At 42.8% G+C, this 62,469-nt stretch overlaps 1 protein-coding gene and 1 long non-coding RNA gene across 2 annotated transcripts in view; one reads left to right on the top strand and one right to left on the bottom strand.

Annotated features, from left to right (window-relative positions):
• Positions 1 to 1,939: 1,939 nt before the first annotated feature.
• Positions 1,940 to 29,155, bottom strand: IFNGR1 (interferon gamma receptor 1). The gene is made up of 7 exons (XM_087775824.1): positions 28,971 to 29,155; positions 18,029 to 18,143; positions 17,438 to 17,610; positions 15,707 to 15,867; positions 14,796 to 14,973; positions 13,609 to 13,727; positions 1,940 to 7,038 (listed from the first exon to the last, which is right to left on the bottom strand). The coding sequence occupies exons 1-7, from the start codon at positions 29,056 to 29,058 to the stop codon at positions 6,535 to 6,537; spliced, it is 1,338 nt and encodes a 445-aa protein (XP_087631950.1). The 5' UTR covers positions 29,059 to 29,155; the 3' UTR covers positions 1,940 to 6,534.
• Positions 29,156 to 53,643: 24,488 nt separating this feature from the next.
• Positions 53,644 to 62,469, top strand: part of LOC148053336 (uncharacterized) — a 13,133-nt gene continuing 4,307 nt past the window's right edge. The window contains exon 1 of the long non-coding RNA XR_015708582.1: positions 53,644 to 53,815. This is a non-coding gene — a long non-coding RNA (uncharacterized LOC148053336). The remainder of the gene's footprint in view (positions 53,816 to 62,469) is intronic.

The raw sequence follows: 62,469 nt of genomic DNA, 5'->3' as shown, positions 1-62,469 counted from the left end.
GCAGGTACTATACCAATCCCTGATATAAGGCCAGACTGATTCCTGGGATGAACCCAGGTGGAAGAATGGACTGAGGAATGGCAAAGGTGCTCTCTGCCTCTTCACATTCATCCAGGTGCCGGCATCGCCCTCTAGCCATTCAGGCAAGCTTTTGCAACCCTTCCTTACCCGTTATCATTTATCTTGCATTTAATCACATTTGCAGCAGGGCACAAGCATGGCTGTTGTTGTCACAGGCCTCAACTCTACCAAACCTAGTAGCAGAAAGCACACACCACTACGTGCCGTTCCCATCTTCTGGGATGAGACTGCTTATGCCCTCCGCCGTTTCTGTAATTAACTGAGCTGCTACTAACTTGCAACACCCCCCCCCCCCAAAACTCAAAACCCCCAAACATGACACAAAACAGCCATACCCAGAAAGAAAATAGAGTGTATTAGATTTTTATTCTTTTCATTCTGTATTTTCAATCTGAAAGGATTCTATATACTCTTTGTGGAAAGGTATTTTTGAAGGGGCATAAGTTATTTAAGCAACCTTTCTGAGTCTGCGCTACTCGAGATGTCGGCACAGGAAAAAGCTGGGTAAGACTTGACATTGCTGCACACGTTGCAAATATTTGACAACTGTGGGATTAATTCTGCAGAACACAGTGAGCTGGCTGGCAGAACCACCTGGTTTGTCTGTTCTTTCTCTGCATGTAATGCCTTTCCTCTTTTAAGCTGTGGCTGGATAGCAGAAAACTTCTTTGCCCCCAAAAAACAAAGAATGAGTTTTCAGCCTGATCAGCTGCCCCGTCATTGTCCAATTACACAAATGGACAAGTTAGAAAAACTGAAGGTGAGAGCTGTGTTCAAATGAGATAAAAAACCCCAAAACCTCAGGAAAACTGTTTTGACTGTAATTAATTCATGATGGGTTAATAAAAAACCTAATCCATTACTAAAACTCAGTCTGTGTTATAAATTTAAATGTAGTAATTAATGCAGACAATTAATTAATTAATGCAGCATAAATTCCAGTTTCTCCATTTGTTCTGACTCTGCTCAATCTGCACAGCCATTTCTAAGACAATCTGAATTCGTAAGGTATGACTGTTCTTACTGGAATCACTCCAGAGACTGCACTACTCCTAATCTTAAGTTACTTGGAAGGAGTAAACTTGTTGATCAGGAGTAGAAAGTGTTTTTAAATTGCACATTCTAGATTTGACAGACAAGTGAAACCAAAATTCTTCTAACAGTAGCCTACAGTCTTTTGGGTAAATTAGCATGACAAAGACAAATAGTTGATTTCCAAAATACATATAAGAATGCACATGCTCGCTATTAAGAAGTAAACATTACAAAAATAAGACTTTTGTGATCATTTAAACTTCAAATAAAGGAAACAGTAAGAGTTTCAAGGAAGCCCAGCTTTCAATGGTATGACCATTTAATCCTTGTCCGTAATTTTAAAATAGAGCACAAGGAGAGTCCCCTGGCTCAAGCAATAGAATGGGACTGAAGTTACTGCAGTCTGTGTCAATAGCGTCGAAGGGCAAAAAAGAAATTGCAAGGCCAATGATGTAGCCAGAACCAGAGGATCAAAGAGCTCCTGTGTGTCAGCCCTCGTCCCTCTCCAAGATCAGCTACTGGAGTACAGCAAAGGCACCACCTCACATCTCTACAGGAGAGAGACCTCTTTCAAAACAAATGGGTGTAAATCATGCCCTCAAGCTCAGACTGCCACCGCTGCCTGCAGTGAATGGTATTTCACCCAAAGGATATCTCGAGAAATGACCTTAAATACATAGTACACATACCCCCCACAGCGCTATTAAGTGTCAATAATGCTCAAGCATACACTACATATGTAACATGAACTGAGCAAGCTTCAAAAGCAGATTTAGTCTTCAGTACAAAAGCTAACAGTAAGAAAAAGGCAAGCACACACGTCGTCTTAGATTTTTTTTTTTTATTCAATGTAAAAAATTTAAAATTTACAGTATTTACAAGTAGTCATTACAAAGTTCAGAAAAGAACCAAAGTATGTTCAGCAGGACCACTGTGGATAATGAAGTTTCTAAAGTCAGGAAGACTTATACTAGACATTAGAAAACATTTTCTAGGGTAAAGAACTCCTAAAATGAATTGCCTGATGGCGTCATGGAGTCTTCAGATAAATGTGTAGGAGGAACGATGCAGTTCTGGGGAGAAGAATGAGTCATAGACCCCTGGAGGTCCCACCAGACCCAATGATTGCATCCATTTAGAGAATACAGAAAGTGTATTAATAAACAAGGGCTTCATAGTTAAATGAGTGATTTTTTAAAAACCACACTAAAGAAATCTATGCAGGTCACTTAGTTTATAAGATGAAAGGTTCTTTGTGTTTGGTTTTGTTTTGGGTTTTTTTTTTAAGACATGCTGAAACTATTAATTTGAACCAAGTACAACAGCTCTTATTTACTAATACTAAACTGTTTACGTGGCACCACTTCAGAGCAACTGGTTACTTCTAGCCTTGAGAAAAACCACTCTTCTCATGCAAGTTTCTTTTCCTGCAATCTTAACTAGTGAAGGACTACATACAAATATGCATGTCTGTTCTAAGCAACTGGGACACTACAAGATGTCTTGTTTGCACAGATGTCAGTAGATTTGACAAGTGTCGTGGTTTAACCCCAGCCGGCAACTCAGCACCACACAGCCACTCGCTCACTCCCCCCTGCTGGGATGGGGGAGAGAATCAGAAGAGATTCAGTGAGAAAACTCGTGGGCTGAGATAAAGACAGTTTAATAAGTAAAGCAAAAGCCACGCATGCAAGCAAAGCAAAACAAGGAATTCACTGCCTGCTTCCCATGGGCAGGCAGGTGTTCAGCCATCCCCAGGAAAGCAGGGCTCCATCACGCGTAACGGTTACTTGGGAAGACAAACGCCATCACCCCGAACATCCCCCCACTTGCTCCACGTTTCTATGCTGAGCATGACGTCATGTGGTATGGATCATCCCTTTGGTCAGTCGGGGTCAGCTGTCCCGCCTGTGTCCCCTCCCAGCTTCTGGTGCCCCCCAGCCTACTTGCTATCCAAAATATAGCCCCATACTATCTACTACAAAGAAAATTCACTCTATCCCAGCCAAAACCAGCACAAGAATGATTTTTTAAAAACTACATTATTGATTTATGTGGAAAAAGCATAAAAGCAGAACATTTCGTGCTTCTGTGCCAGCATGCAGTATTACCACGGTACTTCGTTGTTAACTGCAGATCTGATGATAAAAAGTTTCAATGTTCAAGCAAAAATGAGAACTAAAGAAGTTCTTAGAAATATTGTCAGGTTTACACACCCTTAAACTTCTTTATTTCACAATTATAAAACTTGCAAGTTGGCCTGAGCAATTTAAACATCTAAACTACCCCCGTGCTACTGGCTACTTGTTAAGTACACAGCACACAGAAGACACACCTGCAGGGAGGGTGGTAACTCAGTGGCTTTTGTAATTACAGTTCAGAAATTTTCATTAAAAAACACATTTAACAAAAATACGTTTTTAGTTTTCATTAAAAAGACATTTAACCTTGTGATAGTTACAAGAAGAGGTCTGTTGCATGCATATATACGTGTATGCTGTATAGCACAAAGCACTCACTCCTGTGCTTGATTTTCAGCTTACAGAATAATGGTGCCTTTCCATTATATGCAGCTACCTGCCATGCCAATTTTTTCCCATATGCTCATGATACATTTCTGTGAAATTTCTGATCAATCTTAACATCCTTGTCCTTAATTATATCCTAGCACCTGGCTGGTCCCTTTTACTCACATAGGACTCCGTGTGACTTGAAAGATTCAGGACAATGTACAATGTAGTAGTATTTCAGGGGGAAGAGAAAAGAATCTGAGACAGTCACTTAGTTTTAAAAATGCACCTATCTGCCCTCACACAGGCAAAAAATATCATTCCTCTTCCAGAGTGACAGCAAAGGAAAACCTTCCAGAACAGAAAATACTTAATGATCTCTTATGTTCACACAAGTTTATGAGGCTGAGTCTTAGTTGTTCATTTTCCTAAAAGCACCAGGGTTTCAACATCCACTGTTAAGAATACAAATCTAACATTTCCAAGAAATTACACCCTTCTGACAGAATAGTTCTGAGGCAGATATACCGAATGGAATGACTACTATGGCTAATTCCTGATCTTCTTGGGGAACAGCAACGTTTTTGGGGACAAAACTGACAGAAGGAAAACAAGCTACCAATTGCAAGAAGATGAAATACTTTGAGCAGTAGCAAAGAAGATAGTTACTCAGCAAACTGTCTGATCAGAAACTTCTTCCCCAAAACCAAGCAAACCTCACAGTTTCTAATGCCCTATTTCTCCCTTCTGTGCCAAGTTTAACTTAAACATTTACTTGACATTTATAAAGTCCCAAGGTATTTATTGCAGTTCAGATTTATCGACAAACCTACCAAACATGAAAGAAATGACATCAACTTCAAGCTCTGCACAAGATGCAGCTGCTCATCTCCTCAGCAGACAGACTGCTAAAAGCACACTTCAGTGATGAACCATATTATTAACTGAAAAGTCAGTTTAGTTGAAGTTTCGAGTGCAAGTTAATTCTGATTTTCAAAGCCTTCTTGTAACACCAAGAGAGTTATGTTCTGCACTTCTGCAATGGAGATATCTACACACTAGTGGATCCTAACCAATAAGTCACCAGCATTGCCTTCTAGGAACTCAAGCCAGAACATGACATTAAAAGTTTTTAGGGGGTGTCACTACATTTGAACATAATGCAGAAACAAATCAAAGCCAGCTAACACATCCTTCTAGTTGGGCTTTCCATTACACCCTAACTACAAAATTCACCTGTTTGATTTGGCTTTTCCTAAAATTAGCAAAACACTGCTAACAGATCTGTTATCCTCCCGGGAGTACAGAAGGGAAAAATGGCTATTGTCTTTAAATCTTTGGGAATTTATTATGTACCACTGTGGTTAATGTTTAATATCTGCAGGAATGGAAGCAGTCCAGAAATTGCTCTATAAACTAACTTTATCTTAGGACCACTCGTGCCACCGAAAAACGTAAGGACAGAAGTACTATGATACTGGTTTTCCTTTAAAACCACCTGCTATAACATGCAAACATTTCCAATAATCTTACAAAAATAGCTTTTAAAACAAAGACATAGTTTTGTATAAATGCACCACCTTATGTCTGTAAAACATCTTTTCTGAACTAAGGTTCATTAAGAACTATTGTAAATGTTTCCGACAAACAGAAAATACCCATCAAATCTTGACTACAGGGAAATAATTGGATTGCAGGCATTAGACTTAACAGTTTTTAAACATAAAAAAATAAAATCCTCATCCTTCAATTTTCAAAACTGCAATCTCATGCTACAGAGTGCTGTCAGATGACAACAACTTACAAACTACAACTTACCACACTACTTTTCTATTGTCTTGAGATGTATTTTTAAAGGGAGGTAATTTGGTGTAGTTCCTGAGCTATGTCATAAAAAAGGGAAAAATGACAGTCATTTTCAACCTGCTAGAAAATGTGTGGAAGAAGTCCTGTTGACTTCTATTAAAAAAAAAATCATATTGTTCTAAGAATTAGGATAAAAATGCTCTGGAGGAAAGCAGGCTTTTGAATTTTGACAAGATTTTCTAAAGAATTTGTGCAACCACCCATTACACACTACTTTTTTTTTTTTCCAATGATGATCAGCCAGCATGCTAATACAGGAGTTACCCAGAATGTGACATGGTTACATTATGTATCTAGGTGATCCAAACAGACGCAGCTATATACAAATAAGAGCACTTTTAAAAATAGCTTTTTGAGTTCCAGGACTTCTGTTACAAAGGAAAAAGTCTGTCATTTACTCACTGAAACGTACAAAGTAATGGTCCTGGAAGTACATGCTTCTAGTTGCAGAAAAGACTATGATTCCATGGCCAAGAACCAGGTATTTAAATTCTTAAGAAATACAGGAAAAGGTTATAGGCATATTTTTATTTCAAAGAAATAGTAGCACTTTGTTTAATCCAAAAGTACTCTTCAAGAGAAAAAGACAAGCAAGAGAATACCTCCAATAAGGCAAAAACTCTCTATTTCTTGCACGTCTCTATCATAACCAAGTGAAGGACTTCTTAAGCTTTATGTTCATCAAATTGATTTTGAAAAGGATTTGAAGCAGAAGGGAATAATGATACAGCTGCTGTTTTATACTCCTTCATGAAGTCTGTTCTCAACAGAGTACTGTTAAAAAAAGAATGCTATTTCAAATAGGAAACAGTGAGTTATGTCATATACACAAACACTTCTAAAAGTCATTATTATGGAATTTCCCTCCACTTTTTATTGAGGCACTACCTTCCAGTCCCATTTCAGCATTCTACTGTAATAAGTTGTGTAGTGGTTACTCTGGTTGGACCAGAACAAGTACAACTTATAGATGTTCATAATATTACCCAGACTTTCCATAATCTTCAATAATGCTGTTCTTCTTGAGTTCTGGTTAAACACTTCAGCTATCCTGGTTAGTCAGCCTGTAAGCCATCACAGGCTGCTCTTCACCAACATCTATCAACATATCTAATGGCACGTGAGGCTTGTCATAGCCAGAAAACTTGACACAGTTGTTTGGAATGACTGTTTGTTGTATTTCTGTGACAGAAACTTCTGGACCTGAAGAGTTACTGCATACATCAATTTGGCTACTGTCAGAAATGAAATAACTCTCTTTTACTTTGCGACTTTGTTCACCATCGGAAGATACCTCCTCTGTGCTTTCCTGCACAGACACCTCTTCTGTTTTGGCTGGTGCCTCTGGGGAAGGAAGAAAAGATGCTCCTTCGCTGGAATGCTCAGGACTAACAGTTTCTTCTTTTGGCTCTACCTCCAGCGAGGTTACTTCATCATCTGCTGATAACTCCGACTGGCTTGGCGTGATGGTTATTACAGATACGTATCTTGCCTCCGATCTTGATTCTAGAATGCTGTCTGTGTTCAGGTTTCTTATCACACTGACCTTAAACGGGGGGGGGAGGAAAAAAAAAAAAAAAAAAAATCTTAGTTCCACATTATCTACTAATTTATTGGCTTTATCTTCTGTCAAAGTTTAGACATTAAAAAAAACGAAACAATTCATAATACAAATTTAATGTCATTACAACCAATCCCAACAGAAATCAGCAAAATTAGAATCTGGCAAGGTCATTAGCCTATATCTATGACTTCAACTGCTTCATTAACATTTTTATGCAAGCTCTCAAAATGCTTTTTATGTGCAAACACATTTGCAAGGACCAAATCCATTTCATGTCACCCACTGTATTTCAAGTCATTTGAAGTTTGCAATGTAGAAGAAAACAGCGAAGGAAGAAAAACCTGTAATACTTCTCAACTACCTGGGGAAACCTTTCATACTCTATAGCTACTGAGTGTAGCTTGCAATGACTGTAATATCTTGTGGCAACTGTCTCAACTGGGAGAGAAGTGAACTTTGGAAAGAGCTCTTTAAAATGGCATGAGAACCTTTACGCATACCCAGTAGTCATATCTATGCTGAAGTCTTCCTAGTTATTTCTCGTCTGTCACTAAGCACTCCCTCAATGCTGTGACAAACTTTAATATTTCACTTTGAAACCCCTCCACAGGAAGAACATATTAATTCCTTCAATGGCCAGGCTCCAGCTTGTTTTAAATGATTATGACATGCCTGCGAGCTGCTTAGATTCTTCTGATTTTTTTAAAGGTGTTTTCAAAAATAGATATGAAGAACAAAGCAGGGTAAATTTTCAGCTATATGATGGTATTCCCTAAAGCTAACAGAAAGCACAGGGAGAATAGTGTCCTTTTCAAAATTTCATCATTCACTACGTATTTGTATCACAGACTATTAAGTATGACAGGTAAGCTGATTTCTTAATAAAATGTACACAATCACTGTTTTTTTGAGATAATCTGTAAAAAAATAATCTGACTGCAAATACAGGTTGAGGCCAAGTTTGGAAGAAAGGGATGTAGGTAGGAGGAGAAAAGGGGGAGAAAAATAATGTTGTTTAAGAAAAGCTACAAATAGCCACAACGAATCTCCCAGTCTGCGTTAGCGTAAGAACTGAGAGAGCCATCAAAACCAGACGATCAAATCTGACTGTGCTTTTCAAGAATCTTCCTTGATCAGAAGGTTGTGAGGCTGTACCTGTACATTCGTACATTCACAGCGTGCTGACTTCATTAGAACTTGCCTTCATCTCTCGCTTCAGCCCCATACCTTTCCCCTCAGTTGCCCTGATGCCTGTTGATGGTACTGTGATTTATGCTGGATCAATGAAACTATCGGAGTTTAAAAAAACAAAACAAAAAAACCCAAACCCCACCAAAACAGCACCACAAAGCAAACAAACAATCCCTGGAGAGCAGTTATCTGTAATCTAAGTGAGTTTTACAAACAGCTGTGTTAGAACCACTAAGGTGAGGTGATACCCTTGGGAATCAAGGGCTGCCACTGGAAAACTAGGAAGAAGAGCACTGAGGTGGCTCCTGACCCTGAGAATATACCACACTACAACCTAGCTGCCATTCAGCCACCACTCTCTCTGGATGTTCATTTTCTGTTATGTGGAAACAGTCAGAATATTATACAAAGAACACTCAGAGTAATTTCCATGAGTATGTTCATAAGAAGCAGATGCTTAAAAGATAGTTGGAGAAACCAGAATACAATCATAATGCGTAGACACCGAAAATGTTATGAACAGATGGATTAATGTACCTTTCAAAAATCTGTTTATACAGATACATGAAAAAATATTGGATACTTATGCTACACTGACCTTGAAGGGACCAGCATCTGTAGTTTTTACAGGGGTAGCAAAAATCTGACTCCGATAGTCACACAGTAAGTGACAAGAGAAGATAATTCTCTGTGTAAGCTAGAATACTCAAGGAATGTGAATTAAAACAAAATGCTATAGAAACTATGGCTAAAAGATCCATTTACAACTTCCCATCTTTCCCCACACCAGTACACAGTATACTAAAGTTAAAACCAAAACCCAATGAGTTCTTGTTTCTGTCCTTTTAGGATTTTCACATGGCTCTAAAAATCATAGTCCTAAAATGCGTTAAGGGAATGCATTGTACTCTACACAGGTTCTGCATTTCACAGTGCCAGCTGGCAATGTTTAAAGATAGGTCCCAAGGACAAAGTAAGTACTCTCTACACAACTCCATCCAAGACTTTTGTTCTCAAAAAGGAAACCCTTTTTTCACTTGGTGAGTTTTTGACCAAAGCAAGATGGTGCAAAGACACTCCCATTCATGAAAGAAGGAAGCCATCAGAAGAAAAAGAACTCTTGTGGGTTTCCTGGTACCCAAGGTTATTTAAGAGTCACTGAGTCATGACTACAAGACAATTTAGTAATTCATGCAGGTATTTCTAGCTTCAAAGAGAAGACTCACAGCTTACTAGACTAACTGGAATGCCATTCAAAGCATCTCAAGTAAGAAGGGTAATTAAAATATGGTTGCTATTTGAAGAGAAGTGTTTACAGTAGGCAAGTTAGTATTTTTCTTTCGTGCACATTATTTAATACTAGCAAACTGACAGCCAGTGAGCTTAAGCTGGATGTCAGCAGTATTTCCTGGCAGGTGCAGGTGCTCAGGTATCTTCCTGTCTCCAGTGACAGCACCTGAGCTTTCAGGTCTTTCACTGTCTCAACAGACTAGGGAGATACACCGGTGGAAGCCAGGGTCAAGGATACATACAAATAACATATCCCAAGGAATCTGTAACAGTTAAGGTAATCAACAGTTTCTTTTTTAACTTTCTTTTCTAAGGGCTTGCCCACCTATGAATTCCCAGTAATTTTCAGGGGCACATTTTCTGGAGGAGAGTTTAAGAAGTCCATTTCAAATCTTATTAGGACCTTGACGAAATCTGCATGGCCTTTGCATGGTTCCACAACAAATTAATGCTGGGTAAATATATAAGTAGGATAATATGTTACTGCCCTATAGACGCTCACAGGAAAAAAAATCTTCACAACAGCTAATGAAGCAGCTTCTTTCTTGGAAGATGACAGTTATTTGTGACAAATATCAGTGAAAATCTACAGGAACAATTACAGTTTCTCCAAATCAAAAATATATGTTGTATAACCAAAAAAGCCAGAGTCACAAAGAAAATTCTTAAGTGTTTTGTGAATATCCGTAAGTGTTCTACAAATACAGTGAGAGAACACAGCCTTGTCATTCCTGTCAGGCTCAGACAAAGCACCAGCAGATAGCAGAAAAGTTGACTTAAGTATGAGCTAAAAATGAAAGTTGATGCTTTTCAATGAGTTTTGCTCTTATAGAGTTGGTTTTTTCTACCCACTAAAATAACTGCCACCATTTAAAGATAAGAGGCACTGGAAAAAAAAAAAAAAAAGACAGTGAAGTTAAAGCAGAGGGAGATGCTCATAGCGTATCAGTAAATAAAGGCCAGGCTCCTTTTAAAGTGGATAAGCTCTTATCACAAATCTTACAACAAAAATCTAGTACAGAACAAATCACACACAGGACAAACTGGAATGACTGAAGATGGTAGGTGGAAGGAGATGGCCCCTTGAAATACTTTTTGTGAGATAAATGAAAGAAAGTGAATGGCTCTAACTACAGCTGGACCACTGAAACATCAGATTCTTGTGATCCAGTAGAAAACTAGCATGATGAAGTCTTGCAAAGGAATCTGTCCCATTTCATTAGACGCATATTCCTGCTAGGATCCTACTATGAATAAGAATGTTTAAAAACATTTAAAGAACATTTTCTCTAGTGAAGGTAATCATTCAATGCCCATACTGAAAGACAGTTGCACTGCAGAAGTAGGACCTGTACATGACTGAAACGTTATTCTTGGGAGTCACAAACAGCATAGAAAAGACAATATAAGAGTTCTTGAGATCTAAATGGCAATGCATTTTTTATTTTCTTTGGGTATATGAGACTCTCAGCAAAGGCAGCAGCTTGATAGGTACTCTTTCTTATTTTTCCTTCTGTTGGAGAATTCCAACTTGTGGAAAGTCACTCAAATGATGTTTTAGCATCTGCTTAAAGCCACCAGGAAGCAGATCACTGGAAGGCAGCAGTCCTAAGGTAGGACACCTTGCCTAGCCTTTTAACAGATGGAAAAACTCCCTAGATGTTTCATTTTCAGACAAGCTGAGGTAAAGCACAATGGTCATAACCTGTATGGAAAGAAGTGTCTAGTACACATTCAAAGGTCAGTGACAGGCTCTCAGCACCAAGAAGTATACAGAGAGAACTTCACATCATTAAACTTATTATTCATATTGTTTACATTATTTATTCATTACTTTAAATGATCATAAGTTATTTATTTTACAGTCCCAGATTATTCATATCGCCTGTATTGAAACTATCCTTATGAGCTCTGCAATTTATATTTGTCACTAGAGACTTCAATGGGAATAGACAGAATCACAGAATACCCTGAGTTGGAAAGGACCCACAAGGATCATAGAGTCCAACTCCTGACTCCACTCAGGGCAACCTAGAAGTTAAACCATACATCTAAGAGCATGGTCGAAATGCTTCTTGAACATTGACAGGCTCAGGGCTGTGACCACTTCCCTGGGAAACTGGTCCCAGTGTTTGACCACCCAGGTAACAATCTTTATTAGTTACAGGTTTCATTCAGCTCCTTAGCAACAAAGCATGATGTGGAACATGAACGAGACTGTGGTACGCTGCAACCTAGGAATTACAAGATAACATATAGCCCAGTAAATTGAGAATGCAGGCACACAAATTAGTTTCTACAAGGTGAGCTGAAGTGTGAACTTGGAGCATGCATCAGGAAGCTCACAGGAATCAAGGAACACGCATTTTATTTGTGCAATATTCTTATTCCTGATCCCTTAGATGTGATACCACATCGCATCGCTTAAATGTGATCCCAGTGGTACTGGGAAGCCAGAATAACTATGGATCCATTGAGCATAGCACTGTCATTCTGGATGAGCTGTCTTTTGCTATAATGAACGGTTTCCACAAAAATTACGGGGTGGGTGTGTGTATGTAGGACATAACGTTATGTATTCAGACAGTTACTGGTGTGAAGATGAAAAAAAACTTCCAGTGTCTCACTTTTTCTACGGGCCTGTGTGTTTTGGTATTGGGGTCTAGCTGCAGATTCCATCAGACAGGTTTCTCTCATGCGATTTTTTAAAAGTCTACAGTGTGAATGGCTATCTCTGAACTAGTCTCATGGCTCTGTCACAGTCCATGGAAAAAAACAGGCATTTTAGAGTGTTTTGTCTGACCAGAAGTGCATATTATTTCAGAATGAGGTGAATCACCTTGTGCTGCACAAGCTGATGGACTAGATTACTGCTTACTACAAAGCATCCTGGCTTGGATATCTCCATTTAGTCAGAGCAATCTCACATCCTAATATTCTATTCTAAAAGAAGCAGGCTCCAGGGGGATCTTAGGCATCCCTGTGCTATGAAGGAGTCACTTTAAAGGGTCTTGAAGTTGAAGAACATGGAATTGAAGATCATTGCCTCTTCCCTCTAGAAGTCTTATGAGACTCCCTGCACCCGCTGAGAAGATACACTCTTGATATGATTGCCATTTACCACTGCCTCACCTGGCCGTTCTTGAAAGCTGTTTCAACTGCTGCTGATTGTTCAGTTGCTGTGACTAATGAGACACCAGGAGGACATTGTAACAGTACTCGTCAGATACTCTGCTCTTGCCTGATGTGAAAGCAAGGAATGCCGCTGGTCTTTAAGGAACAGCCACTCTGTTTCTCTAAGGATGGCTACAAGGAGCTTTTATGGTAGAGCAGCTGCTGACCTCTCTCTTCCCTTGACTGCTCAGTGTGAGAACAGATTTCCCCTAGTTGTTCTTCCCTCTTCCTACGGCACTATTACTCCCCCCTTCCCCTTACTCTGCCATCACTTTAAGAACATTGTAGCACTTAGCAGTATCAGGATATTACCATGTAATGAAGGAATCTCACAGGTGTCCATTGACAGGACAAGAGGAAATGGGCACAAACTGAAACACATGGAATTTTATCTGAATGTAAGAAAAAAATTTTTACTGTGAGGATGGTTAAACACTGGAATAGGTTGCCCAGAGCGGTTGTGGAGTCTCCTTCCCTGGAGTTATTCAAAACCCAACTGGGCAACCTGCTCTCACTGACCCTGCTTGAGCAAAAGGGTTGGACTAGATGATCTCAAAAAGTCTCCTCTAACCTCAGCGATTCTGTGGTTCTGTGTCTCTGCCACTAGAATGAATACAAACCTGTCTATGTACACACACATTGAGTTTTTAAGAACTAAGTTCTCAAACTAGACCAAGGACTGCTACTTCAGTCAAAGAGACTGAAGTCTAGCTGTAACACAAATGCAAGGCATCTAGTTGCAGAGGCTGTCAGGCTATTAGACTGGTATAAATCCTAAACATCTACAAAACCATGGTAAAAAAAAAAAAAAAAGACACAGGCATAAAGATGTTATAGTTATAAAAGTTACCTAGCTGGATATTAAAAATCTGATGCAGATGGGAAGTCTGAACTTACCAAAGACTTAGGCAGCTTTATGTTCGTCTTCCTTAGTTTCTTGCAGCCACAACATACTGTCAAAATTAGACTCACGCTCAGAATAACACCACACAGAACGATGGTAAGATCTTGTGTGCCTAAGAAGTTAGAGCAAAATCTGTTAGGAAGTTTGGAAAAATAAGCCACTGTTGTATCACATAGAATAACTTCAGAAACTGTAATAGCTCAGAATGCTTAGCTGTCATGTGTGAATTTGTCAATTTAGCACCTTTTTTCGCTCAAGAAAACTTAATTTATAAAGCATTATATCAAGTAAATAAAAATTAGAATGACAGAAGATTTTCAATTTATATAAACACAGTCATATTTTTATAGAGCTAAAGGAACTTTATAACTAAGTTTTTGTTCCTTAGAGATGACAGATGGGGATGAACAGTACGTTTTCCATGTGATAGCATATTAACTGACATAATAATTACACATAGTCTATGTACAATAAAATTAAAATGTCATGTCTTCCAAAACATAGGTTTATTAACTATTGCTAGTAAGATTCCACTAGCCTGACTCTCCTTACTGTCCTCCCCCTCAATCGTACCACTGCTCTGGTGCGTAAAAGAAAGAACACAACTGCTCCTATCAGTTTTATCTCTTTTCTCTAGTGAAGTTTTGGGCCATAATGAAGTAACATTAAAAAGTTTGTAAGAGGCTATCAGAGATATGAAGTTGGGTCACTAGCTGCCTTTTTTCTCTTTAATTAAGAAAAAGATGCCAATACCTCAATTTTATGACCACAAGTTTATAGTTGCTTCAGACTCAAGAAAGTCTATACACCTTTTCCTCAGTGATGAGACTGAGCAAAAAGCCGTTTGTTAGAAGAAAGAGACAATGCTTCTGAAAATTACGTAACTCAGTGAATGATCCATTCGTCATTTGTTAATTACATCAATGACCAGGTGCAATGGAAACAGGTTTTGTAATACCAATGAAGCATGAAAAGCACCCAAAAAAAAAAATCATCATCTTTAAATGTCTTTAGAACTGGAAAAGTGCATTTGGAAAAGAATGACCATGCTTTCCCGTTTTTATATTCTCCCATAGGCATCCAAGCCATCCCACGGCTGTATCAGAGCTCAAATACTTAGCTAGAACAGATCTCTGGTCAGACTGAGTATGTTCTTACTAAAGTTTTAGAATCCGCTTACTCAATGCCTCCTTGAGAGGAACATGAATGCAGCTTTCTTCTGATGGGGCGCCAATCATCAGATTGTCGTATAAACTTCCCTTTGCTGAAACACAGTATTTGGAAACTTCAGCGGGAACTGGGATGTTGACGCTACATTTATACAGCGTACAGTTTTCATCAGAGAACACTTCTTCACTCTGCAAAAAATGGAAGTCACGTTATATCATTTGACTCAGTACAACAATACAAATGTTACAGTACCTTCCAACACTTCCAAAAATGTTAAAACACTATTAGATGTGGCTCCTACATCATCTATATGCCTTGCAAAAGCTGTGTGAGCTTCGGCTATCAGCTTATGCACTACCTTAAGATGTTATATTTGATCAGACCATGGTGCTTTCAGCTAAAATTTGTGCTGTTCATAGTCTAGATTCGCATTTCTAATTCACTTATAAAACTTGTTCCTGGATGCATATGAAAAGGTAACTGTAAATAAACATACCTACTATCATTTTCTTCAAGTTCAGCCTCCATGATTGCTAAATAAAGTGGTATTAGTATCTTGAAAAGTAATCTCCTTAAATGAAAAGTCTATCTAGCCAAGTGAAAGGGGCACAAGTAAAGTTACCAATGGTTTAGCATGTATGCAGAAACAATAGCATGGGATCAAGTAACTATCTTGTGTACAGCTAATGCAATAATCTCATTTTTGTTATAAGACGTCCATTTGGACAACTAAAATCCAGACCTTTCAGTCACATATCTCATTGGGACATGCTTGACCTTTTAGGGCTTCAGTAGTCCTATGTTACGTTCAACTGTATTCTTGATATCTGCTGGCTCTGTGTGTCATAGGAGTGAACCCCTTTTTTATGTGTTTAAAGTAAACAAGTACTTTTAATTTGAAGTTTTCATTTTGGGACTTACCTGATTTTTACTATCCCAAAAAGTCACGAAGTAGCTGATCTCTGAATAAATGTCTCCAATCCAAGGAAGCAGCTTCACAGATGGGAATGCAGGATGGTAAATATCAACCGTGATTTTATCACCATGCCTTGAGAGATTCAGTTTTGGTGGTCCTATTTTTCCTGCAACACATTGCACCTTTGCTATTAGGCCGAAGCTTTTAACATAAAATATGCTACTTATAGTTAGCTTTCCAAAATTAATCAGAGATTTGATAAGAATTACATGTTTATTTCAATGATGAAATCACTTAAATAATGAAATGATTTATTTATTAATTTAATTTATTTATTCAAAAATCATTTATTTCATCAATTTCAATGATGAAATCATTTATCACACAGCTGTGACACTTAGAAGTAACAGAGGCATTTGGATACATTCATGAATCTGCTTCTAAAATGGAAACAGAGATTGTCCGTGCAGAATTTCACTGTTAAGCAATCCAACTTTCCTACACACATAAGGCCATAAAAATTCAGCTCATTGACAACAGAAAAAACAAAGCAATTAAACATATACACGCGAGTGAGAACAGAACGCAAAATACTTCTGACTAGATCCCACCATAAATCACACTCAGCTAAAAACAATACTGTACTGAAACACAGGCTATCTGAAAATCTAAACAAATCTCATCTTGAGCAACAGTACTTAGGAAGCCCGATTTCCCTTGGCAATGGCCCACATGAATTTTTGGTGTCTAATGATCTGACTGAACATATGAGTTTCTTGTTCAATGGGAAAATGATTTTGTCTCTCTCCTCCATACATGGCTATCAATTTTCTGCAAACTGCCAAACTCAGCATTATTACCATGACTTTTGTCCCTTTGTCAAACACTAGAAACCAGCCACTGATTCCAAGTCATGGGAGTATTGGGTGAGGAGGGAATCATAGCGGAAAACAAAGGGGCCTCCACTTCTTCAGCTCCAGCAATGCAGAAATCCATCTCTATCTATAGCACAGCCCAAGTCAGGGAGAATCTCACGGACAATGTCCTGCCTTGAAAGCTATATGTTGAAAATGGAGCAAGTACAAGAGGAAGTCTCTCAGTCTTTCCTCACTCTCCTGTGTCCTGCCCATGCAATGCTGGGGCCTGCCCCACTGTTTTGGACAGGTTGGACTGGAGTCTAGACACACAATTTACTTTTACAGTATCAATGTGAAAAATTGTGATTTCTCCCAAAGCAGCCCAAAGGATTTACATGAATAATGAGTAACCTAGTTATCCAGCTACAGTGGACTCCCATAGCTTCTAGACAGTATCTAGACACCCAAAGCTGTCAGCACATGGGATTATAGTGTCAAGCAAGGTATCACCAACCACCTGAATACTACTTCAATGATGCCTAAAGGTCCACAGCTTTCAGTGGCAGTTTCCTAAATTGGCCCTAAATTGGTGTCTGGGACACCAGGCAAGAATGTGGGAAGGATGCATAGAGGGCACCATCAGCATCACTTTCTTGCCTTTAGAAGTTTTGAAAAAGTATTCAGATACCACAGTGACAGGGCTAACAAGTCCCTACGGAGGCAGAACTACAGAAGTTCCTACTGAACAACCATCATGTTTCATTTCATCCTGGACTCCTGACTATTCCCAAATGAGACAGTAATACAGTGAAAAGGATAATTACTAACTTTTTAAATTTGGGGAAAAAATTACAGGGTTTAGTTTATGATGGAACTTACCATGCTTCTGCAAAATAAACTCATCTGTCTCAACATACTCAGACTGTTGTGACCCAATGACAGCTTTAACTCGAAGCCAGTGAGAGGTAAAAGGCCCATGTATTTCCCCTGAGAGATCGCAAAAATGAGCTGAAATGTTCACACAAGTTGAGACGATCTTATAGTAACCTAAACTGTAAAACAGATCAAGTAATAGTTAATACAATTTCAATTGCACAATATTGTACAATATTGTACACTGCCTGTGACAAAACATCTGTGAAGGTGACGGAGCACTGGCACAGGTTGCCCAGGGACATTGTGGAGGCTCCATCCCTAGAGATATTCAAAAGCCATCTGGACATGGTCCTGGGCAACCAGCTCTAGATGATCCTGCTTGAGCAGGGAGGTTGGACCAGATGACCTTCAGAGGTCCCTGCCAAACTCAACCATCCTGTTATTTGACAAATTTTGCCTTAATTTACACTTAGGCAACCTTTACCCTACACGACTTCACCACATAGAAACAAAAGAATTTACCATGGACCAATTGCTTTTAGATGCTTCTAGAGAATATCAGGTACAGGAAATGACAAAAGAATAAGAACTTACTTGTAAGGTTTGATTTCCACAACAAAATGGGGAGTTTCAGGCATAGGTGGGTACTGCCAATGCAAGATAGTTTTGAAATTTTCGGATGTTACTACAATCTGTGTTGGTGAAGGCACTAGAAGAGACAGAACAATTGCACTTTGATAAACAGACCTAGTCAAACATAAGAACAGCCAAGTATACTTCTAAATTATTTGGAAAAGGCAACATGCTAGAAGTGACAGGAAAAAATAGGCATAGAAGTCACACATACTTCCCCCCAAATGGACTAGTTTGTCACCAGTACAAACACATACAAGCCCTGCAAGTTGATTTATAGTTCTTCTCTCCTATGGAGACAGCTTTCTTCCTGTTGGCAACCCAGAACCTCAGATAACTCATACCCATTGAAAGCAAGCCCATCAGCCCATATCAGGTTCATAATCTGTGATGATTATACCCCTATGTTGGTATTACACAGCTATATCAGCAAGACGGATAGTATGAATTTACTGAAGTTAGAGAAGATTAGCCCAGCTCCTGTAGATTTCTCTCGCTCTTCCGAAACTGAATCGGGAGGCAGGGTGAGGGGAGCAGGGGGAAGAGAGGATACCAAAGCTGCAGGATCAGGGTCTGTGCTGCAGGGGAGTCCTACTGAATCCTGCTGAGTCCTACTGAATCCTGCTGACTGAGTCCTCCCAAATCCTGACTCAGCCTTGCCAGAAGACAACAGGCCTGCTGGGGAAAGCCTGGACTCAATGTGAATTTCTGACAAAGCCATTTTTACCACTCCAGCAGTATTTTTAGAAAGCTGTGAGGATAACAATAGACTACTAACATTTGTAAGGAATTTGAACACTGAAGCTGTCATGTAGTTCCATATACAGGAAAGCATTTGAAGTACATTTAGTAAACAACATCAGAGGTAAGGTAGTAAGCAATACAAAAATAAAAAGCAGTGTTGACAGTTTCTTCCTACAGCAAGCTTCTGTTCTAAGCACCTACAGCGACAGGGATATTGGGGGAGCAGCTGCAGGGGAAGGAAAATCACACGATCCTGTAACTACTGAAGGTTGTTGCATGGCATTCAGAAGGAGAAAAAATGAAGGTCACCCAACTGATTGTAACTGTTACTTCTTAGCTTCTCAATGTCTGATTTGGCATCCTTAATATTCTAATATAGCTTTTGTGAAATGTTGACAGGTAACTCATATTTGACCTGCTCTAGCCTGCTGCTTGTTCACAAAGCACGTGCTCCAGCTTTGCTCTGCAATATGTTGAGGGAAAGTAAACAATTTTCACATCTTGAGAACAAGACCACAAAGATATCACTTTACAGAAAGTAATACAGAGAGGCTGAGGTATGCTATTAACCACAAAGATTTGATACACATAACCTACATCACTCTGCAACTGGTGCTGTGGTTTAGTTATGTTTTAATATGTACAAAAGGGGTACTGCAGTTATTGGAAAAAAGGAACACAATCATCAAATTCTCAACCACAAGAAAAAAAAGGTGACAAATTGACAGAAGAGGTGTCAAACTACACAAATGTTGCTTCATATTTAGTTTTAAGGCACAGTGTAGTAAGTCTTAAAAATTTTTACTTTTGTATACTACCATACAAGTAAAACTACGCTTAACAAAAGAGTGGAAAACGAAATCCCAGAACATATTTGAACTGTCAGTAGAAGCTACATGGCTTTTAGTTATGCAATTACATACCACTTCGCTTATTCCTCCTTCATTCTTCCTCCCATCCCCACATTTTTGTTTTATTTTGTTCATAGACAGAGTTGCTACCCTAGATTTCAAGAAAGCAAACTTTAAGCTACTCGGGGAGCTACTTAGCAGCGTACCCTGGGAATCTGCTTTTGAGGGCTTAGGGGTCCATGAGTGCTGGTCAGCTTGTAAGAACCACCTTTTAAAAGCACAGGAGCAGGCAATCCCATGGTGTTTTAAGTCAAGCAAGTGGGGCAGAAGACCAACTTGGCTGAACAGAGAACTAACTCCTCATGGAGCTCAGGAGGAAAACAGAAACTGTATGATCTCTGGAAGCAAGGTCAGGCTTCACAGGAAGCTTACAGAGTCACGGTTTGCAGGGAGAAGACTTGAAAGGCCAAAGCTGAACGAGAGCTGAAACTGGCCAACATTGTTTCAGGTAACAAGAAGGGCTTTTTTAAGCACGTTAATAGCAAGTGGAGGTCTAAGGAAAACACTGGACCAATACTTGTTGAAGATGGTCATCTGACTAATAGCGATTAAGAAAAAGCAGAGGCATTCAATGGGTTGCTGTTTTGGGTTGGGTTTTTTTGTTTGGTTTTTTGTTTGTTTGTTTGTTTTTTTTCCCCTCAGTCTTTAATAATACTGATAGACCTTGGGATGCCCAGTCCTCTGAGTCAGAGGACACCGAGTGCAGGAACAGTGACTTACCATTTGTGGACACTGAAATCGTAAAGGGGCCAGCTGTATCAGCTGCATGTTCACAAGTCCACAGGGCCTGATGGGACTCACCCAGAGCACTGAAGCAGCTAGCGGATGTTACAGTAGGGCCCCTCTCGATCATCTACCAAAGGTCTGGGGAGGTCCCTGCTGACTGGAAGCTAGCCAACACTATTTCAACTCAGAAGAAGGGTGTGAGGGAAAACCCAGGGAACTACAGACCTGTTAGTCTAACCTCAGTACCTGGAAAAAGTATACAGAAGATCATACTGGGTGCTATTGAAAGGCATTTAAAGAATAACGCAGTCATCAGGCACTGTCAACATGGGTTCACAAAGGGAAAGTCCTGTTTAATTGAATATCCTTCTACGATAAGATCACCCCACCTAGTGGATGAAGGAAAGGCAGTAGATGTAGTTTTTCTGGATTTTAGTAAGGCTTTTGATACTGTCCCTCATAGCATTCTTCTGGAAAAACTGTCCAACTGTGAGATAAGCAGGTACCTGGTGCTCTGGGTGAAGAACTGGCTGAATGGCAGCACTCGAAGGTTTGCAGTGAATGGAGCTACATCTGGGTGGTGACCGGTCACCAGCGGTGTTCCTCAGGGCTCAGTTCTAGGGCCTGTTCTGTTCAATGTATTTATCAACGATCTGGATGCAGGAGTTGAATGCGCCATTAGCAAATTTGCTGATGATACCAAACTGGGAGGTACTGTTGACTCTCTTGAGGGACAAGAGGCCTTACAGAGGGATCTAGATAGATTGGAGCACTGGGCAATGATTAATGGGACGAAACTTAACAAGTCCAAATGCCAGATTCTGCACCTGGGACAGAGTAACACTCGGCACAAGTATAAATTGGGAGAGGAGTGGCACAGGAATGTAATACTCTGAAGTACTTGTGAATGCTGAGCAACCAACTAGAACTAAAAAGAATCTACCAAGTCACTCCTCCACAGCTCCGTGAAAGACTACTCAACCTAATTCTCCACTCTTCCATCCAGAGATGATTTTTAACATGCTCCAGCTCTGAGACTACAAAGGGAGTAGCAGAAAACAAGCTTTCCTCATGAAAACACAACTTTCTTCACAAACTATATCACCATATAAACCACCTTACCAGCTGCCAGGAACGTCACCACCAACATGTCAAGATCTCTGATGGCACTACAAGTTGACCTTGATCCCTTACAGGAATGAGTTTACACATACCATCAGCTCATACTTTTCACCCTCACTTTTAACAACTTTCCTTTCAGTGATAAGGTTAGTGAAGCACTATCTCCCTCTCTGACCCTTCACTCCATATCCTCAAGACAGACCTAAAGGACACCTTTCGGCATGAGCTGAGAAGCTGAAAGTCATAACTCTACTTACAAAAGCCAGTACAGAAACAGACTTATAGCATACCTCCTTTCACCTCATTAACCTCTCCATGTTTCACAGGCCAAGAATTATCTCCCTCTCTTTTTCTAAGGGATGACACCTTATTACTCCTTCTACCACTTCCCTTATTCTCTACAGGCACCAGCCATCTTGTCTCTCAAGTGGTCTAATGGATATGTAGTAAAGTCAAATGTAAATTGTTCTCAGCTTGTATTTATTTTTGAGGTTTGCTGGTTCTAGTTTAAAGCCAAAGAAAGCCTGAAAGCTCATCTCCTTTCCCTAATTACACTGGTTATTTTCATGGAAGACGATCTGTACCTGCAAACCTTGCCTAACCAATCTGAGTAACCGAGGATCTTACTCTTCAGGTCATTTAGCAATAATACACAGAAACTTAGCATAAGTGACAGCAGCTTAAGATGCAGAAGCAAGTGCTCAGCACTGCCAAACCAAAGGACCTCAAAACAGGCACGGAAAATGGATCAGCTTGTGATCACCCATGGAAAGTCTACTTTTAACACCTTGGTCAGACATTCCTAGTCCCTTTCTTCAGGTTTGTTATCTCCCCTGCGTGCCCCTGCCCAACCAATCAAATGGTCTTCATTGTCCAGCTCACAGCCCCTTTACTCAGGCTCTCTCTGACTTCTAATCGTTTCTCCTCCAGCCAGTGCAGAGACAGTCTTGGGACACACCAGCATCAAGACTACAGACCATAAAGAACATTGCCCATTTTCAAAGTGCTAGTGTCTAATCTTCATAGATACTATTTCTGCATATCGACAGTTAAAATGCCATAATACTTTATGTGAACACTGTTTTACTTAGCCCATAATGAAGCATTAGGTTTTTTTTTTAAAGATTTGACACCCTGTTCTATGTTGTTCAACAGGCACAACTGGAGGAAGATGATAGTGGCTAGTGCCACAATGGTAATCTTTAAACATAAAACTCCTAATTTATAACAAGCATAAATGCAGCAACACTCAAGCTGCAAACTGAAACAGTGAGAAACTAAGGGTGGAAAAAGTGAGCAGAAAATTGATCAGCAATTCATGTTGTGATGCATGATACAGGACACTCAACAAGTTTTAGTTTGCCTCTGGTTCAAAGGCAGTGATTTCCATCTGCAGTTAGCTCCGTTCACCTTGCTTTGTAAGACAGCAATACTGGCCGACAGAAAGGCAACAGAGACATTAGCAAGAACAATTTTTTCACAGAAATACAGAAACTGAATTGTGTATGTGCATTGTGGAACAACATAAAATGAACTTCAGACGGCAGCTCTATGTCCAGAGAATAAAAGGCAAAGGTAGGCCAGTCTGATTTACATTTTTTTTTTTTAAGAGTACTAAAAGAAACTAAGCATGCCTGGATTTTGATGATAAAGAACTGGAATGCTGGAAAGCAAAGGTAGGAGGAGTAAGGGACAGCTGAAAGCAAACACAAACACGATCACAGGGTGACCTATAAGTTGAGCATTTAATAGAGAACAGACATGGGAATGCAACCGCACAGTTTATCTCAGCAAACCCACACCTGCATCAGCTTGCAACCAACATACATAACTCAGAGAAATGTGAATATTTATTTGTTCATATACAACAACCCAGACTAACTATTCCTGCCATATTGGTGGCAAAGACCTCAGCAGGTGTGACTCCTGGGGGGTGTGTGTGTGGGTGTGTGTGTGCGTATAGACAATCAAATGTCTTCTCAAGGTGCAATTATCTTAACTAATGTATTTAAGTTTTGGAGACATTTACATCTTCAGCAAACTTGCATAGTGGACAGGAAGGAAATACATGTGGGAGGAAATTAAAAACCAAATGCCACTGAAATACTTTTGTTTTACTGCGAATATCTGCTGCTTGGTTTCAGGCTACTAAGAAATAAGGGGTTTTTTTTTTGTTTTTTCAAAGTAACAGGAACAAGTGTACCTAGTTGCATCTTCTAAGACTAAGGAAGGTAACTCAGCATTAATCCACTACTTGCACACAATCTATGATATAGTTCTGCTTCAAAAGCATCCATCAAACCAGAAAATGCTTGCTTGCATCTACAAGTGTAACTTGTCTCGTTTCGTACATTCACTTCCCCAAGTCAAAACCACCACACTGCACATCTTTCACAAATCTCAGCAGGGTCAGACACATGAAAACTGAGAAAGATTTCTATACTGGCTTGAAACTAGACTGTCTTGTTCACTATACAAATGCTCCTGAACAATACTACCTACGGAAAGTACTCATGAAATACAAGTTTCAAGCAGCCATATATTAAATAAAATCTATTTTTAAAGTGTATACAGAAGGACTTAGTATTTTTTTATATATGTAGGTGTCCCACCTGTTCATTGAGCCTCAGCAATGCATTGCCCAACAGCAAAAAATAAATTAATCAACTGGAGAATGGGACATTTCAGAGATGTAAAAATGAGACAGCCTTTAAACTGACGTTTATCTCTTGTGCAATATCAAAGTTCCTTCCTTCATCCTGGCGGAGGCCGTGAGGCATTACCGTATTACAGAGGCATTTGCCACCACTGTTCACGGAAGCAGAATTTAACTGAAAGTTCAACAATGCATATAACAGACCAGTGCCTGATGAGTCCACGATGTACACTACAGTTCAGCTGTCTGAGACAACAGCAACTTCAAGAATCAGAGTTCATGCAAGTTGCATGTGCCTATTAACCATCATTTAGGCACCGAAATACAGAACACACCGAAATACACAAATGGAAAGCTTAAAAAGACAAACTGTGAAAAAAACAAGTAAAAACATCTTTTGAAAGTCTGCTCCTTTTTTGGATTTCCATGAAAAACAAACAAATCCTTATAATCCCCAAGTGATACATCATAGGAAAACAGTTTTAAGCCATTTCCATAGGCCAAGAGGGACAACAGTTTGAACTTTGCTGCGGATTCACCTCAAGTGGGTAACTCACCATTTAGCCTGTTAAAAGCCATGTTTAGCCATGCTAACAAATCACTCCCTTCTGGGCCCCTGACTGGGAAAATGGTGTACCTTCCTAACGCCAGCCCTGTGCTCCATCCAAGCTCATATACCCACTTAAACTGCACGCAGAAAGGGTAGCAGCTTTGGTGACTTCACAAAAGTAAAAAAGTGATTCTCCTTAGCTCCCACCACCACTGAAGGAGAAGACAAGGGAAACAAGATCAGATAAATCTGCACTACCCAAGAATGCTTCTGCAGGACTCTGCAGCAATAGACAATGGAAAAAAACCAAAAGGTGACATAAAGGGAGCTTATACCCTGGAAAATGGATTCAGAGTAGCAACTCTACGCTAAGTCTGAAAAACAGCATGTAAAAATAATTTAGCCTGTTTCTGAAAGCTGTATTTCCTTACACAACGGACCTCTTTGATGATTTAGAGCCTCACTTCAATCCCTTCTGAATCAAACAAAATTGGCCTCTACTAAAGCAAAGTACAGCCATCTGGGGGCTAGAAGAGAGCGAGGAGCACTGCCCAGAACTGCAGGACAGAATTTCAGCAGGCAGAGGATGGTGCTCAGCACAGGCTGCAAGAGCACCAGGCACGTGCCACGGGGACAAATGGAAAATAACTGTCAGCGAGCGGGCTCTGTCCACGGCCGCATTCCCCTTCGGGGCAGCACACCTGGGTTAGCAGACATCCATCTCTACTATGCACTTCTGGCAGGCCAGGCGCTAAAGGTAAACAGCGCCTGCTCTGACAAACAGAGCTCCTGCTCTTGTCAGGCTGCTGGAGGGGAGACTGCCTGTAGACTGGCTTTGGCGGGGAGCTTGACAGACTGGAAAACACCAAGCAGCAAGGTGCTGAAGAATTTTGTTCCTGGTACCTGCCCGGCCTTCTTCTAAGTGGCAGCAGCCACGCAGCATATGTGGAGAGGTTTGAATGTGCTTGCCTTCACCTGCTTTCTTTTATCCTTTCCAAAAGAAACCCAGCACATACGCTTCTCTTGTAATGCCACTCCTATACTTTGATGGTACTTCCTTAACAAAGTTATTAAAAACAAGCTTAAATTAGTGCATGTAACAGCAATTCTGTGCAGAAGGTTCTATCAGAAGTTCTCAAAAGATCTTAAATACGAGAAGGAAACCACGTTCAATCTACAAATGAAGGGAGTACAAAGACTAGGGGTAAAATTTAAAGCTCTTAATTTTTTAAATATTTAGTGAAATGAACTTAAATGATTTCACAGGAATCAGGAATAAACATTACACACAGTATTTGGTGCATTTTTACAGCTTCTGGTTACAACGGGTTTTTATCTCCTCAGGGCTCAGAGCTTTCACACTGTTCCACGGAGCTTTTAAAATCATTGGTTATGATAAAAATCTCCACGAGGTGGTATGCTGTACTGAGAGGAGAGACAGATATAGATCGCCATCTTAAAAAAACCCACAGTAAGTTGCACAAGATGGACATTTTAAAAACTGCTGTAATAGTAGAAGTGAAATATTGTTTTATCTATTTTATGACTATTCTTCCCTTTTGTTATAGCTGAGAAGTCATTATAATAGATGAGATCTAAATACAGCACTTTCTCTCATCTAATTTGTTTTTGTTTGCAGCTGGACAGAGGAACTGCTATGACCACTAATAACCTGAACCATAAAAGAACAAGACCACCAAGATCATCACACACCACAGGAAGTCAGCTGCAAAAATGAAGAACACACATTGCCTTGGACGTCTGCCTTTCAACGTGCAAGAAGCACCTGAACTGCTATCACGGTCTCCAGATCTTCTCCTCCTCCTACTACTACGAGAACCTTGACCAGGGACCTCCTCTTCCAGGATACTTAAATGCAGACTGAGTGTTCCCATCAGAAGTGCCCAGCTCCACTGATGAATCACAGGCCTATCTATGCAGACATGTTAAGCACCCAGCTGTAGGAAAGGCAGGGAGTATTCAGCTATTCAGACAACTGCTGTTAGGTTGCCTGGCTTTTCTAAGGAAAATTATGTCCTACAACAGAAGATGACTGGGCATTTCCTCGTTTCACACTCAGGCTTGAGATATGTATTAGACTACTGGCACACTGAAAGCCCTACTAGGAGTTAAAAAAAAAAATAAAAAAATCACTGTATCATTGTAAAGGAAAGCATCACAAACATGCTTCAGAATTCCCCTTCTACTTTCATCCTTCCACTGTAAGCCAGCACGTCTGCTTGCATCAATGTAATAATGAAGTAACGAAACGGTATTAGTTCGTCATTACAGATACAACCAGCATTTTCATTCAGCTAATACACAGCACTATCTATTAGAATTCCCTTCATGCTTTTGTTCACTAAAAACCTAAGTTTTTGCTTAAATGATGAAGTCTCTGAAGAGTATGGTTGTAGAGGCTGTGGCCAACCTGAGTGCTAGTCACCAGGATAACTCTGCTTGTGTTTTCAAAACTTAACTCAGAAGTATATTCTGCTTCTGTCATCTGAGGGTTTGCTGCGCTCACACGCAGAAAAATGAGCTTTTTGTTTCTAGGCAGCTTGCCATACATCAACTACACTATAGTGTTGTTCTGTAGTCCTACACCGAGGTAACTTGTGCTGGACTAGGGTGGATTATGGCAGGTTTGTTTTACAGCAAGTGATTTACTGGTATTGTGTTTTTATTTTGAAGTTGCTTAATGCGACATAAAAGTAGCATATTCTATTAGCAATAAAAGCACGGCCTTGAAAGAGGTGAAGTCAGATCTCGAGAGACAGTATTTAACATATCAAGCCTCCTTACTGCTAAAATGTGGCAAAAAAAAAAAAAAAAAAAAAGGAGTTTCCCTGCAAGGTTTACTGGTTAATGATCAGCCACCAAGTCGAACAAACTGGATACTCAAGACGTAAATTACCAAGGGACAAGTCAGCAGGCAGATTACCATTTTTACTGCTCCTAGTCCACAGCTGGTAAACCTAAGCAGTCTTCTAAAGTCCCATACGGTGTGGCCCATCCCCAGGGGCAACCGAGTTCAGCCCCTCCACCGGGGCACGGATCTAAAGTACACGAAGTCCCAGTGAATCTGCGTTATGCATTTGCAGAATCGAAGGAGCCTGGGCACATACTCAGCGTTTCTGCGACCAACTGCAAGCAGCACTTTAGGTGAATGGATCTTGCTTTGTGGGTAAAGTTCGGAAGAGTACTGCTGTGTTACCCCGCGTGCGGACACGCTTCCTATTTCAAACCCTTTCACGAAGGGCACAACATGCAACACCCCGGATACGGCTCTCAATATTGTTAAAAACTAAATGCGCGTTCTCTTTTGACCGGAGCTATTAAACAGCAATCTCTGGTTTTAATGAGCTGTTCCACTTTGAAGTGAAACTTGTAAGCCAGAGTGAGTATTTCTCCCATAATTTACTCGCAACAACTCTGCCCAAACAGAGACAAAACTCTGTTCTTTGCTGGCAGGCCACCCCTCCTCCCCATCGGCGCTTGGCCAAAACGTGACCCGCACCTGTGGTCAAGGCCATGATCCCCATGCCTTGTTTGGACTCCCCGGTCTCGCACTCCCCATCTCTGCTGTGAAATTCCCAGTTTCCCCGCTTTTTTGGGCGCACACCCTCACAAAGCACAGCGGAGCAGGCCCGTTCTACGCACGCCCTGCTCTCGCTTTACGTGACAAAACGCACAGACGCCTGACATAACGGCTGCTATCGAACACCTTGCCGTACAGGGCTGTAACCACTTATTACAGGTGCAATGACGTCAGGGGTCACGCCTGCAAGAGTAACTAGGCAGAAAAGAGAGATTTCAAACCGCACCGACGGCGCGGCGCTACCAGAACCGATTTGCACGCCACCGATCGCTTCCACGGCAAAGCTGCCCCCCCACCCCAGCGGGAGCTCAACCAGTACCGGGTCACCAGGGCGGGACACCGCGGCACGGCCCCCGGGGGGGCGGCGGTGGGGAAGCGAAGCAAAGCGAGACGCCCTCCCCTCGCCGCCGCCCAGCCGCCCGCTCTCCCGCGGCCCAGGCGGGCCTCGCCGCTTCCCCGCCGGCTCCCCACTCCCGCGGACGGCGGCGGCAGGGACGCAGGCCCCACCCCGGCCCTCGGTCACGAACGACTGCGGGCCCGTGCTGCCGACCGGCCTGCCCGGCCCGCCCCGTCCTCCCGGCCCGGCCCGTTACCTGCGGGCGGCTGCTGCCGGCGGGAGGCCGCGCCCCGGCGGGGGGCCAGCAGCGCCGCGAGCGCCAGGAGGGCCAGCGGCAGCCGCATGGCGCCCGGCGGCCGGTGGGGGGGGAACGGGACCCGCTCCCCCGCCGCCGCTCCGTTCGCCTCGCCTCGGCCCCGGCGCCTGCGCGCTGCGCTCCCCGCCGGCGGGGCCGGGAAGGGGCGGGCGGAGACGCGCGGTGTCACTGCCGGGCAGCGGCCGCCTCCCCGGGCCGGGCCGCGCCGGGGCGGGGCGGGCTGAGGGGCGCCGCGGGCGGCGGGGGCGGCGCCCGGGCCGGGGAGGAGGCCGGAGCCGCGGGGCCGCGGAGGCGGGGTGGGCTGCGGCCTGGCGGCGGCTGCGGGGCCGCGGCGGTGGGGATGGCAGCCGCCGCGGTGCCCTGGCTTTGCTCGTTGTGTGTGGAGGCGGCGGTACTGTGTCGTACCTGTCAGCCCCGCCGCCGAGAAAGCGTCATCTCCTCCCCGTGTCGGGACTGCTGCGCTCTCCCCCGTTCTTACACAGCACAAAGCCTTCATCCGCTGGCCTTTTTCAGAAACAGTACTTTGAATTCATACACGTAGAGGAATCCTAATTTATGCTGAGAGGTTTTATTATTTATTCGTGCAAATAACCGAAATTTATATGCACTTCAAAAAATTACATGAAGTGCTGCCAAGCAAGATGGAGATGGCAGCTCCTTCCACCCTCCTCTTTCTACGTCTCCCACCCAGCGTCCCAGTGCCAGATAATTCTGCACCTTAACCACTCAACCTCGAGGCCGCCCTGGGCCAGATGAGGAGAAGGACACAGAAGAAGCCTCTTCTGCTACGCACCTCCCCAGCTGTAAGGAGGATGTAGCAGCTTTTTAAGCTCCTGTCAGAGATTCTGCAAATAACACTTTCTCTAGACCTAAAATGGAGGCAGCTTGAGGATTTCTTGGCACCCGCGCTTCTTCCCAGGCTCTCAGAGACAGAAAGGAGGAAACAGAGCTACTTGTCAGAGTCACTATGCTTCCCCTTTCTCACGCCTCTCTTGGAAAAAGTAACTTCAGCTGTTCCCTCACCCTTATTTCCTATCCCAAACTTTGTCCCACTTCCTGGAGAAAGGTGCAGAGGAATTGCTTTTCTTGCCGTCTGCCGGCTGCATTTGCAAAACTGAGGAGACAGCACGATTTGCTGCGCGGGAGGGAACGAGTAGCGAGGAGAGAGAAGATCGGAAGCCAGCACTGGATGCTGATGAAAACCCCTCACTGCTACGGCCTCAGAAACGACGGTGTCCCCACAAGTGATGAGGTGGTGCTGTGGGGCGCAGGGCCAGCGCGGGTGAGAGAGCCAGCGTCTCCTCCCAGCTGCACTAAGGCTGATGAAAATGGATTGTGAATGGAGAAGACCAGACTGACCTTTCTGCTCAACGCGAGTGCAGTAACGAGTTTCACAACCAACAAGTGCCTAACTGTCTTGACTGAAATATTGGCCGCTCACGCTGGCATGTGGATTTTAACTTCCTGAATGGTGGCATGCTTGCATGATATTTTCTAACACATAACGGATTTTCTAGCACATAACAATAGGACGAGAGGAAACAGCCTCGAGTTGCACTGAGGAAGGTTTAGATTCTATATTAGGAAAAATTTCTTCACCGAAAGGGTTGTCAAGCATTGGAACAGGCTGCCCAGAGAAGCGGTTGAGTGCCCATCCCTGGAGGTGTTTAATAGAAGTGCAGACATGGCACTTAGGGACGTGGTTTAGTGATGAACTTGGTAGTGTTAGGGTAACGGTTGGACTTGATGATCTTAAGGGTCTTTTCCAACCGAAATGATTCTATGATTCTATGACCGAAATGGTATTTTACACAACAGTAAGTGAGAACAAGGAGTCACCAGCCCTGGATAGAGGTTAGGTATTCTGACAGTCATATCGAGGGCTGGCACTGTGCCTAAGAAGGTGTCACATCAACAGAGCTTAATAAGGTTGGGGTTTTTTTACGACAATACTGCACAGACTTGATGGAACATTATGGAAGGTTAAAACAATGAATAAAAATTAAGTCAGCGCTCTACAGAGGAATTAAGGAAATGTAATTCAGGCTATGAGAGCAGTCACTGGCGCACCTTCTTCCTGTGCCACCAGAAGCCCTGGGCACAGCTCCTGGCAGGGGCTGCTCTCACTGTGCATGTGGCCAGTGGAGTCCATCCCCACCAAAACATTACAAACTTGCTAAAATTTTTCCTTGTCTTGAATTGTTACCCATTGGAAAAGAGAAAAAAAAATGGCCATTATCATGTAAAGCATCTTGTAACTTCCTCTGTTGCGCTCCTGTTCAATGCTCAGCCCAAGCGATGGTCACGTGCCTCTCTGTGAGAAAGGTCTTGACACGACAAACAACTTCTCACATCATGGGACAAGTTTCCACAGCCTTCTGCTTCCTTCCTTGTTTGTTTGTTTGTTTTTTAGCTATCACTTAATTGTGTCACAGAGTTATTGTGCCTTCATGTGCATGTGCAGTAGTGCTCCTTGGGGTTTTGCTGTCCTTGCAGAAGTAGGTACAGGATCTTCACCTCACTTAGTCTGAAATGCCTACTCCTCTGATTCGTCATGACAGCCATCGCGGTTACCTACCCACTTTCTCACAAATCTGTGTTCCAGGCTATGTTCCAGACCTTCAGGGTTTTGGTTTTGAAATACTGCCCAAGGTCCTTTGAAAAACTAAGGCAGATACAGTTATCAGTGTGGGAACAAGTTTGGAGCCTGTATGAGGCTGTATAAGACTACTCTTAGGAAAGGCATGTTTCAAAGGTAGCGCCACCTTTTCTTTAAATGCTATCACAAAGAGAAATCACAGACACAAAGAAGTTATCTCTAACCAGAGCTTTTAAAAGCACTAGCTGTGTTCACCTTCAAAAGGTACTAATAATGAACACACACACACCCCCCAGAATAAAAAGAAAAAAAAGTGCTCATTGGTGATCATTTAGCTTCTATACACCCCATGGATCTGTCAGGAAGTTCAATGGTCTTCCCATACAGACTTACAGTAAAAATACACATTTTGATCTTCCAGGAGCATCATTCCTAGCTCTCTAGCAGTCATTTCAAATTTCTGCCCATTTTGATTCTCCTTGGCTACCCATTCTTTCCAAATTCACACTTCCAGGAACCAGAGAACTGAAGCAATGAGACCTGAAGCAGTCTAAGCTGTGGTCTTACCAGAGACTTCTATCACTCGTTCCAGAAGAGAAAGAAAATGTCCCACTACCCAGGAAATTATCTGTATCCTAGGATTAAAGCTCTTCTAAATGCCCGTGCTGCATATCCTGTAATTACCCTTGCACCGAATCCCAAAGGAAGTAGATAAGTAATGCACCATGGAAACTGTGGTGTCACCAAATGCTGTTACTGGTCTAGCGGCAGCTGACGAGGGTGGTCACCTCTCCGACAGAGCAGCAGCAATGAGCGCTACTTAGGAGTCAGCCGCCAAAGCAAAGACAACAGGTTTATTTGAGGTTGAAGTAGGTACCTGCCTGAATCATAAAGGCAAAAAAAAACAAAGAGAGAAAGGTAGCAAGGATGGATTAAGAAGGCGAGGTTGTGAGCCGATGAGCAAGTCTCTAAAAAGCTGCAGCGTTTTCAGCGTAACAGCTGCTCTGCTGTAGCTGCTGCGTTGGCAGATGACCTCTCATGCTCTGTTCCTTCTGTTTGTCTAATGCATGTGTGATCTGATGTGCACCCAAAGACAAAACTAGCCTAGTGGGCAGTAATGCAGACCAGCTTCTGCATGACAGCCGCTCTGCCTTCAGGCTGGGAGAGGTGCCCTGATGCTTAGAGATAGAAAGGAGAGTCATTAACCTTCATCAGTAAAAGGAGAGCGCCTAAGTTTAGTGGGAGCTCTGAATGAGGTGAAAGAAGAAAAACCAGGAGCTTCTCGCTTTCTTAAATATATTTGAACACTCTGAGACCCTTAAGAAGAGAGAAAGCTAGAGACAGTTACTGCATTTGGGAGGTGGGTTGTTTGGTTTGGGTTGGTTTTTTTTTTTTCTCCTAATACTGTAGTCTTTTGTGCTTTATACATGAAGTTACAGTGCAAACCTTACTGTGTGTTAGTGTAGTTACTGGTCCCATCCCCAGATACAGGTCTGAGTAAAAGGCTAACCACCTTGCTTGGCAAAAATAGCACCGTTACAGAAATGAGGCTTCCCTGAGCACGGGAAGGACAAACATGATAAACAAAGTCACGGTGCAGTCAAAAGCTCTGTGCAATGCCATTGTGAACTTCTGTATATTTACATCTGGCCTAGACTTCGTAAGAGTTAAAGTGTAGACCAGAAAGATCATATTTTCTATAACTTTCTGGAAAAGTGTACCATTAATCTAGGTGCAAAAATGTCTTCTGATAAAGAGTCCCACCTCATAAAACAGACTAGCACCATAATCAGTTTCAGAAGAAAAAATGTTGGGTCTTTTGTTCTCTTTCAGTAATCCAGTGTCTCTCTCTGATGTGGAAAGTCTCATGCAAAATAATTACCAAATATTAGCTATGTTTTAGAGATACTGCATATAGTGCCTTTAACGACACATAATTATTCTATTATGCAAATCAATCTTATACAGACCACACCGTTGTTTGACAGACTACTGGGGACAACTAAAGAATGGAGACTGCCTGTTTTGTTGAATGTTATGAATTTCTAAAAAGTGTTTTCATAGCATGAACAAAGTATCACGATGGGAGATATTGCAATTCTGCATGGTACCCAGTGATTAAAAATTCATAGCAGAACCATCATGTATAGTCTGGATAAGCATTAATCAATTCAATCCAAATTAAGTATCGTTTCTTGTAAATCTATGTAGGGACTATTCAAAAGCAAAATGGAATTATAAATAATGAGGAGGTCTGAGAATGGGCACAGAAACTTTCAACAATACACGTAATACAGAATAAAATATTTTATGAAAAAAAAAGTAAGAACCTAACTGTAAGGTATTTTCTAATCTTCATGATTGGGTGGATTCTAACTGCAATTTGTATATGCTCATAATATTTGTTGTGATTATACTGATACTCTTACTTCATCAGAGGCCCTTTTATTTTCATTTTAAAGTGATCTAAGAAACATTTGCCAGTGAGAGAAAGGTATGCAGTATATCCTCTTTGGCCACAAGAACATGGCATCTGACTGGGAGTGCAATGTACGTGGACTGCTGAGCCAAACAGCGTGTGTATAACTCATATCGGCCATCTAAAGTGCTGGTTTTGCCTAATGAGGATATCGTAGGGGATATGATGTGAGGATAGGACTTGGGAATCAGCAACATAAATCTGTAGGACACCAGGCTTCATTAATTCTGCTGCTCCCAAAAAATTTTGTTATGTGAATATGTGTTTTCTGAGATAAGTTCTATTGTTTGGAAAGGGAAGAAGCAAAAAAACCCTGTAATTGAAATGAATACCAGACAAAGAAGGTGGAGTCAAATAGAAAAGTCAACATATTAAAAAACCAGTGTGAGGTGCGTACTGATACCAGCCAAACTTTTGTTTCTTTTTCACAAACATCCATAGAGAATTAAACGGCCATTGCAATAGATCTCCTAGGGTTGATAAGCAACAGGAAGAGGAAGCTGAGGATTTCCAGATACTCCTTTGTACACAATGTTGTGCTGTTACCCTTAGATAGAGTTGAGACAGGGTAGGGCTCAGTTCAGGATCCCACAGGGAAAGTGAGTATTCCTGAGCCAGGATACTGTTGGGCTTGTCCGTGGACATGGGTTGCTGAGAGATGCCTCAGAGAAATCTCTGATGACAGAGGCGAACTTCCAGTTATTTTTTTAAAAATGTTTTACATTCGCACCCGCCTTGCCAAAACTATCAACAATCCTTTGTTACCTTAACCCTTTGTTAGATAAAATTTGTTGGGTTTATGCTTCTGCTGTTTAAAAAGAACTACAGCACATTTGATAAATCAGTGGTGGGTCAGGAAACTGGCACATGAGCGGAAGCCAGAGCAAACACTTGGTCTTTATTCCATACAACAATTTATTGTATTGGGAAACTTGCTGTTATTGAGCTGTGTGCTAATTAACAAGACTGTGGGCAATGGTGTCAGATTTTTTTTAATCCGTTATCAGGCTGATCAACTGGAAGTGTGTTGAATCCAGCAGAAAGAGGGAAATATCAGTTCCATCATGTGAGATAGTTGCCTTCTGCAGCACTGCACAGGACTGCTCACCCCTATCCCAAGAGGACAAATATAGCCAGGAACAGGTGCTGAAGGGAGCTATTCTGATCAACAGTTGAAAGTGGGTATCCTCTCTTCTGAGAAGAGGCTAAAAATGCTTGTCTTGTCTAGTCTGGTAAAAGAAAAGGCTGAAAGGGGAGCTTCTCCTCTCTGTAAATATGTTCACGGTTTAAGCAGTCTCAGGTTTTTAAACCAAAAGATAAAGTTTACACAAAATCACAAAGTAGAAAATGTTCCTGCATGAAATAAGGCTGAAAATTAGAAGAAGGTTTCTAACTTTCACAAGGTTAGGGCTTGGAACAGTTGCCTGGTAAGATTAGTGGGAATAAAAATGTGGTTATTTTTAATAAAGGATGTGATCATTTAAGAAAGAAATTACTTAACAAGGCTACCTGCTATAGCAGTGAAAAGTACTCTGGTAATCTATCCAGGTTACTAGTGAAGTAAAGAGTGTATAAAAATATTAGCTGCTGAGAGTATTTTATTTTAGAACATATTTTTCTTTTAAAATATATTCTTGATATCCTCTCGACCTTTTTTTTTAAGGTTTTGTAGGACAAAAATCAAACCATACCCCCATAAAAGAAAAAAATCTTCTGACAATGCTTTGAAATAGTACTGCCAAAAGGGGAATAAAACCTGGTAAAAGGAGGAATAAAAAACACTTGATTTCATAAGGAATCTTTCTGATTTCTACTGGCCATGGGTTTCATTTGTAATCATATTGAAACAAAATGCTCAACAGAGCTACACACAGACTAGGCAGTTCAAAGATCTGGCACATAGTAAGATTAATAAATGAATGCATACCTCTGCTGTATCAACTTCAGTCTAAGAAATTAGTTGTTAAAAAACCAAAAATGTCAAGAATGTTTTAGATTTTGTAAGACAAAATTAATTCACTTTCATAGTACATGAGACTGATCCGTAAGAAACTTACAGAGCATACTGTAGAACATAAGTATAACATAATGATATGCAACAAACAGGCAGCTAACCAACCAATTCGTGCTTTGTATGATTCTGTTCTCCTGAATTTTTGCTGAAAATAACATTTTCTACAGTTCTTTATGTTTTCCCTGAAAAACAGCATGAAACTTGTGGTGGTTTTCTGTTACTGGGAGGAGGGCCATATACAGCCAAGGAGTTCAAAATCACCTATATGCCAGGAAGCAGGGAGGACCTCCGAAATGATGTGTAAAGATAAAATCAGATAAAATCACTCCGCTCAAAAGTGTAAAGCTGTCAGGAGCATACAGGTATGGTTTGTCCAGAATATGCAGGTATAGATTTTTAGTGTTTTTTCTCTAAACTACTGCTGTTCAGTTGCAGAGCTAATGATCAGTTTTCCAGGAAGGACGGTGGGAGACGGACATCACAGAGGGCTGTATCTGTACTGCAGATTTAACAACACCAGGGTGCGATAGGTGAAACCGTGACGTTTGCATTCCAGTGCATTTTATTTGGTAGAACAAGCCTCTGTAGATAGAACAGAGAACTTGAAAACCATGTTGGAGAGCAGCTGACCACACACATGGACTATTTCACAGTTTGGTTCCCCAACCATCCTGTTCCCAAAGGAAAACAGAACGCTGTCATTTGGGCAAATCTTTGAACCTAGACTGTGAATGCATTGGAGACAAAACTACCCACAATCACATCAGAAAATCACGTACTGCTCTTTGTTCTTATCCAAGGCATTTATTTGTGTGGAAGTCAACCAAGAAGAAAAAAAAAAAATCCTTCGGATATCTTAGCTAAGAAATGCATCTTTGAGCTTTTTTGTTTCCATACAAGTGTTCAGTATATGGGTATGTGCATTCGTAAAAACATGTGCAGGTCCACAAACATACAGAACAGGTTGTAGAAAAGCAATCATTCTTGGCCTGGTGATCTTAATTAGGGTCATTATTTGTTACTCTCTCTACAACCATCCGCTGAATAAAAAGGGAAGATGAACACAGAAAAACTGCAAGTCAGATGCACAAATCACTAATTGCTCCTGCTGTCTGGAAGGGACGCAAGGTGTTAAGCGCTGTTAAGAGAGTGGCCGCCTCCTCCAGATAATGCGCTGCTTTCAAAAGCACCCACATGTAGGGCTCACATAAAATACAGCCAGCCAAGTTCCCCCGCCTTGGGCTGACGGAAACGGAGGGTCACTAGTGCAGGCACACATATCCCACTTTCTGGGTTCATAAGCATGTGTGCATTCACGGATCCCCTGAGCACCAGCATGATCCCTCTGCCCGCCCGGCACCCCTGCCTGCGTCCCAGCCCCCATTACCCACCCCGCGGGTCTCCTGCTCGCTGGTTGATCGAGCAAACACCTGCGCACTCACACACTCATCCCACAGACACCCCATGTTCACAGGTCCCCCCAGGCATAGCAGCACTGGCCCCCTGCCCGCCTGGCACCCCAGACCTGAGGCCCCCTTACTCGACGGCCGGTCCAGCTTGAAGTTTGCTGGTGAGCACCTCCCCCCCACACACACTCCTGGCTTTGGGGAGATACAGACCCTCACTCCCAGCAGCTGGCACCAGGCACCCAGGTGTGACCCACATCCCTCCTCCAGCCACTGGCGCAGAGCCCCTCGCTCGCTTCCCTCACCTCTGTAAAGGACAGACTGTGGTAATCACGTGCAGGGCTCAGCCAGACAAATGCACTGACTGAAGTCGTTTTACATCGGACAGGCCCCCTTTATACCCTTTTTTGCCTACCCCCTCTTTGTTTCTCCCTGCACCCCTTCCCCTGCACATCCCCTGGGGGTTTGTACAGCTCTGCCTGTTCCCACACCTCCCCCTGTCCAGCTTTCCCCTGGATTGCAGTCCTAGCTGTTGCAAAGTCCAGGTTGATCTTCCTCAAAGTTGTGCCAGTAGTTTCTTCTTAGCCCACCAGTTAGTGTGGCTGGGTTTTTTCACTGTTTTGCCAGGTCTGTATCTCTGTCTATTTATTTCTGGTTCCCACCTTTTTCTCTTTAGTTTCCCAATTGACAAGGTCCCCGATCGGATAACCTCACTGGAATAAACCTTCTCACACTTTCATGTGCCTTCATCAATTGGTGGGACTGACCAGGTTTGGTTCCCATCACTGCCTCCCTTACCATTTGTCGGTTAGGTTTGTGTCTCTGTATGTTTTGTTGATGATTTCACCCTTCTCTTATTATCCCTTTTCTTCACTGAAGAACATCCTTGACCCAATGCCCTTAAACGAACGGACACTGTCCTCCCACTTAGCCTTACGCAAGGATCAGAGTATACCCTGGCAGATCTCCAGGAGACAGAAAGTAATTCTATTTTTCATTTCCGAACAAAACTTTGTTGTTATTCTGGAGTGATCTTCACGATTACTATTTTTTGAGTACAAACTGAAGGAAAACCAGTGTGGCCTGAGGAATCAAGTACTGTCACAGGAAAGCTTCAGGTCCATCTGGGTGAAAGGGAACAATGTCCCAGTTTGCTTCCCCCCCCCCCCCCCCCCCCATCAATTGTCTTATATTGCAAATATGTGGTAGAAAGGTATATGCTTTGTGTCATAACTTTGATCCACTCTTTAGGATAATTCCACATGTGCTGAGCTTACACAGGAAAGGCAAGGTCCTTGCATCTTTTAACAACTTGGGTTGGTGACTGCTTGCTGTAGCAAGGAGTTACAGAAGGGGCAAGTGGAGAAAAAGATCAGAGAATGAAAAACCACCATGGGTACAACCTGTATTTACAGGGAATTGGGCCAGCCAAAGACATTAGTTACAACTGTCCAACAGAAAATTTAATCAGTTTCTCATGAACTCTTGCCTGTGAACACCCTGTTTCCCAGTAAAGGTGGGCCAGTTTTCCCACACTTAATTAATACACAGGTTTAACTTTAATAGGAACCAGAAATTAATCTGAAATAAGAAAAAGAAGAGGCATAACCTGGAAGTGTGATTGATCTGTGGAGAATTTTGCTTTTCTGACATACCATATACAAATGAAGATATCCAGATGGGACTGGCAATAAATGAAGGTGTATAGGCACACAGCTACCTTTGGACAGGTGCATTTTGGTCTGCTGGAGGAGGCTGACAATGTTTGGGCAGGCTCTGCAATTTGTAGCAGAGTGGAGAACAAGAAAGTTTGAAGGGCATCCTTGGGGATGTGCTGTTTCCAGATACTTAAAAGACACAAGGCATAGCATTGATCATCGCTGGCCAAAAGGGGTGGCCGACTAGGTTGCTACCACACTGCCACACTGCCACCTGGTCTGCGAATAACTGGATAGTAAGTATAACACTGCTACCAGTAAGAACCAGAGCCCAGTACTCCCCTTTTCCTGAAGGAGCCTCATCACTGGCCTTCACAGCCAGGCTGCCTCTCCCCCTGACCAGATGCAGCTTCAGCATGGGAAACAGGGAATGGGGAGTGCCACCCCTCCAAATCCTTCTGTGTAGATGTCCTGTTTCTGTCTGGATTGGAGCCCCTCGGTCAACAACAAAAGTTTTGCTCAGAAAAGTGTATTATGAAAGGCTACGTGTGGCAGGATCTTCATGCTTGGATGCTTTTTTGGGTTTTGGCCTCTCAACATAGCTGCATTTGTGCTATTTGCGATCTGTCGTTATTTCTTTTCCCTTCACTTTTTTGGGCCGCACAGAATATCATGCTTTTGTACTTCAGCGGGACGATGGGCAGAACTGAGAAAGAATGTATTTTAATTACTGAGGCTGTGAAACTTCACTGTAGCTGGTGGACACGACTGCAGTCCTGCATTGAGGGCGTGCACGCTTTTTATAGCTGAAACAGCAGGAGCTACTGCTCAAATACAGGCCACTGTGCAAGTCAGAAGCTGAGCTTTGTGAACGTGGTAGCAAGGGACATGTGGCTACGAGCAGATATCCCTGCAATGCTCAGAAGCACATGGAGAACAGGAAGGAAAAGTAGAAAAAAAACAAACTATGAACAGAAGAAAGAATTAATAGGGAATGAAACAGACAGGAACATTTTAGGAAGAACACTGCTTTGGAAAAACCTTGAAAATATTAGAAAAGACATTTCTTCTTCTTGTTTGTTTCTTACAATGTTCAGGTTCTGTTAGAAATCATGACTCAGTCTCAATTTTTGCTCATAAAGGAAACCAAAATCACTATAAGTTTCTGCAAGTTAGAATCCAAAGGAATAATAGTATGTTCAGTAAATAACAGCAGATACGAGATAAACAGTGAAGACCCGAGATGATAGCCCTTCATACACAGTGGATCTTGTTAATATAAAGTAAATGTGAACTTGCTTTTACTTTAGAGCACCATGAAGTCTTTGTTTTCATATTGGTGTCAAAACACCAATAATATGGTGAGAAGAAAAAAATGGTCTTTATTCATTTTCTTCCTTTTTCTCCTAATGCAAAATTTAATAAATGTTAAGACATGTAATGAAAACCCACTCAGATGTTAAATCATGACATAAAAGTGCCCCAGAATAGACTCCCTTTCAAAGGATTTTCTTTGTCAATGCAGATATGTTGGGCCAAGGCTGAAGTTCGACAGCAATTTGGAGCTACAAAATGGTTCCTGTACTTTCTGTTAACTTTTTTAGCTTCTGGGTGGAGGCCAAAAATGCGTCTGTCTTTTTTGATGGTTTTTTTGGCAGCTTGCCATGTGCTGAGATGTTTCACCATGTGCTGCAAGGCCAGCCTCGATATACCATCAGTGCACTGGATACACCAGAGTTCTGAAGAGGGGAGCATGAGGCATTTGTGTTGTGCCTGCTGTGGCTGGGAGGGGAATGTTGTTGGCTGATAACACATGAACAAAGCTGTAGGTTACAGAAATGTGGAGTGGGTCTAAAAGGGAGCCAGGAATAATTACTCAGTTTTTAAAGGCAGGGGTGTAGTCTCAGAGGACTGTGTTCATTGCCAAGTCTTTGAATGATTTTAACAAGAGAGGAAGTGGGTGTTTTTTACCTTAAGAGACAGAAATGATAGACAAGTACTCGCCTATCTGGTTTGCTGCTATTCTGAAAGATCAGTGACTTGGCTGGGAAAATGCAGTCAAGAAGCTATACGTTATTCTTTGTGCTGATGCTTCAAGATATTAAGCTTTCTGCTGAAAAACAAATGTTAGCTGCTGTTATGTTTCAAAGCATAAAAAGTAAATTATTAGATTTAATCATCTATTATAAAGTAGGTGATTAAATTGCTCCTGTATTTAAATGAGTGGTCGTGATTGATGCCCCAAGAGCTGTGGTCTTGAGAGTTGCTGTTGTTGGAAAAGGGATGCAAGCAGGTAGAATTTAATGATTAAAAACAGCATACAGACTAGCATGTGTTTGCAGACGAAAATGAACATAAACATAAACTTAACATGAACATAAACATAAACTGCTCTTCTTTTTCTGTTTGAACACATGACTGAGTGAGCTGGTTTGCAGCCAAAATGCTCCTCACAACCTGACCATAACAAAGGCTTTGATACATGAATGTATCTTGGGGGATAACCAGAACTGGGCAGCTGGGAAGAGGAGGCCTCTGTGGTTTTGTGTATATCTCTCTGCATGGCTGTTGTGATGACTGGGCAAAATGTCTGCATTCTTTTCCCTATGAGCTTGTCGAATGAGTCAGATTTCCTGTTAATTTTCAAATGGGTGGCTGCCAGGCTTGTGTATGATCTTCAGGATGAATGGAATTAAATCAGAGGAAGCGGTAAAGAGGCTGCTAAAGAACCAACAAAGAGTACTAACACAATAATGCCCAAGCCAGCCTTGGGTGCACAGTTTCAGAAGAATTGATAAAAACAGCTGCAGTGTATTGACTAAAACACTTCACCCTTCTAGAGCCAAGAGTGCAGAATAGAAACTTTTATAGTATTTCAAGAGCTGCCCGTTTGTTGTTTATTTTCTGCAGAGATGAGGAATGTCAGTGTGGTAAGAAAATTTAAGGCAAAGACCTGTAGATCTGTTTGTTGGTTTCATGCTTTAGTCTTGCATCTTTTGTAACTTTAGGTGAAAGAATAAATAGTGCTTTAATCTGGAGAAATGGATAGCAAGTCCCTCTGAACAGCTGTGTCGAAGGTTTATGTGGAAATCCCTAGGTGAGTCTGACTGCAAAGTGAAGGGGTGGCTGGTGACTCTGGGACCTTCGAAGTCAGAGACTTTGGGATCACGTCCCAGGACAGGCACAGATCTATCAAGGATTACAAGGGCTTTTGCTCCTTAGCTGTTACTTCATCTGACTTGACCTCCTGCTTCCCGTCGTGGTACAGGCAACTCGTCTGCACAGCACTGCTCTGCAACCCCTCCAGCTCCTCCACAGCTACCAGCCTGCACAGCAGCTTCTGCCACATCCAGTCCCCATGATTTTCCCCTTCTGCTCCTAAAGCCCGTTGCTTTGGCATGGTGTGTCTTGCTGAAAGGGAAAGGGGAATTTAAGCCCCTCTTTTGTAATTCATTAGTGGCTACAGGAAGCCTGTAGGAGTTGCCTGAGGCCTGACTCCTGTGAAGATAGACTCGGGAAGGCCTTCAGGAGTGAGACTGGAGCAGCTAGCCCAGCAATCATGACAGACACAGTACTCCCATTTTTATTTCCTCACATCCAAGGGGCTCAGGTGGTGACATCTGGAGCATGTTTGTTTTTAATCTCCTGTTGTAGTTGTTTAGATGTACCTATACTAAGGAACGTCAGGGTTGGGGAGACAGAGCTGGTGTGTGAAACTGCACAGCTGAAGCATCTTTCCCCCACCTGTGACTTTCTCTGGGGCTGCTTTGCTGCCACAGCCATTTGTTTAAGATCATTCTGCTAACTGGCCACATGCAAGGTGTGAGAACCAGATACGAGTGCACAGGGAAGTGGAAACTGGCTCCCTTCTCAGCGCTCAGACCCCGTGAATTAACCCCCCCTCCCCGTCCTCCTGCATTGCCATGAAAGACTACGAGTGTTACATCGGCCCATTCACTTTAGTCCTAAGGACTCAGTAAGCCCTGCTGTGAAATCTGCTGCTGCTGCTGCGAGTGACTGTGCGCTGAGTGCATCATTATGTGGTTTTCTCCATTATCATCCTGTGCCCCCAGAGGCATCTGTCAGATCAAACTGGAGAGCTATTTGTATTAGATACAATACTTCATGCGGGACTGAGGGAGTATTAAAAGCTGGAGTTCTTGTGTTGTAGCATTTTTAACGTGTCTGAGTAGAAAAGAAATAGCTTGATTTAGAGAGTAAAGGAGGTAGCAAAAAGAAGGAAAAAAGGAAAGCACTAGCTTAAGACTTAGGAGCCAGGGATCCATTTCTGGTCCTGCTGCTCGCCTTGTCAAATGACTTTTTACAAGTGACATCTTCTAGCACTTCCTCAGTTTTCCCTCTTTCTAATGAGAGCGGCTAATAGGTGCTATTGTTAGCACATATGTCATACAATAACTATGGAAGAAAACACATCTGTGTTTGAAAGGCAAAGAAAAAACCGCTGAATTACATTTCTGTCTACAGCTAGGTGCCCTTGAAGTTCGCATTAAAAGCACACATGCAGGGAGAAATGGATATAGCTATTTCACTAATGTGCATTTTTAACATTATAAAATTTTTACGTTAAGCACTGAAGGGCTGCTAATTCTAACACAAAGGGCTTTACATCACATTTAAGTTGACTGAGTAGAGTGTCATTACTTTAATGGCATATAAACATTCTCAAGAAATAGTTTCTATTCTCAAAACAGGGACTGGAAGACTAATAAGATCCCATCTATATGGTCTTCTGAAGGTAAATGTATGTTTGGCTGAGATTACAGCAAGCCTATTTTATTGTTATTTCATATCACTTGCTTTCTGTTTTGCGTAAGTAAGTCAGAGTATTATTAACATACATAAAGATAATTCTACAGAGAGCAGTAAACAGGCAGTGGGTAAATTCATAGGTCTTCCATCCTGCCAGTGAGCCCTCAGATCAAAATGAGCTTTGCAGGCCTGACTTTTTGCCTTGCTAGCTTCTCTTTAAATTTAGTTACATCTGTTCCATCCAAAGTCAAAACGAAACTTCGTATGGGAACAGACTGAGGCCATCAGCTGGATGCAATTTGCATTTAGGAAAATCTAGAAGTGTTGTCATTGAACGTATTATTTGAGGCATATACTTGTGATGAGGATTTGTATTTAATTGATGTCTTTGTACTACTGCTAGCAAAATTGTACTCAAATGTCTTTATACCTTTATTTTATAGAAAAAAAAGTTTTCAAATTTAGGGAAAAAATTACTGAAAAAGCACTTCCTCTCTGTCAAACCCTGGCTTCAGAAGGACAGCATGTTTGTGAGGAAGATGTCCAGCATGGTGTTTACAGTAACAATATCAAATATTTTCTTGCTTTTCCTGCAAATCGAGTACAGTTGACAATGTGTATATCAAGTTGTTTGTGGGGGAAAAAAAGCGTTGATGTCATGCATTCTACCTGTTTAGCACCACGTGGTGCCGGTAATGGATCGATGTGGAGAGGTTTGTTGAGTTTGCTGGTGAGGTACTTCACCAGCTAACTAGGTTGTGTTATCAAGGAGAGGATCTCTCTGTATGTGCCCTGTATCTAAATGAGTGCACATACCCCATTCTGAGCGTCTATACACCCTATCCTAAGTGCCACTGTGAGGATAAGGACCAGATGGACATTTGGTTTTACTTAGGATGCTACTTCTTAGGCGCTCCCAATAGGAAGCTGCATGTCAGAGAGCTAATATAACTCTGGAATGCTAAGCAGAAGAACATCAGACAAGCATAGAAGAGATACTATGTTATGACCATAGATAAAATAATTGGGATAGATACTTCAATGTAGTGACTATTTATGGTGCCTGGATTGCTTAAAAATTGCAGATCATCCAGAAGAGAATAATTTAAGGTCTGGAAATTCTTCCTGATAAAGAGAAAACAAACCAAGTTGGTTAGTACAGTTTATCTGACAGAAGGCAAATTGGAGTCTCCCTAGATGTGGAAGCGGTTTCTGATAGAAGATAGATCTTCAATATAGGGGAAAAGCTGTAAGCAGATGTAATGCAAAAAAAGTATCTATATATTTTTTAACAATATGTCACATCAGAAGAAATTATGCAGGGAACTAATGGAATTTTTAGCACTTGATATTAAATCAAGAGCAAGCATCTTTCTAGAAACTATGCCATAGCTTAACAGAAGATCTAGGATCGATGCAGAAATTAAGAAGTGTAATGCAGAAATTCGTAAGTGCTTACACTGTACATAGAGATGGACCAGGTGATCATGATGGTCTCTTTGGATATTGTACGAGAGTACATAGCAGTCTGCAAAAATTACCAACTGTCGCTGGTAAGAGAATGCAAAAGGTTCACGTTGTGCAAGAGTGCTACATGATACAGAACGTTTCAACTACCACTTCCCTGAAAGAGTTTTGAAATCCTTTTTCTATGTTATCTGCGGAACTGTAAAAATAGAAGAGAACCTCTGTTCCTAAATAAGCTGACATTACACACGACAGGAAGGACAAAAGAAGGAAAACTCATGACAGAGCAAGTTATTTTCCTAACCAAATCATGTTTATTTGCAATAATGTAACATAACTTGCTTGTTTTGGTTTGGTTTGGCCTTTAACTTGGGATTTAAAGAGCTGGAGATAATCCTGTTTGCTGTTGGGGTTTTGTGTGTGCGTGTTTTCTTTTCCATTTGTTTTTAGAGAAATTGCAGTTGCCTTTTGAGACAAGGAGGGATGCTATGGCAATGGAGAGATGCTTGATGATGTTAATCAAATAGTCCCAAGTGGTTTAGATTACTGCCGTGATGCAACTTGATTTCATGCCATGTAAGTGTGCCTTTTGTGCTCTTTTTTCTGCTGTGGGAGCTGTGCATCATTGCCCAGGATTGTGGGAAGGTAGCTTGGGAGACCTTGTCCTCACGCTAGCTCTGCAGAAACAGTGGAAAACACTAATGGCATTTGAAATGCTAGTATCACGCCTGTCCCTTAGGGTGCTGTTTTGCTGTTAGCAGGCCAAACTTACACTGTGTCACTGCCTAGCCCGAGTTTAACACCTGGCTAGCTTGGCTGTGCAGCCCAGAGTTGTTTAGGCAGGTCTGAATGACTCAGGCAGCAGATTATGGGCGGTTTTGACTGTGACAGAGACTGGTACCCTGAGGCTGCTAAGATGCCTGTCTGCAGAAGGTGACACCAGCCCTTTCCCTACTCAGGTGCCCTGGAATCACAGCATGAGCCGGCACTCTGTACTTGCTCACAGCCATTGGTACTAAGTCCCTAAATTAGACCTGGTGTTCAGTGAAGGCTGGCTAGAGATCCCTTTTTCTGCTAGCATAGTTATCTCAGGGGCTATGAATGCCATTTGCAGCCCTTGCACAGCTGGGGGAACAGTGTTGAAGGGAAGTTGATGGCCCAGCTCGCTCCTAACTGACCTAGCTCACCTACCTGACCTGACAGGATTTTGCACTCTGAATCTCTTCTCACGGAGTGAGAAGAGCTGGGTGTGATCAGCCTTCAGAGGGGTGACTGTCCGGGGGGGGCACTGCTCTGAAGGGGGTGTCCTATCACTGTTGGTGGGGCACTCGCGGCTGGTTCCGGGTGCCAAAAGTGCCTCTCATCTCCTGTGCATGGCTGTTAATCTGTCATACATGACAAAATGTCCTGGTCCCACCAAAGCATGCTGGGCTCCCCCGTTATCCACAAAATCTTGTTTATGGGTAGAGGGGAAACTCACCTTGTATATAAAGCCAATATCTGTTGTTAGTATAAATGAAATCTCAGCAGTCTAGTCCAAGAATTATTAGTAACTACTACAGAAAAAGAAAGAATACATTCTTGCAGAAAAAGTATTGATAATGATAACACAGTTAAAACTATTATATACACACTTAGTTTCTATGCCTTTTCCCTATGTTTTGCTCACCCTCCCCCTGCTCCTCTGGCTCCTAGGGTTGGTGGTTTGACTCTGGTGGTGACGGGGTGGGAGTTCAGGCAAGTTGTCAGCATCTGGAGTCCTTCGCTGGAGGAACATGATGTTCATGATGATGTTTTTTTCTTCCTCACTCTAGGATCCACTTTAGGTCCTTTTTATATGCTTGGTAACGTGCTTTCAAACCTTGCTCTTTCTCTGCTGGCCTGCAAATCCATGTTACATCTGAATGTACTGTATCTCGTGCCTTTTGCATATGTTAGGTACTATTTCTTTGTTCTCTTTGTTGCCCTAAAACCAGTTTTGTCCAGATCTGCCTTGAACTGATCACTGGTGAATTGTTTGTACCTGTGGGGTCTCCAGTGCCAGGCTTGTGCCCAGTCTCTTATAATCCTATGGCTGTACTCCTCTATCCCACATCCTGTGTCTCCACTTCTCAAGGACTCTGTTACCATACCAAGCCTGTATTTCTCTACATCACAGATTACGTTAGATTTGTAAAACCACAGCAGTACCAGACAAAGATAAAAAAAAAAAAAAAATTAGCTATAGACACACAGTGAATTAGAAAATTCAGAAAAACACCCTTTTACTAGCAATGGCAATACTCTATTACAGGCTACACAGTTACGCCCTTATCCAAAATCAAGTGGTGGTGACCCTCTAGAGGGCCATGGAGCAGAGGATTCCCAGGCTGGAGTGGCTCCCTGGTGCAGCATGGGCTGGGTGAGAAAGCAAGGGGTTGTTTTTCCCACCCCCTCCAAGGGCCCAGGTCTCTGCCCAAGGGCACGGAGGAGGCAGCTTGCTGGCCAGGCTCCCTGCCAGTCCAGTGCAGGCTCTGAAAGGACTGTGGCCTCCAACATACAGCATTCTGTGGCATGAATGGGGGAGTTACAGCCTGGCAATGATGCTAAATAGCATTTCTTAAGAAAGATCTGATGCAATGAGGTGCAAAGCACCATAGGTAGCTGCACAGTCTGAGCATGCTCCTGCTGAAGTGCAGCAGCAAGTAGTACCTTGGTGATGAAACTCAACCTTCCTGCCAGTGTTGCTACCAAATGCAGCACAGGCATAGTCAGTGAGGTATGATTCGACACACATTTGTATATTTTTTTCTTGCATGTAATATTCAAACAGTTGATTTGTAAATACGCATGCTTTGAAATTATCTGCATCAGTACCTGGAGCTAATGAGTGAAGTGATACTTGCAGTCCAGAAACATGAAGTTTCCCTGTATTCTAACTGCACAAAGTAATTTGCTGTTCGATTACTTAGCAAGTTGTCATTTTCTAGTACCTCATTTCATATGACTATTTCAGGTAGTATTTTCTAATAGTCAGAAACTGAGAAATAACACTGACTTGTGATCTTGTTTTCCTGATGCTGACTGCACTCTGCAGTGCACTTGTTTAGCCATACTAACCTACGATATCTGCAACAAAAAGGTTTCAAAAGTGATTATTGTAGCCAGTCTTGTCTGTGTAGTAATGAATGCACGATAACTTACAGTCCTGGTAGCATTAAAGAATTTCAGCTAGATTCATGAACTTAGTCAGTCAGTTTCTCGTTCGCTTTAGTCAGCATTATGTGCTTTAAGTATGCAGTTTAAATAGAAGAACCAAGCAAGAGAGAGAGGAAAGCTGGAAAATACTTGGGCAGAAGCAAGCCCTGCATAACAAACAAGAGGTGGCAGCCAGGAGGCAAGACCTTGTTTTGGAGATGGCATCCAGTGTGAGAAAAACTCGGAGAGGACATCAGGAGCAATGGTATCTGTGCACACTCCCCTTTCCTTGCCAGACCTCGGCTGGAGTCTTGAGCTTCTCGGCAAACCCAGGGTCAGAACCAGGAGTAGGAACGTTCCGCCAGTCTTCAGCTCAGTGGGCTCTGTTCAAGGTCCATTTAAGTCAATTGGTCCAGTGAAACTCTTCGAGATACTACAGCTTGTCTGGAAAATTATCATTTTCTCAGGTGTTGTTTATCACTAAGGTGATCAATTTTGAAGCAACAACTGTAATTATTTATATGAATAACCCATATCATTATAGAGATAGGGCAGGAAAGAGAGCCTGGGATCAGATAAACCAGGAGGATGAGGGGTTTGTAAGAGACAAGGAAGAACAGGGAGATATCTTTATCCACATGCCACTGAAACCTCCATGTCTCCTCCTGGCCTACAAGCCCAGTCCTCCAAAGTTCATACTGGTTCCCATCGGCTTTCCAAAGCCCGCCTGACCTCTCCCATCACCTTTCCTTACCATCAGCTCCTACCCCACAGGACTGAAAGTGGAGTTTTGCTCACCCAGGACTGGAAGGGTATGAGCTGGTGCTGGAGCCTGGCCAGAAATTGCTTCAGAAAGCAGGTTTGGCTTGAGTGCGCTGTGGGTACAGTGCTTACCACAGCCATGCACAACGGCTTTACCACTCACTGCCCAGTCTTCACCTCAATTGGCTTAAGTGTCTGGTGCTGCAAAACTATGTCCAATAGAGAGGGAATGGCATCACAGCCATGAGACAGGTAATTTCATCTCTGCATACCTCTTCCCCATGTATCCTTATCCTCTGTTTTTTTTTTCCTCTCCAGGGCTGACCGTGCTGTCTTGAAGTTTTTTTCTCTACTTCCAAATGACAAGACTATTTCCAATGAGCATTCTTCCTGGATGTCCACTTGTCTGGAATAGTTTATCACTCTGGATTAAACATTCAATGTATGTTCATGGAAACAGCTCCGAGCAAGGATTTCTCCAGTTTTAGAAACTAGTTTCTACTCCACCATTTCTTATTAAAAGTGTCTACATTTACTAGGGTAAAAGACAAACCTTTCCCCCCTTCTTCATGATCCACCACAGCTGCCTTCCTTAGGAAATCCGAGCACAGCCCCTCACAACAGCACACCTCCTTTTCTGTGGCATAAGTGGCATTCTGGCACCAGCTACCCAGAGCAACAAGAAGTTTGGTCTGCCTGTAGAGGTCTTCTTTTTTTAATTAAAAAAAAGATACAACTGTTGCTTAAGCTTTTCCTATGGCCTATGCTTCTCCTTCTGGCTCTAGGAAATGAAAATATGAATGTACCGGACACTCTTTGAAAGTTGTTCTTCTTCAACCTCACAAACACGATAGGTCTTGAGAATAAGAATCTTTTTTTGAGGAAGAGCAGAAAAATTAACATTAGCAGAATAAGTACAGTTCAACAGCAGGAAAACGTGGCAATGAAATTGATACAGGCACCCAACACATTTAACACCAGAGTAGCTTCACTAAAAGGCATAGGCCGCCAAGTTCCTGTGCTCTGTCAACTGTGATTTGTTTCTTATTAATCCAGCACAATGCGGCATTTCCAGAAAGCAACATACCCTTTGTATAGACCTGCAGGAAAATAACAAGATTCATACTGAGCAGTGCCCGTTTTCCATCTTCTTTCCTGTGAAAGAAGCAGAGATTTCTGTTCTTCCAGGGACATTGTTACAAAATTATTTGAGAGGCAGCTGAAGCATTTGAAAAAATTGCCAGCTGTTCATTACGACTTCTCATCTGGATGTTGCTCCCCGCACAGCTGAGCTGCTGGAACAGATCTGATGGGGGTTCCCTACATCATAAAACTGGACATGTTAGTGCAAGCTTCGACAGTGGTTTCAACTAAGCAAGGTGAATTTCTCCAGGAGCAGATTGGGGGTGCTCATACAACCCATCAGTGTTCAGCTTCTGGAACTGGGAATTACAGCTGAGTGAGGGGCAATTAAACAACTTTCCTTTAAAGTTTCATTTAAAGTGTGGGTGTGGGAATCAGCTTTTGCATCCTTTGTCATGAATGAGGAAATTTTGTTTAAAGGCTGTTTGATACTGGCTCTTCTGTTGTTGAGAGCAGCCGGAGGTTTCACCAACAAATACAAAAGCTGAGGGTGCAGAGAACAACTGAGATTTCTGCATAAGCTTTGGCCTCTGCCTGGTCCTTCTTCTATTCTACACCCAGGTTTCACATGTCCGTGCTCTGAGAAACAGCGCAGTAGGGCCATTGTAGCCTGGCTGGCCATGGGTCTGCATCTTCTCTGGTGTGTAATAAGGCTTTTCCTGCAACTGGAACAGTCAGAATGTGTGTGTGTGTGTGTCTGCACGTCTCTCCCCTTTCTCCAGTTTCTGATGGGTAGCAAGGGTGGAGCCTGCACTGCAGCTTTCCTTTTAGCAGGAGCTAGAATCTCTCTCTTTATTCTATCATCTCTGGCTTTTTATTTTAATGATATTTGTAAGAATTCAGATGGTATTTAATTGAAATTGTCCAATTCATTTGAAAGTTATTGGAAGGGAGGATAGCCAGGCATGCAGAAGTACACGGGGGGGGAGGGCTGCTCATGCGTGGACATACATACCCAACCCCCCTACATCCAAACGGAAATGAGGCTATAAATAATTTTTGTGTTGTCTGTAGACTGTGTTTGCAGCTATCAAAACAATTTCAAGAGGAAAAAAAATAAACACACACAAACACATGGGCAAAAATACAGCTGTTTTGCTTTGGTGATCCCAAGTTCAGTGGCAAAATCAGAAATCAGTGCTAATACAAAAAATAAACATCCATTTAACCTTTTATTGTTGTTGTTGTTGTTGTTCTGCTCATCTGGCACAAATTTAAAAAAAAAAATAATAAATCTTTTGGGGGCTGTGATTGTTTTAACCTGCCAGTAACCCCCTTGAGTTCATCAGAGCAAAAGACAGCGAAAGCCTGTTTATTGTCCAGCAGGCACCTACACGTGTTGTAAGTGAAGTTCCATCTGGTCACAACATCGTGGATCATCTGGGTAACAGCCAGGCTTCATTTGCTTCATGTCCTGGACAGCATGGAGGCAGCCGAATAGGAATATTTAAATGACTGACCAACCGCAACCAAGTTTGCCCCTGAGGATTCGTCTAATAATGGCTCCTTGCTATGGAGCAGTAGTGTCGCTGCGAGTTGTTTTTTTTTTTTAAATGACTCAAGCTGGGCTCCGCAGAATGATTTAGCCTTTTTATTAGGAGCTGACAATTTACTGGAGATGCAGTCTGGCTCTTACCTTGGGAGATCTGGAGGTGGATGTTGACTGCGCCTGAAATTCTTCCTGAAACATGTTTGCAAGCAAAAACCCGAAGAAACCTGGACTGTGTAGCACAGCTGTTATTCTGGGCCTGACAGGGTGCTTGTACGGAGTGTACTTCACACCTATGCGGAGGGCACGAAAAGCACTGCCATATCAGAATTTTCCAGGCATTTGAAATCATTCACGCCTGTTTCGCACAAGGGCAAAAGACAGAGAAAGCGGATGCACCGCTTAGTTCTGCTACACCCATGACCTGAGCACCTCAGAGAGCCTTTTGGTGGCCGGCACCGTGGCGGTGACGGCAGCGGCGGCTGGGCAGGGACCCCCAGGGACGCACTGCCCGTGCTGCCGGAGCCCCCCCGGCTCCCCAGGCTGGGCAGGAGCAGCTCACCGCTGGCGGTGCTGCCTGCGGCCCCAGCAGGATGCCCTGCTGCCGGGTGTATGCTGCCTTAGAAATCTCTGTTCTGCAGATCTAGAGGTGGGTGCTGGGCCATGAAAGGGTGGCAGGCAGCTGCCTAACGCAAACACGTGCAGTTTCAATAACAAGTGTTGACAGAGGCAGTGCTTGCTAGGTGAGTAATACCCCTCTCCTGGGGCTAGGAGGATATGCAAATCCCAACATGCTGCATAAGCGCTTCCAAAACTTCAGTCTGTCTCTAAATACTTTATTGGCGGTGCCCAAAGAAGCCCTTTTAAGCACAGCAAATCTTCTGCAATTCTGTAGGTGGCTCACTGCTTGTTTATGACAGCCTTATTCAATGAGTGATATGGAGAAGTACCTGAATTAACCTCCAGAGGTGGCTGTGAGAGGTATTTATTTCCGCTTTAAAATGCGGGCATCTTCTGTAAAGATATCATACATGTAAGATCCTGGAGTAAAAATTAACCACGAAAAATGGCTGAGATACCGCAGTAACATCTATAGGCATGGTGCATGGGCTGTTCCTTTCAGAAAATCTCAGGAAGAAAGTACCTAGATGAATTACAGGGGCACACTCCTAGAGAATTTGCAGTTAGTTGCTGCAGAGGCCGCACAGTATTTTGGGGATTTCTCTCAGCTGGGCACAGCTGGGCCTGCCTCCTCCCATGGCCAGGCCTGGTGCGGCCGGCAGGGCCACCCCGCAACGGAGAAAGATGTGCTTAAACGTTGACAAGACTAGATTTCAGACCTCTTCTGTCCGTGTCTGTGTATTTCTGTCCATATATCCTGTATCTGAAGATTGTGACGCAGGCATGCACATGAACACCTTTCTGAAGAAGACAAGTAAGGTCAATAAAACCGGTGTCGTTACTCACCGGATAAAGTTACGCCCGAGCCGAAGGAGGCCGTAGACGGTGAAGTTTCGCTCAGCCGAACCCCAGCGCCCCGCAGCCCGGTTTCCTCTCCCGGGCACGGCAATAGCGCTGCACGCCCGCTTGGCGTCACTGTAACACAGCGGCCGGGCCGCGCCGGGCCGGGCCGGGCCGGGGGGCGGCGGGCAGAGGCCGGCGGCGGCTGCCCGGCCCCGGGCATCGGGCAAGGGAGCTTCTGCGGGCGGCCGGACCGACGGCCCAGGGCTGCCTCGTCCGCCTTGCTGGTCCATAGCTGACCCTTCCTCTTACGTGTACGTCGGGGGACGTGCTCGAGTTTAAACGCGGTGACGACAGCAGGTATTAACACGGTGGCTTTTGCCAGATATTTGAGGAGTATCGTTACGCTTTGCAAAGTGGTGTAAAAGCCAAGTGCTAATTTGTTAGGAAAGCAAGAAGAGTATTTGAGTCTCCCTCCCTGGAGGTATTTAAAGAACGGACAGATACGGTGCTTGAAGACATGGTGTAGATGGACTTGGCAGTGATGGGTTGACGGTTGGACTCGATGACCTTAAGGGTCTTTTCCAACCTTGACGATTCGATGAGATTCTAAGATTTCGCGGCTGCCTGTGCCGTGCGGCGCGCGCGCTGCGGGGCTGGGGCTGCTCCGGCGCGCGCCTGCAGGCGGCCGCTGCTGCTGCTGCTGCTGGTGCTGCTGCTGCTGCTGGTGCTGCTGCTGCTGCGGGGCTGGGAGCGGCGCGCGGAAAGGAAAAGCAACCGGGAAAAAAAGCGGCGCTCTCAGGGTCAAATGAAGCCTGCAAAACCGGACGGAGATTGACAGAGCACAGCTACTGAGAAAAGCATCGGCCTCGGGTTGTGAGCTGTGGACGGCGAGTGGTGTATTTCATTTGAAGAATTTTATTTTAAAACTTCCGCCCTTTTTTTCCGCTGCTGTAGTACTGAACGTCTCACGTAGGCTGCAATGGTTAAGAGAGATTAAAACACAAAACATTTTCTACACCGGTCTCAATTGATACAAAGTATTTTTAGCATGCTATTTGACAAGAGGGCATGCTATATAACAAGCCAACGTTAAAATAAGTCATTTACAACGGTGCAGTTGGCAGAGAGGTAAAAAAGCATTCTAGCTGTAAGCAACAGTATTAAAAGTCTATTAAATGATTACCTTACAGTTTCAGTGACTAATAATGACTGGAATGGATGTGAATGTCTCAGTTTTATAAAGAAATCTCGTGTGTATTTTGGAGACGGGATGCTTTGCCCTGGGCAGGAACAGCATAGTCGTGCCCGTCATGACATATTCTGCTATCCTCTGTCCCTTCGCCACATTATCATTTACAATCCAGATACTTAGACTATGCCGAAATACCGAATGAGGCGTTTGCGGTACCGCTGCTGCCCTGGCTGCTACGTCTCTTTTTGTCTCAAGCGTTCTTATTTCAAGGGTGACGCATTTGCTTCCGAACAATATCCTAAGCCACCAGACAAATGCATATTGAGTTTGTGTAACGAAGGATCGACCCCGAACGCAGAACCGATGCTGAGCAGGCTGCGGTGGCAGGCTGCAATTCTCTGGGCAATTCCAGAGAGGCTGTGGCAATTGGTATTTAATAGCATTTGTCGGAAGGGTGAACGTGGTGTAAAATGCTGAATAGGAAGGAAGCTGCTGCCGTTAGCCTATTAATGGCAGGGGATATTTTGAAACTAACTTGAAAAATACACGTCAGCCCTTGTCGTTCTGAATAGACAATATACTGTATTTCTCCGTAAGACTGATGACAAGTATAAAATCATTTAACTCACCAAAAACCAAAATACTTTTTAACAATGATCATCACATAATCGTATGCTTGCATATGTTTACTTTTCGAATGAACATTGTTTTATGTTTAGGAATGATTCATTTATTTGAAAGTGTTTTCAACACTGAAGTTTTAATGATTGTCATAACACTGATCTTGTCAGCAGAATATGCTGAAAGAAACCGGAGGATTCTATCTTGAATATTTCCATAAATGTGCTTACTTACCACAGAATAGGACATCGGTATTTTGCAGTGTAAAACAGCCTGCGGTGCTGTGCAGGAGGATATAAAAATACAGACTTCCACAGCTTCTGGGTGAATCTGAAAACCTTTCCTACATAACTATTCAGGAAAAATGCCATGTTCGGCTCCTGCCTGGGTAGGATCTCAGTCCAGTTCCCGTAGACCTGAGTCTTAAGAATGCAAATGGCAATATTTAATTATATCATTTTTTTCCTTCAGCTACTTACTTGACCTGAATTATGCTTTCCATCTGAAGCCTAATTTGTCTCTGCTGAATGGCATAATTTCCACTGTCTGTATAATTAAAAATGAACAAATGCACACTTAGAGTTTCCACTGTGGCAAATGACACATTTCATTTGGTTTATTTACCTTCATTCTGTCTCCTCAATCCAGCCCCAGTTTACATGCTATCTATTTCTACAGCAAACCCTCTTCTGATATATTACATATATGGAGGTGGTATATAGTATTTGTGACTTGCTTTAGACTTTTGCGGATTTCATAAACAGCCTGAATGCGGAGTAGTTGAAGAATCTGAAATATTCCCAAGAAATATGGGTCCAAGCAAATGTGGACATTTTCAATTTGAGCATTTTAAAAATGAAGATAAACCCTTCAATAAACTTCCATAAATGTGCAGTCACTTTTCTGAGAAGTGCTGTTGCAGAAACTATATTAACTGTAATTTAGGATTGTTTATACTATAAATGTGGTCATTTGGCTCTTTTTAGCAAGTGGTGACAGCTTAAAATTATCCAAATGAACTGTATCACAGCATTTTTCAAGGTAATTGTTGCACTAATTTTTTTATTTGCTAGTTAGAAAGTACTTAATGTTCAATAAAATACAACTTTAAGGAATTAATGAATTGGTGAGTACTGTAAATACATAATCCTCTTTTAACATCATCAGAAGCATTCTCTGACCTGGGAAAGCGAAGAGCTCGGTCAGGTAAATTTTACTGCATGCTGCCAATACCTATTGCGCCATGAAGGAGTCTTCGGAGCAAAGCCTGGGCTCTAGTAGCTGGCAATGAAACCACTCCAGATCCCAGGTGATTATGTTTTGCTCTTGTTTCTGTGATGCTTCCTGGGTTAAACCACTGACATTAATTTGACCTGAAAATTGCTACTAGATTTTAGGGGACATTTGAGGTGTTCATAATTTAATAAAGGGCAACCAATTCCTTGTGTTACACTCCCTAGCAGAAACTTTCAGGAGCTTTTAAAGCTAAATATGCAACACCTGCCCAGGACATTGCCCCGGGGCACCTCTGGGGTGATCACTTTGCTGCCCTGCAGCAATGGGGCTGCTCCCTCCTCTTTGCAAGGAGAAGGGCACCTCAGGTGACCCCTCCCTGGAAGCAGAAGGAGGATTACTTAATTAAGAATTGGGAAGTGTCCCAAAAGGGTGAGGACACTGCCTTTGGCTTTTCACAGCTATATGAGAATGGAGGAGGTTGAAACGCAGCCCAGGGAACCCCAGGAAAGGACAGATCTATGGGTGCTTGTGGAGACGTGCCACCGGCTCCCAGCCAGTCCTCCCTGCCCACTTTTGGCCCACTGGGCATTGCCACAGGGAGAGGAGACCTGACCCTGGAGCAGGTGCGGGGTCTGGTGGCCATCCAATGTGGCCTCTTGAAAGGGACCACCCAGCCTGGAGCACCTCTGTGGGACTTGGAGGAGCAAGCATGTCTTGAATTCAGCAGAGGATGGATGTGTCCTGAGGAGGCCAACATCGTCATGGCATTGCTAGAACATCTGCTCTGGCTATTGCTTCATGGTGTACAACGCATGAAGCAGGAATTACATTGCTCCCCTCCACCCTGGTTTGTAAAATATTGCGGATAGGCTCATTTGCATGTGAAATCTCATGGTGCTTCTCCATGTTGAGCCACTCGGAAGGAACTGGCTGGGCTTTAGGACAGTGGAATGAAAGGCGCCTGAGCCCATCAAGGCACAGGGCAAACACCCGTTTCGCTAGGGAATGCGTCCTTGTGCCTTAGCCCCTCAGCGTTGTTATTATTATACTTGTGTTGGACCAAGAGTCCAGTTTTACACCATCTAGCAGCAGGGCTGCACTTTGCCAAAGGCCCTTCAGAAAGCAGACTGTCTTGCCAAAAAAGACACCTACTGCTTCATGAGACTTCAGTAAGGTGAAGACCCAGTCTAAGGGTGTAATCCTACACCCGATGGAGCCAGGGACAAAAATCCTGTTCACCCCAATAGGACTGGATTAAGCTCACCAAGTGAAGATTTGGAGATTGGTCTCCCAGGGACTAAGCAACCACCATAACCTGTGCCTGCAGAGACAACAGCCCTGGCAATAGTCACACTTCTGACAGAGCAGCATCAGGGAGATTTTCACCCAAAATACATGTATTTTGCTTTGATTGCCTTAACTTTAAAAATATTTCCTCACATATTTGGGGGCTCTTGTAGAAAAAATAGAAAGAAAATGAGAAAAAATTTGAAAATTGAAAACTACCTCTAGCAGACGAATTGAAATTTTTAACTGGCAGGAAAGTATTTACAGTTTTCAGATGAAAACTAACCTGTTGGATATTGGGGTTTTTTTTAGTGTCTGCTTTATTTGCTTTCCAGGTTTTTAAAATTATAATAATGATAATGATAATCTTATCTGAAAAAAGATGACTCCTGCAGAGATTTTCAGTTAAACAAAACCAGGAAAATTAATTTTGTACTCATCTACCATAAGTAATTGAACCAACAATACAGACGGTTTATCTTTGGTAGCTCAAATTGTTAAAAGTGCTAAATACCCTGGACTTGTTATCTCTACATAAAAATAATTCAAGGGACAAAAATGTTATTTATATTGCCATGTGGCGAAACGAAAGCTCTTCAGACCAAGGCTCGCTCTTGCCAGCTCTAGCAAGAGATTGCTTCTTCTACATTATATATGTGTATTGGCATGCATTACAAATACTAGGCTGCCATATAGATTCGCAAACTCACATGATGATCATAAAGTCTGCGTCCCTCTTCAGCCTCCGGCAGCCTTTCCCCGTGCCCTTCCCGACCTGGCTGCCGCTCACTCGCTCCGCAGTCCTCTTTCCCAGCGCTGCCAGTTGCTGTGATGTTAATGCTTCTCTTCAAAACCCTCACTCTGTGACCATGTGAGCACGGCAAAGCCTCAGCTGCCTCTTCAAAATGAGACAGGATTTTGTTGTCTGCAGAGGTGGTGAAAAGAAGGTGGAAAAGCTGACCCCTAAGTTCTGCCCACCAAAAAACCTCACAGAGTTTTCATGGACTTTAAATGAAGCTCTAATACTGCTCATTTTTAAGCACTGGGAAACACCCATTACGGTTCGTTTTGTTTTATTTTTGTTTTTTTCAACAGTTAGTGGCCCAGGATTCTTCTTTATTATTTCTCTAAGACGCTGAGGACTCAAATGTTTGCTATTGAGCTATTCCTGTCTTTGCTTGGGATCAGTCCGAGAGCTTTGTTAACATCTGCCTGGTACCATAAACTCTTCGTTCCTTTCTGTTATTCACCAGTGTGAGAGGTGAGGCAGTTCTCAGTGTTTATTCATAAATATCTGACAGGCTAGCCTCTGCCTTTTCACCTGCAGATCTCAAAAACCTTTTATGGAGTCCAAACCATAACTTATCATAGATATTAATAAATAGAAATGTCTGTCTTTGGGGGCAAGGGGGAGAAGAAAAACAGTGAAAGCACCAGAGAAGGAAGGTTAAAAAGGTTATCTGCAGATAACTTTTTTTGTTAGCACTGTGAGTATGAACACTACAGTACCTTGCTGACCTTCCTATTTTATATGTCTCCCTGTAAGCCTTTGCAGTCAAACTGCAGAGAGCAGCAGCCAAAGCAGTTGGTTTCAGTCTGGTCTTTTGGTCAGGCCGGGCAAAGGCGGCTGGCTGCGAGAGCAGCCTTGGGAAGTTTTTTTAATTGGGCTGTAACTGCATAAAGAGAAAGCACATTCCCAATAGCACCAATGAATTGTAGCACCACTAAACAGTGATAAAATTGACTTCAGCAGTTCTGATATTGAATGGCACCAAAGGCATGGAAAGACAGTTTTCAACATCTCATCCTTCGCTCCTGATCTGAAAAGGTAGGAGAAAGAGAAGAGGGGAGCATTAGGATGGCCATTTATCCTGCAGGGAAAGGAAAAACCTCAGCTTGCTGTCAAAAGCCCCAGAAAGCTTGGGTTTTTTGCTTAATGCTCTTTCATACGTTTTTGCTGCAGGGTTGGCTGAGCACTATTCCCGTTTCATTGCCTGGGATAAGAATTGTTAAGTATCGTGTCCCACATAGCAGTGCACTGAGCGAGTCCTCACGCTGAGCTGGGAGCGGATCCCATGGCCGGGGGCTGACATCTCCAGGGGCTGGGAGAAAGCGGGGGCAGGCTGAGTCATTCCCTGTCTCCTTGTCCTCCCTGGTTGTGTCTCCTGCTTGGGCTCCTTTCAGCCTTATTCATGAGCAGATCACCGAGGGAAGGGGACAGGGAAAGTTATTTGCATTCCAACATTACATTTAAAAGCTATAAATTACTGGCAACTATAAACAATCTCCCTGCTGATGGCACCGCTCATAAAAATCTGGGTTTGTGTATGTGTTGCATTCGCATGTGTGTGCGCATATTCAGCCTCGTGGGATTTTTTTCATGGTTATGACGACAGTATTAATTCTTCTGGGCTCTGAATGCAATGCCCGATGCAACAAAGATTTTTGCTGCTTTTTCTGGTTTGACGTAGGTCTGGCTGGAAAGTGGAGTTGTTCTCACTGCTTTGAGTTAAATTTCAGCTTTAAACTGGGAGAAAAGATTGTAGACACCTAGGCTAAAAGCTAGATAAATGGCAAAAATGCTTTTGAACCAGTGATATTTACTGTAACCAGAAGGTTGCACACTCCAAATTACTGCTGAAGAGGAAAAAACGTTAGGCAGAGGAAAAAAGGAGGAGGAAGGCAAAAACATAATGTTTGCTACATGTCTGCAATCTGACTACTGAGTGCTTGGGAGCAGGACTTGGAAATGAAGGGAAAACCGCTCCATTTCTATCACTGCTCTGCCCCAGCCTAAAGACGTGAACGTGAGAGTCAACTGAGAGTGGTGATGATGAGATGTCTGTATCTCTGCTCTGCAAAAATCTGCCGGGTATGTATGAGGGGGTCACAGAAGTGCAATGATCCTTCAGCCTGGTGGATTCCTGGGATCCAGTGTGCTTTTCAAAGCTTGCTCAGGTCCCCAGTTTGATGCACAATGGGAAGAATGAGATTCTGTTGGAAAAAATCAGCCGGAGTGTTTCATACGTATTTTTTATATATATTCTCTTAGGTAAACGTACAATAATGAACTGCCAGATTTTTCCCTCGTGGGGTTTAATTCCTGACATTACTTCATCTTGTAGATACATGTAATGTCCCCAAGCTGGCAGAATCCTCAGTCCTTGTGCTTGGGAGGTTTGAAGGCTTTGACTGTCAAACTCCATTTCTGCAGCAAGCAAAAGAAAAAGAGATAAATCCATTGCTGCTGCAACAGACTGAGTGTCATCTGTATACATTGGGAGTGGACTGCGTATGCTGGGGTGGCCTGACTGATGACCAGAGAAGGAGGAGCGTTGCAGCCCACCATTTCATAACCAGATAGGGAAAGGCAGGAGTGCTGCGAGTGCACTGGAGGCATTCATGGCAAGAACCGCAGTCTAGAAGGGTTCTTGGATCAGGAATAGCTGTGGTCTGGGACAGTTTTTCCTGTGGTCTCAGCTAAGTGTGGGTAAAACTATCTGTAGAAAAAACACACATAAAACCCTGCCAGGCCAAGGTCACAGGGTAAGGATGGAATTCTGCTATGAATAACACAACCTCCAAGCAGGGTTAGTATTTTCAGCCTCCAAAGAAGAAGACCCTTTCTGTCTCCAGCTGATGTTAGGTATAGTGTCGTGGCTCCTCTGCTTCAGTGGCACGTCCCACATGGGAAGACCAAGCATGCGTGGCAGGTCCTAGCACTCGTGTCCCAGCTAATAGGCAAATTGCTAGTGAAAAGCCACCTGGGAATTAGTGCTGGTGCTGGACTGAGAGCAAGCGTCCCCATCACGCCTTTGGAGTACCTCAGAGAGAAGTAGGGCCCAGGCACAGAGATGGGAAAAATGAAGAGGTGGAGAGAAAGGGTGAATGAGATGGGGAGGGCATGCGCTGCCAGCAAAGTGCTGGAGAAAAGGGTTTCCTGTGCACCAGTCACTCTCTAAACGCGGGGCATCACCCTTCTCCTGTGTCCTCGTACCTTCTAAGGAGAGGATGGGCAGGAATTGCACGCGTTGTCTCACAGGCTATTTGGAGATGTGTATTTTTCCCTGGATCTTGCTCTCATGTGGCCCAGTAGCAACATTTGTCAGGTCATTTTCCACGCTTGCGCTGGGCAACTAAACCTAGGGCGGGAGGGATGGTGAGATCATGGCTGCCCTTCGCAGGGCTGGTGCTGTGTGCTGGACACCCATCAGCTTCTCTCCAAAGAAGGAGGTATTGGCTGGCTGGGCCACCTGCCCGGGAAAGGCAGGGCTTTCCTACCATGCGGGCTATGCTGAGGCCCAGGTAATTCATCTCATTGCAAGCCAAAATTTGGCCTATATCAGCTCAGGGCAGTTTCAGGGCTAATTTAACTGGCAAAAAAAAAACCCTGTGTTTGGATTTGTGATGGTTTGGGATAGCAGCATGGCAGGAGCATGAGCTTGGACACTGGGAATCTCCAAGTGGAAGCTACAGTTCATAGCGGATTTCCTCTCCCTATCCCTTCAGCCCTACAGGCCATTACTGGAGGAAAGCGGCAAAGTGAAAGTCAAGCGAGCAAAAGTAAGCCAGGCCTTTCCTCGGGTGTCTGCCTTTCACATGGCTCTGTGATCTCCTCCTGAGATCATCCATTGCTGTGCTGCTGCTCTTCACATCTACCCACAACATCAGATCA

Source organism: Nipponia nippon, unplaced genomic scaffold, assembly GCF_047370975.1.
Source record: "Nipponia nippon isolate SJK-2023a ecotype South Korea unplaced genomic scaffold, ASM4737097v1 scaffold_4, whole genome shotgun sequence".
NCBI lineage: Eukaryota > Metazoa > Chordata > Aves > Pelecaniformes > Threskiornithidae > Nipponia > Nipponia nippon.
The sequence above is the reverse complement of the archived record's forward strand: the minus strand, read 5'-3'. Positions and strand labels throughout refer to the sequence as shown.

Bases quoted from the DNA above. Each gene is read 5' to 3' on its own strand.
- IFNGR1 (XM_087775824.1), bottom strand. From the start codon at position 29,058: ATGCGGCTGCCGCTGGCCCTCCTGGCGCTCGCGGCGCTGCTGGCCCCC. The intron at 17,611-18,028 runs GTAAGTTCTTAT...TCTGTTTTACAG, and splicing joins GTGGAAATCAAACCTTACAA to TTTAGGTTACTATAAGATCG. The intron at 13,728-14,795 runs GTAAGCGGATTC...CTAACTTCTTAG, and splicing joins TCCTCTCAAGGAGGCATTGA to GCACACAAGATCTTACCATC.